The sequence below is a fragment of the Dipodomys merriami genome, unplaced genomic scaffold (genome assembly GCF_024711535.1).
Source record: "Dipodomys merriami isolate MVZ:Mamm:240054 unplaced genomic scaffold, mDipMer1.0.p SCAF_1046, whole genome shotgun sequence".
Lineage (NCBI taxonomy): Eukaryota > Metazoa > Chordata > Mammalia > Rodentia > Heteromyidae > Dipodomys > Dipodomys merriami.
Window position 1 is genome coordinate 219,748 of NW_027202323.1, and position 64,155 is coordinate 283,902.

The window sequence follows — 64,155 nt, forward strand, 5'->3', positions numbered from 1 at the left end:
AACTCATCAGTTATGGGACCCTTAAATGATCATTCTCTTCCGTCTGTGTAGGTATTTAGTATCAGGAAATGTTCATAGAGAAACATAGAAAGACTAAGATTTTTAGAAAGCGAAGAAGATAAAGTAAGAAAAAATAGCACAGAAGGAGATACATTTATTAAGAGGTAGCGTAAGAGATTTAGAATGTTAAAGGTAATGAGGAATAAGGCTAGTTGATAACTATTTGTTCAATATCCAAAAATGGTTCTCTAAAACAGTTTCTGGTATACCTTACTTATTACCACTTATTACTTAACTCTGGAATTATTCCTTCTCTTCTTTCACAACTGATAATTTGCCTCTGCTGTTTTGGTGAAATAAATGACCAAAAATATTTCCAAATCTCACTTAGACTACACTTCTCATTGTGATTAGCAGTGACAATTCAAAAACCTGGAATCTTTGAATTTCCAGAATTAATCTTCACCTGACATCTAAGTACATCCAAGACATTAATTGCTGTGACCTAATGAACAAAACTTTTTTTTCAACACAATATCCTAATATAACTAAAGTTCATGAATTAGGGACTATTGTCAGGTGTCAGTAGGCATGAGCAATAATATATTCCAAGTATGGGTTCTTTATTTTGCATTTACTAATTAAATGTTTTTTGGTTTGGTTTTGCTTTGGGATTTTTTTGTTTTTTTTGCTCAAGGCTATCACTGTACCACTTGAGGCACAGCACCACTTCCAATGTTTTTCTGTTTATGTGGTACTGAGGAATTGAACTCATGGTTTCATGCATGCTAGGCAATCACCGTATCATGAAGCCACATTCCCAGAGCCCTGAATGACTTTCTTAAGTTGACATTACATTTTCATTCAGTAACTATGTACCATAGTATTGTCCAGGTGATAGAAAATAATGTAGAAAAGAATACAATAAAATAAATCCAGTAAGGCAAGATGGACAATGAATAACCCTCACAGTCTCTCAATGGCACAGAGGGTTTACCTCATGGAGATCAACACGCTGAATGAGACAGCTCCTGACCCACAGCCTACCTCCAGAATGAGTGGGCCATCTTGGGTTCCAGCCACCTGGGGACGTTGTGCCACCTCCTACAGCACCCATTCAACCAGTTCCTGAGAGAAAGAGAGAGAGAGAAATCAGAATTACACTTAAATTGGGTGCCAGTGGCATAAAACTCTAATCCTAACTACACAGGAGGCTGAGATATGAGGATCATGGTTCATAGACAGCCCAGACAGGAACGTCTGTGAGAATCTTATCTCCAAAGAACCACCAGAAAACTGGAAGTGGCACTGTGATCTCAAGTGATAGAGCGCTAGCGTTGAGCTGAGGAGCTCGGGAACAGTGCCCAAACCTAGATGTCAAACGACTGAAAAGAAGTGGACTTCTCACCACAAGAAGTGGACTGAATAGCACCCATTGTCCTAGGGAGCATGGTAGAGAAGTCAGGCCGAGCTTCCTGTGAATTTGAGGTTATAAGTAGGTCACCTGGCTTCTCTGTGCCTCGGTTTCCCCAGCTGCAAAATTGAACAAAGTGAAAGATCCCCTTCCTCATTGGGATAGGGTAATAATGAAAGAGCCATGTTTCGGTTCATAATCCCACACCTGTTGCACTATTAATAACAGGCCCCACCTGAGCCCTTTCTGGTATCTTCCTGTCATATGCTCACAGAATTGCCAAAACCTTATCTAAAGGTCGCTCCCTCTCTGCCTAGCCATTCCACAGAGATCTCTCTGTATAAATCCCTTGTTTCCTCACAACTGTCCTGTGAGGAGACAGGTCCAATGATTGAGGCCCTACAAAGAGCTTCACGTGTGGTCAAGAATCTGTTGCTGTGGACTGAGTTTGGGATAATCCATCTACACCTATGACTGAGCATGACACCACATGTCTATCATCCCAATTACAGAGGACCAGGCCTGGTGGAGCATATCTTTCACAGGAGGACCGTGATCAAGCCCAGCCTGATCATATTTAGTTTCTATCTCAGAAATGCTCAAGACAGAAAGGTGGCTCATCAGAGCCAGGGAGAGGAAACACCCAAAGGGGACATGGTGCCTCCAGAGGGGTGTTTGACCCAAGGTAGGTTGGTGTTGGGGCAGCCACTCACCTGTGCTCTGGGAGAAGCTGTTGGCAGCTGCTCCAATTGGGGCAGCAGCGATGGTGGCAGCATCGCGGACACATGGGCCCAGAGCAGAAGACTAGGGGCAGGGACCAGGTCAGGGATTTATGCCTGCTGGCAGCACGGCCTTTCCTGAGGTTTGAAACCTGGCACCATGTGAAGGGAGTGAAAGGGCCAGGTGGGGGTGGGAGCATCAATTTTCTACTATACTCCAAAGTCACCTCAAGTCTCTTCCTCTCCACTCAGCCACCGCTACTTTCCTCAACTGCTGGTAATGGTGTAAACTAACAGAGGGAATCCCAGTGCTACCTGGCAACATGGAATGTTGCGTGGCCACCATTCTTGTATTCCATTGGTCAGAAAGAAGCATAAAAGAATGGTGGTGTGGCCAGAATCCTGTGAAGCATGCAGCATGGGTGGAGTCAAGAACAGAGTGGTTCTCCCAAGCCCTTTTCCCAGGAAATTCTGTCCAATTCAGTTGGAGAGAAGAGGGTGACCTGCTTTAACTGGATGGCTACACAGATTGTTGTGTATTTCTGTTTGTTGCTAGTCCCAGACCTTGAATTCAGGGTCTGGGCACAGTCCATGAGCTGCTTTTCCTCAAGGCTAGTCCTCTACATTAGAGCCACAAAGCTTCTGGCTTTGTTGGCACTGAAGTTGGACAGGGGTCTCAAGAATTTTCCTGCTTAGGGTGACTTTGACCATGATCCTACTATCACAGCCTTGTAAGTATCAAGGAGGTCTGCTGAGAGCCACTGGTGCCTGCCTAATCACTGGTCTTGTTTATGTTCTTGGACAGACTGGTGAGTTCCCTATCCTCAGGTTGAAGTGGTGGGAGCTGGAGCCCACTATTCGAGTCCTGGTCCTGCCACCTCTAAATGGTAGGAGATCCTAAGAAACTTGTTCCTATCCATGCGATTACCAATGGAATGTGATATAAGTCATGATTGAACAATTCTTGAATAATTCTAGGATAAAATTATACACAATTATATTACACGACTCTGATTGATTTTAGTTAATATTTTATTAAGTATTTAAATAATCACATTCATTAAGTGGAGGCATAACGACATACCTAAGAATGGGGCCTCACATACTATAAAGGTGACATTTTTTCTACCAGGACTGGGATTGGAACTCATAGTCTGGGTAACTCTGTTGCACTGTGTGGGAAGAGGAAACTTGCTTCCTTGAAGTCAAGAAATTCAAGTCTGTTCCTTAGGCCTGAAATCGATCCCCAGCAATAGAAAAAACCCTATTCATGTACAATTTACATCCATGTTTTATAGTTATACACATATGTTGACTCCATATTGTGTTCAGTGTAGTTATTTTATTTTTTGTTTTATTCATGTATTGACCATTTATTATAATGACTATTATAGCAAATAGAACATTGACTACATAGGATATAGGTCTACATATGTATTCCACCTCATACCTGACACGCAGAAGATTCACAGTAAAGGAAAACATGTGTCACCATCAGCTTCTTAATCCATGATTCATTGTTTGGAAGTGCTGGCATCTGAACTCATGGCCTACAAGGCCAAATTCATGAATGGGTGAGTGTAAACACACCATCCTGGGGCAAATTGAGCTGACAGGTTGTTCCCAGGACCTGAGAATGGGCCCCAGGGGTTAACTCAATAAGAACAGATTGACATGCAAATGGCAGTATGCTAAGAAATATATATATTTATAGAGTGCCAGAGATGTCTATACATTATTCGGTTACATAGACTATATTCCTACCAATTCCTGGGTATTTATTATGTGTCCATGTTATTAATGTTATTGTTTTCATTCTTAAAATATTAATGAAAGCACTCAGTGTCCTGAAATTATTGTGTTCCTGTAAATAATAATATTCTTTTAATGCTTCATAAATATTAAATAAAATCAACCAGCCTTCTGAAATGATGCTGTTTAATTTTATAGGATCATGATTCACGATCAACTCATTCAACAGTGACATTGACAAAATTCTAGTGTTATTCCTTTGGATGGGAACCAGTTTCTTAGTACCTCCTGTCATTGGTTGTTGTCAGGACGGGGATTCGCAATGAGGGCCTATGTTGCCACGTGGGCTTATGGCTTCCCTGATAGTCTGCCAGCCTTCAGAAATGCAACATGAAGTAACCATTGCAACAGTGTCATTCAGACCCATAAGGGTCACTGTGCAAAACAAGAAAACATATAAGGCCACATTTTTCTGTGCATTGTTTTCCCTACAACACCTGGGGGTGTAGGACCCCAGCAGCACCTGGGTGTCCAGTGGCTGCACCCCATCCTAGGGTTATCGAAGCTAAGGCGGACTTGCTACGACCTGAGTTCAGGCCCCATGCTGAGAAAAAAATTAGCTCCCTGGCTTGCAATTCACACAGTTTATACTTACAGGCTTTGGATTTGAACTCAGGATCTGGTTAAATCTGCAGCAATGTGGATAAAGGGGAAGATCACCTTACATGAAGATTAAAAAGTCAGGCATGTTCACTAGTCCTGAATTCAAGACACAGCCCTGGAAAACATACTATTTATATGTATTGTAAAGATAGGATTTATACTTACCTATAGATGTTCAGTCCATACATGTTTGCTGTAGTTGTTCCTTGTATCTTTTGTTTTATTCATTTATTTACCATTGATTTTACTATGATGAAACACATTCTGTTTAATACATTGATGAAAAACTATCACAGAACATCCATATTTGGAGAAATGTTCTCCATTACGCCTGACCCCCAGAATTCTCAGAGAAAAGAAAAACAAGTTTCACATTCTCCTTCTTACTCCACAATCCACTTCTTGGTAGTGCTGGGATCTGAATTCAGGGCAGAGCAAAACAAATTGGCCAATCAGTCAAGGTGATCATCTGAACCTGTGAGCAACTAAGGAGTATGGCCATTCCCAGAATCTGACATTGATCCCCAGGGTGGTCCACTATAGTCATAAATTCATAATTTAAACATAGGATCTATGTTGACATACATGTTTGGACAGCATCTTGTGTTCAGTGCAATTATTCTCCTTTTTTTGTCTCTAATTCATGGAGGTATTGTGTATTTTAATAAATATGGTGACAAGTATAACTGTGCTGACATAGATGACAACCTGTTCTGATAGTTACAGGGTTGTCTATCATATTCTCCATCATATTTGAGACGCAGGACTTTCAAAGGAGAGGATAAAAGGCATCATGACTGGCTTCTGACATCAGGATGAATCTTTTGTCACGGCTGGGATTTTAGCTCAGGTCTGGGTAACTCTGTTGCACTGTGGGAGAAGGGGAAGCTCACCATCTTTGAAGAGTAGAATGTCAGGTCTGGTGCAGGGCCTGATTTGAAGCCCCAGCACTGGACAAAATAACAAGCCCACCTTTTTAAAACATAGGATTTCTCTTTAACTGAAGGTGTGGTATGCATCTTGCATTCAGTGTAGTTATTCTTTTTATTTTGTGTCTTTTTCAAGGATGTATTTTGTATTTTATTGCATATGGGGTGACAGATATAACTGTGCTGACATGGATGACAACCTATTCCCATGGCTAAGAGTTGCCTCTATAGCATTCTCCATCCTCAATGAGACCCAGGACATTCACAGGACAGGAAAAACTGTGCCACCTTAGGCTTCTCACATCAGAATGAATCTTTTGGTAGTGCAGGAATTTGAACTCAAAGCCTAGCAGGCCCAATTGGTGAATGTGTCATGGTGAGCTCACCAGGCTTTGAGCCACTAAGGAACTAAGCCATTCCTGGGACCTGAGATGGAGCCCTGGTGGGGGCCAATATAGTCATAAATTCATAATTAAATAGAGGATCTATATTTCCAAACATGGATGGGTGGCATCTTGCGTTTGGTGTAGTCATTCTCTTTGTTTTGTGTCTTATTCATTGATGTATTGTGTATTTCCTTGAGTATAGGATGACAAATATAACTGCGGTGAACTGGATGACAACCTATTCCCATGAGTATAGAGTTGCATATACATTCTCCTTCCTGGCTGAGCCCCAGAACTTGCACAGTACAGGAAAACAGGTGCAACGACTGGCTTCTCACATCAGGTGAATTTTTGGCAGTGCTGGGATTCGAACTTTGGGCCTAGGAGGCCCAACTGCCCAATGGGTCCATGTGATCACACCAGACTGTGAGCCACTAAGGAGCTGGGCCGTTCCCAGGAACTGAGATCGAGCCCCATGGAGGCCAAAATAGTCCTCAATGATCATTGAAATATGGGATGTATATTCACATCCGTGTGTGGACTGCATCGTGCATTGAGTGTAGTTATTCTCTTTATTTTGTATGTTATTCATGGGTGTATTGTGTATTTTCCTGAGTATATGATGACAGGAATAACTGGGCTGACATGGATAACAACTTATTCCCATGGCCACAGGGTGGCCCATGCATTCTCCGACCTAGCTGAGATCCAGGACTTGCACAGGACAGAAAACAGGTGCAACGATTGACTTCTGACATCAAGATGAATTTTTTGGCAGGGTGGGGAATATGAATTCTGGACCTAGCAGGACCAAGCGGTGAATGGAGTCATATGAGCACACTAGCCTTTGAGCCACGAAGGAGCTAGGCCGTTCCAAGGACCTGCGATTGAGCCTCCGCCCCCGAGGGGACAGCGGGGAACACAACAGTCATCCATTCATAAGGTGAAGGTAATATGGAAATAAGTACACATTAAAATAGAGTAGGAGAGATGGTAACCTGTGTTGGAATCCAATCTGCGTGACTCCCGATTCTTGGATATTTCCTGATGCCTCCATTTCATACTGTGATGATTATTATCATGCTTCATCAACTGTTCTTTACAAATAATCGATACCCCATGAGTGGTGCCTATCATTTCCTACTTGCATCATGCACAAACTACTTATTCAAGGATGAGATCAATCACATTCCATGACTCATCCCAGGTCCAGAAATGAGTATCTCAGGATCTGCTGCCATTTCTTCTGCATACAGGGGCTGAATTCAAGCCTCAGGCCTGGAAAAGATACTCCTTATGTATATATATACATATTTTAGTCCACTCATGGGCCTGAACTCTCGGCCTGGGCACTGACCTTCAGCTCTACACCTCAAGGCTAGCGCTGTATCACTTGAGCCACGGCACCACTGCTGGCTTTTTTTTTCTGCTTATGTGGTGCTGAAGAATCGAGCCCAGGGCCTCATCCATGCAAGGCAAGCGCCTTACCATTGAGCCACCATCCGAGCCCTCTTTATATATATTTTAAAGATAGGATTTATACTTCCATACAGATGTTCAGTCTATATTGTGTTTGGTGTGGTTATTTATTTTATTTCTTGTTTCATTCATTTATTTAGAATTTATTTTATTGACTCTGATGACACCTATACCATTTATTACATTGTTTACATCCTGTCACATAACATCCAGATGTAAGATGTGTTCTCCATCATGCCTGGCAGTGCCAGGATCTGAACTTAGTGCCTAGCAGGCCCAATCCATGATTGGGTGAGTTTGAGCATGGCAGACTCTAGCCAATGAAGATGTCAGGTGATCCCCAGACACTGAGATCGACCCCCAGGTTTGGCCAAAACAGTGATACATGGATAGGCAGACAGAGGTATACAGAGGTATACAAATATACATATATATATATATATATATATATATATATATATATATATATGTAAAGAGTTCCATAGTCGTCTATGATAGAATAACACCTACTATGTTCCTACCAACTCTTAGGTATTTATTATACCCCAATTGAAGAAATATTATTCTTTTCATGCTTAATAAACTATTATTATGTTCAATCAGCATTCTAGGATTATTGCATCCAATTTTAGCGTAGATCGATGTATAAAATACTCTTTCAATCAGTATTCCTATGAATAGGAATAGGAATGAGTCCCTTGTATTCTCCTGTGATTGATGTCAGGAATGCGATTTGAACCCAGGGCCTATGTTGAAAAATTAGACTATGGCTTCACTGATAGCCCACCAGCCACAAGCAATGGCAGCTCAAGTCCATATTGCAGCTTTGTCATTCAGACACAGGATGGTCACTGTCCAAAGAAAAAAATCGTAAAACCCCAGCTCTCTGCAGGTCACCAATTTTTGTGCTTTCCAATGATTTTTTCTTCCTGAAAGCCCTCTGGGCCCAGGATCCCAAGATGGGCTATGGAAACAGAGACTGCACACCAGCAAAGGGAGATCCAACCTGAAGTAGAATTTCCACTACCTGTGTTCAAACCCCATGCTTGGTCAAAAAAAAACAATTTATATATAAATTAATTATTTCACTAAATTAAAAAAATAAAGCTCTCTGGTTTGGAATTTCTGCCAGTTTTCTTTTCTAGCCTGCGATTTGAACTCAGGGTCTTGGTAAATCTGTAGCAATGTGAGCGAAGAGTTGCCATTACTTGAGTTCAAACCCCGTGCCAACCAAAAATGAAAAACTAAGTCACTAACCTCGGTAGGGGGAGGTAATTGTGGAGATGGGAGGGAAGGGATGGTAGGGGAAAAACACAGTAGGAATAAACAATGCTCAATAAGAAATGTACTCATTACCTTGCTCCTGGAACTGTAACCCCTCTGTAGAACATTTTTACAATAAAAAATATACACAAAAAAGAGAAACAATGTGGTTCTCAGAGAAGCACTTTGGAGGTAAGGGAAGGACGTTTGAATAGCTGTACAAAACTCTACAATGCTTTTTTTAATGTCCAGTATGGAATTGAATAAACATAACTGCTTCCATCAAAAAAAATAAGTTACTCTCTTGGAACTGGGGTCAGTATTTCTGCCTTTGCTAGTTTTTGAGCTCACCATCCAGGTAACTCTTTTGCAACATGGGTGAATGCGAAGCTCATTGTCCTTGAGGAAAAGAAATTCAGGATAGTGTTCCCAGGGCCTGAAGGAAGGCCCTGCAATGGAAGAAATATTTCTATACATGTGTAATACATGATATATATATATATATATATGCATGTTAATTTCATATTATGAATTTTATTATTGATTTTATATTGTATTTTCTTTGATTCATTTATTCATTATGGTATTTAGTATTATTATACACAAAATATTATATTTTGCACATCTATTATGAAATTATACATAATAATTTAGGACATTGACCCATTTTAATTAACATTTTATTAAGTGTTGAAACATGATACATAATTGAATGGAAGCATTTGTCCCAGTCTTCACATATTTAATGTCCCTCCCAAGTATGAGCTTTGAGTTCAAGCCCAAGTCTGGCAAAAAAAAATTGAGCCTGGTGAGATATATTATTCTGGAACTCAGAGGAGGGACGAGGTTATAGTAAGAGGTAGGATAGAGAGCAGGTTCTGGAGGCTCACTCCTGTAATCTACTCAGGAGGATGAGATCTGAAGATTCCAACTGCAAGCAGGAAAGTCAATATGAGACACTTTTCTCCAATTAAACTCCCCAAAAGCCAGAAGTAGAGCTGTGGTTCAAGTAGAAGAGTGCTAGCATGGAGCACAAAACCTCAAGGATAGGATAGCATCCAGGCCCTGAATTCAAACCCCAGGACTGGCACACAGACACACACACACACACACACACACACACACACACACACACACCACACACACACACACACGCGCGCGCGCAAACACAAACACACACACACACAAACACAAACACACACACACCAATATAGAGCATTTGCCAGTCAGCCTGCACAAGTTCCATCTCTAGCAACTCAATATTAAAAAAAAAAACGATGGAGAAGGGAAGGAAAGATTTGCTCCAGGAAGTGATATAGCTAGTGCCAAAATTCCACAGTAGTTCTAATATGTGGGTACAAGACAGAGAGCCTCAGGCAGAAGGTATAGCATGGGCAAAGGTCCTGAGATGTGCTGTAGATCAGGTGGTGTGAGTGGTATGAAGTTTTTATGGCTTCAGAAAAGTCTGGCAGGAAATTCAAGGCTGGGTCAACGTTGACTTGAGTCATAGGGCAGAAGATGGGGTCCTAGAATGGTGCCCAGGGGGAAGCTTAGCTTGGCTTTTCGCCAGGGACCCAAAGCCATTTCCTGTGGTTGGAAACCTGTTTTCCCAGCTCCTGACCCTCAGGCCTCCTTTGCATGGAGGAGTCAGGGCAAATGCAGGGAAGAACTCTTGCTTTAGAAAAGCTTCTAGCCCAATGCCACCAGTGGCTCAACCCCTGTAAATCCTAACTACTCAGGAGACTGAGATAGAGATCGAGGGTCATGCCAGCTCTGGAGAGGAAAGTTAATGAGACTCTTCTTGCCGATTAACTACCAAAATCCAGAAATAGAGATGTGGCACAAATGGTAAAGTGGTTACCTTGAAGGAAAAAAGAGACCAGAGCCAAGACCCTGAGTTCAAACCCCAATACTAGCACAGGAAAATTAAAGAAAAGCTTTCAGGAGCTCCTAGTCCACTGTGGTGTAAGGCCAGATCACCAGGCACAGGTGGCTCAGCCTGTCCTCCTAGCTCCTCAGGAGGCTGAGATGTGAGGATCACGTTTCAAAGCCAGCCCAGGCAGGAAAGTCTGGGAGACTCAGATCTCCAAGGAACCTACAGAAAACTGGAAGTTGCTCTGTGGCTCAAGTGGTAAGGTGAAGAGCTGGGGGACAGCACCCAGGCCCAAAGTTCAAGCCCCATGAACAACACCTGGCTTGCTTAGACCTTACTCTGTAGCTCTAGGCAGAGTTCTTTCCAGTGGGTTCCTGAGGGTCTCCTAATGTCTAAGTGTCCTACAAGTCTTGATAGCAGCCTGTTTGGAGGACATTGCCTACAGAGCATGACACAGTAGCAGAGAAGTATCCAGCCGTGGGGCATGAAGATCATCAGAATGGCATCTGTCATGGGTGCAATGTGGATGAGAGCAGTAAATCACTATCTCAGACCACAGTTCTGGGCCAGGAGGGGCAGGAGCTGTAAGATGTCACACCAGATAATGCCAATCACATGAGTATCACAAGAGTGCTAATTTGTCAGTCAGACCTTGGGCAGGTGTTGAGATGTGCTCATGAAAGTTTTGTAGGCTCAGGAATCCACAGCCAACTTGCTGCTGCTTGTAGCAGTCACTATCCTAGGAGTCTGAGGGCTCATTGCCCTGCTTTCCTTATCAGTGCTTGGGGAAGAGGGGCAGATGAAGGTCTGGAATCATGGGCTGACTACCAAAGAGCAACCCTAGTGTCCTTCACTTGATCCTGTAGCCCCATGTTGAGATCGAGGGGCAGGTTCCATAGAACTTACTGCCATGGCCCAAACCCCTCAGCCCAAGAAGGACTTAGGGAGAAACCACTTGATCTGGCTTGAGAGTTTACTGTGACTATGACTCAGGACTGCCCTCCAATTGTAGCTCAGCTCATCCAGTGCAAAACTAATGCCCCAGAACATTGAGGTACTGGCTATACCAGTCTCTCATCCCCCAATTCCCTGGTCCTGGAATCTAAAGTATATGCCTCTGTATTCTGGGAATCCTGAATTGTCTAGAAGTACCTGCGAGGCCCAGCTGTTGCCAGAAGATAGATTTGCCTACAATAAGGTATGTTGACATTTCCTAGACATCGAACAATACATCCAAGCCACCTTGGCCTCACCTCTCATGTAGCCCCATATTATCCTTGTTTGGGGAGCCTTCAGTCAGCTATCAAGGTCGAGTTGGCCAGAGCCACTGGCAACCACCCTTCCCCCACACTACTGCCAGCCTGCTGGGAGTGGGAAATGCAGCCAGGGTCCCAGCTGAGAAAAAGACAGGACACAGCATGAGTCACCCTGGCCCCCAGAGGCAGGAGAGAACATATGCCAGCCGGCCGTGAAGACCCAGAATCCCCTGGATGAGGACAAAGATATGGACAGCCAGACTTGTGTCCCAAGGAAAAGATGGAATATGCAGGTCTCTGGCAATTTGGGACTCATTGTAGACCATGATAAGGGACTAAACACAAGGTTGCAATTGAGGAAGGGCTCCATCCAAGGTTAGGAAGAGGCAGACAAGCACCCAGGAAGTGGGTAGATAATGATCAGGGAAAAATACACACACATAGAAACACACACACACACACACACACACACACACACACACACACGGGTAGCCCCAGAACTCAGCAGTCCCTGAGAAACTGAACATCCCAAACTCCAAGAAGATGGCACTACCATCATCAGGCCAAATGTTGACAAAATTCAGAGCCTCTCACACATCTGGAATGGCTCATAAAACAGCATGGCATTTTCTACTGTACACCCCACTATGAAGAAAACTCAGCCACAGCATTTTGGTTGTCAGTCATGAGGTTTGAACTGCGTGCCTGCGTGCTATCCCTCAGCTCTTCAGTTGAAGGTGTGCGCTCTACCACTATAGCCATAGCACCAATTCCAGTTTTTTGGTGTGGTGCTTCCCTTGAGTTAACATCTCACAGACTTTCCTACCCAAGCTGGCTTTGAACTGTGATCCTCAGATCTCAGCCTCCTGAGTAGATAGGATGACAGTTGTGAGACACTGGCAGTGCCCGGTTTCAGCCACCTTCTTACAACCAGGGGAAATCCAAAATGTCAGGCCATAAAGCACATGCAGCCCTTCACTTTCAGACTTTGAAACTAGTATCCAAAGCCATTCTTCTTTTGTTGGAGAGAATATAATCGACACTGCCCTCCAACCCTACTCCCATTCTCCCACTCCCTGCCTAAGATAGGCCACAACCTCTGGAGTTCTTGGTAAGACAACGCCCAGCCTGCTGTAACTTTACACTTGGGCAAACGTGGGGAGTTCTTAGAAATGGCTGTACACTGAGGCCAGAACCTGGTGTCCCAACAACAGCAACCCCACTCCTTCACCATCTCTGGCAAACAAAGGGTGTCTTTCTTTCGTGTTTTTTTGGATAAGGGGCTTGAACTCAGGGCTTGGGTACTGTCCTAGATGATGAATTTGCTCAAAGCCAGTGCTCTACCACTTGAGTCATGGTACCACTTCAAGTTGGAGATTGGAGATGAGAATCTCATCGGAATTTCCTCCTTGTGCGGGGAAACAAGACCCTCTGGATCTCAGCCAGGATGAAAGGCGTGAGCCATCAGTGCTTGGCCTATTATGTCTCATTCTTTACAATTTCCATCTAGTCTTCCTCTAGACACTACCACCTAGACTCTCCTCTACCTCCCTCAGGGACAGCAAAGGGAAGCTCAGAATCTGGGAAGGACCATGGGCATAAAAGGGGCCCCATCACATCACTAACCCTTTCTAAGCTCCCATCCACTTCCTCTGGATGGCCTGGATGTCTGGCGAGATCAGACCTACTAGGACTTCTTAGGCCTGCCCTGTATCACACCCCCCCCGTCACACCCAACCTGTATCTGAGAATTTCTGGGGCCAGCTGCTCCATGTCCCAGTGGAAGACGTTGGAAGGTTGCTGATAACTGGGTCCAGGGGTGCCCAGGGCAGAAAGAGTGTCCAGATCCCCTCTGTCAAAGAAGGAGACACAAAGCATGAATGGATCTACTAAGTGCTACAGTGCACACCATCCACCTGTCACCCAGGTCCCTTGGAGTGAAGTTTTACCTTGACAGATCTGGGGCTTGAACTCAGGGTCCAGGCGCTGTCCCTGAGCTTCTTTTGCTTGATGTGAGCACTCTTCCACCACAGCCACAGTACCACTTCTGGCTTTTTCTGTGTATGTGGGACCTAGGAATCGAACCCAGGGTTTCCTGTGTGCTAGGTGAGCCCACTACTGCTAAGACAAAATCCCAATATTGGATGGCTGTTCTTCTGTGACCCCTTAGGCCTGATTCGGGACAGTCTGGCACATCTTTACCGAGTATCTAACCAGCAGCCTTGTCTGGAAAAGAACACGCTCTGCTATGTTGTCCTTTATCTATGGCATCTTTTCTCTCTGTGCTTCCTGTCCCATCCTCCTTCTTAAGCAAGACCTCCTTTCAAGTGCTGCCTCTAAGAAGCCCTCTCTAATCACCTTGGCAGAGGGGGATCTTCTCCACTCTGCAGGCTTTTGGCTTTGTCATGCTCTGCCTCAAGCTGGTGAGGTTGAGAGCGGACAAAGGCGAAGGCCTTGCTTTCACCACCCAATTTCTGAAGGCTCTGATACACTACCCAGGGACCAGTGCGGAATCACACTCTGTGAGAGAGCACTTGAGGCCCAGGCAGTCTAGGGGCAACAAATGGGGCCATTTCTTGTGTGGGTTTTTTTTTAATTTAATTTAATTTAATTTGTGAACATACTGTACAGAGGGGTTACAATTGCATGGGCAGGATAATGCGTACATTTCTTACCAAGCATTGCAGCCTCCTCCTTTGTTTACCCTTCACATCACTTCCCAGCCTCCCCCCTCCCCCCCAATCCCAATCCTTCTCCTGCCCCCCTTCCCCCCCCCTGCACCGACATTGTAAAGCTCGTTTTGGACATGACAACTTGTACTTCTCATTGTTGCAACAGATCCACCTGTATCCTTAAACAACTGGTTTTTCCCCATCTCCTCCACAAGTTATACTGACATTAAATATAGTGAAAGCAGGGGTTATACTGTGGGGGAGGGACATACAAAGCAACAAAGAGATAATCTTATAAATGCGTTAGAAACACATGCATGAAAGAAATAAAACATTAAATTACATATCTAAGGGTTCATTTTCCTGACATCACATTATCTGACCTTTTCTGCTTGACTCATACATATACTAGATATTGCAAATAAGGGAAATCATGGGACCTATGTTTCTTTGGGCCTGGCTTACTTCACTTAATATAATTTTTTCCAAGTTTTTCCATTTCCTAACAAATGGGGCAATGTCATTCTTTCTGATGGAGGCATAGAATTCCATTGTGTATATATACCACATTTTCTTGATCCATTCATCTACTGAGGGGCATCTGGGTTGGTTCCAGATCTTAGTCTTGTGTGGGTTTGAACTGAGGATCTGGGAGCTGTCTCTCTGAGTTTTCATGTTCAAGGCTGCTACTCTACCACTTGAACCACAGCTCCACGTCTGGATTTTTGGTGGTACCATGCATAGAAGTGTCTTATCACCTTGCCAGCTTATGGCTGGCTTTGATCTTTGATTCTCAGATCTCTGCCTACTGAGGAGCCAGGATGTCAAGTGTGACCCTGAGCCAGACAGGCTCCAGAACCTTTCCTTTGAGCTTATGTTTATCTCGTGTCAACTAACAAGCCCTAGTTAAAATAGTCATTTATAGAGGATCATGTTCCTCTCCTAGGTCAGTTAACCCAAGGAGATAAAATATCTTTGGAAAAGGCTAGTCAGAGTTGGCCTAGGTGAGTTTGTATGTGTGTGTGTGTGTGTGTGTGTGTGTGTGTGTGTGTGTGTGTGTGTGTGTGTGTGTGTGTATGAGTTTCAGGGATACCTACCCCCATCTTTCTGGTGCTTCTTTCACCCAGAGGTGAGTACATCCAGGATCCCCACCCCAAGAAAGGTGGGTAGGGGAGGGTACTTAAGGTCACATTAAGTGGGATGATCTGAATTCTATCCTGCAACTGAAGCCAGGAGAGATAATAGAGAGAAGGAGAGATTTAGAGGAACATCAAGGGAAGCCCCTTACCTTTGGCTACAAGTACCAGAGAAAAGAATGTATCCTTCCTTTTTGGTAGTAAGAAAACAAATGTCCATTATTCATTTTTTTTTTTTTGTGAGTCCCAGGTCTTGGATTCAGGGACTCGGTTTCATCCCTGAGCTTCTTTTACTCAAGGCTGAGGCTCTAGAACTTGATCCACAGCACCAAAACTGGCTTTTTTCAGGGTGGGGTGAAGGAGGTCGTTTATGAGAGATAAGAATCTCTCAGACCTTCCTGCCTGGGCTGGCTCTGAGTCACGACCATCAGAACTCAGCCTCCCGAATAGGCCAGATGACAGGCAACAGACACTGGCACCTTGTTGGGTCTTCGTCCGAACAAAAGACGGACGGACGGGGTCCGAGGAAAGGAAAGGTAAGTGCGGCACTCACCCGTTCCCCAGCCTCCCTCAGCCCAGGAGACAATCAGACACAGCGGGGAGCCAAATCCAGCAGGTAAAAAACTCGTTTATTAACAGAGAGCAGCTCCTTTTAAAGACAAAAAGGGCTGGTGGCATGGTAAGGGAGGAAGAGGAACCAATCACTGTCAAGGTCACACCCTATCATTCACCTGAGCCTTCACGGGCTGGTTAGGCACTGATTGGCAGGTCAATTGGGCTCTGCCCACTCTACTCTCTCCCAGCGCCATCTTGGCTGCCCATGTGCTCTACAGTAAATTAGGCTCTGCCCACTCAACCGCCTCTCAGCGCCATCCTTGCTGCCAATGTGCTCCACAGTACCTGACTGCCACCATCCATTCGTAGTCCCCTAGATCCAGTGCTGGGCTACCTGCACTGCATCCTCCTTTTTGTGAGTTGGAAGCAGAACTGTGTGGGTTTGATTCTTCAACCGCCTACCTACCTTTGAGCATTGTTCTGGCTCAGTCTGATGCCGGCTTCCTCCTTATCCACAGCAATGACTTCGCGCTGTCATAGAACAAATGTCCCCCAGGAGGTGTCAGACCTGGGGTCTTTCCTCTGCACACTGACTCTACTCCCTGAAATGACACACTGCAGCAACATGAAGTAGACAGAGTGAATTCAGTTTCTTATAATCAGGGTCTGGCCAGATAGGTGGCAGTGAGGATCAGAGGCTCAGGATAGTGCTGTGCATTTGGACAATGCGATGCCTCCTCATCCACTTTCCTTTAACTGTCTTAGCAGAGGGTAGTGGGGAAAGACTCACCAGACAGACTGACAATGAGTAACCATCACAGTCTACCCCAGGCACAGAGGGGCTTACCTAAGGGAGCTAGTTCCACAGTCCAAGTGGGAATGATCCTGACACACAGCCTACCTCCAGAATGAGAGGGTCACCTTGGGTCCCAGCCACATGGGAACGCTGAGCCAACTCCTCCAGGACAAATTCAACAAGTTACTGAGAGAGAGACAGAGACAGAGAGAAAGAGAGAGAGAGAGAGAGAGAGAGAGAGAGAGAGAGAGAGAGAGAGAGAGAGAGAGAGAGAGAGAGAGAGAGAGAGAGAGGGAGAGAATTACACTTAATCAGGCTGCCGGTGGCACAGGCCTACAATGGAAACTACACATTGAGGTATGAGGATCATGGTTCATAGCCAGCCGAGGCAGGAATGTCTGTAAGATGCTTATCTCCAAAGAACCACCAGAAAACCAGAAGTGGTGTTATAGCTCAAGTGGTAGAGCCCTAAGCTTGATCTGAGCAGCTTGTGGACAGTGCCCAGGCCCAGATTTCAAGCCCCACGACTGACAATAAGTGGACTTCCCACCACATGAAATGGACTGAATAGCACCCATTGTCCTAGGGAGCATGGCTGAGAAGTCAGGCCAAGCTTCCTGTCTCCTGGGGGTCATGAGTAGGTCACCCAGCTTTTCCGTGCCTCATTTGCCCCAGCTGCAAAGCTGAACAGTGAAGGATCCCCTTCCTCATGAGGATAGGGTAAGCATGAAAGAGAGCCATGTTTTGTTTCATAATCCCATACCTGTAGCCTAATAAATAGTAGGCCCCTTCTGAGTCCTTTCCAGGTTTCTTCTTGTTATATGCTCACAGAATTGCCAAGAAACTTATCTGATGACCGTTGTCTCTATGCCTGGCCCTGCCCTAGATTTCCCCTTGTATTGATCCCTTGTTTCCTCACAACTGTCCTGTGAGGAGACTGAGGACCAATGGTTCCAGGCTGAACGCAGAGCGTCAACTGTGGTCAAAAATCGGCTGCTGTGGACTAAGAGTTTGGGACAGTAATCTAAACCGATGAATGAGCATGGCGCTACATATCTACCATCCCAACTACAGAGGACCAGGCATGGTGACACCTGCCTGTCACAGGAGTACCATGATCCAGCCAAGCCTGAACATATATGGAGTCTCTATCTCAGAAATGTCCAAGACAGAAAGGCTTGGCTCCCATGGAACAAGACCTGATTGGAAAGCTTAAGCTCTTGAGTTCAAACCTTAATATACCAAAAAGAATCTGAGACCTGGTGCTAGACGCTCATGTCTATACTGCTACCTACTCAGGATGCTGAGATCTGAAGATCACAGGTCAAGATTTAAAGTAGGGTTGGCCTTGCCCATCAGACGTCATGATGAGATGACCCAGAGTCTGACCCATGTCAATAAGGTCCATACTAACAGGGCTCACAGCCTTAATAAGTGCTAACCACACTCTCTGTCCCCCTGGGGAGCCAACCCCTAAGGGCCCCACCCCCAGGTCCTCCCGTGCTCCCTCTGCCACCAACCAGGCACATGAGAGTAGACAGTTCCAGATCACAAAGATCCCTTGTTTTTATAATTTAAAGGTGCTGAGTCCCCTTCAAACGTCTCACCCTTCCAAGCCCCCAGACCTCAGCCACAAAGTCCATGCACCCCCCTAAAGACAGCGGTTAGAAGTTACCAAAGGGTCCAGCACTCCTTGTAACAACCAACTTCTACACACACACACACACACACACACACACACACACACACACACACACACACACACACACACAGAGCCATCATGGGTGGCTCCTGTCTGTCATCCTAGTTATTCAGGAGGCTGAGTTCTGAGGACCACTGTTCAAAGCCAGCCACTCAGGAAAGTTTGTGAAGCTCCTATCTACACTGAACCACCAAATAACCACAAGTGGATCTGTGGCTCAAGTGTCAGAGCTCTAGCTTTGAGCAAGATATCTCAGGGACAGCACCTAAGCCTTGAGTTCAAGGCCCAGTTCTTCTACCTCCAAACACACACAATCACAGACACAGACAGTCAGACAGACAGACACACACACACACACACACACACACACACACACACACACACACACACACACACACACAAGATAGCCCAAGGATTCTACAGTCCCTGAGAACAGAAACATGAACTCCCTCAATTAGGATCAGATCCCACCCACTAGAAGGTGGCAGTACCAACATCAGGCCCACTGTAGACAAAACATTGAGCCGCACATGTATCTGGAATGTCTCATAGACCAGTATGACATTTCCTATCATGCACACTGCTATGTGGAAAACTTAGTCACCTCTTTTTTGTTGTTGGTCAAGGTGTTTGAACTCTGGGCCAAGGTGTTGTCCCTCAGCAATTCAGCTGAAGGTGAGCACTCTCCCACTTGAGCCAAAGCAACACTTCCTATTCTCTAGTGGTCTATCATCAAGTCTCACAGACTATTCTGCCCAAGCTGACTTGTAACCACGGTCCTCACATCTCAGCCTTCTGAGTAGCTAGGATGGGAGTTGTGAGCCATGGGTGGCTTCTGGTTTCAGCCACCTTCATATACACAGAGGAAACCCATCTCATCAGTCCACAAACTTTTTGCAACCCTTCACTTCAGATTTTGATACCCAGCATCCAAATCTATCCTTCAATGGAGAAAATAAAGACAAAACAATCACATCTGCACCCCTTCGCCCACTCCCTGCCTGCCACAGGACACGTCCTCTTGAAGCTGTGGCTTCAAACTGGGGCAAACTTGGGGAGTTCTTACAAATATCTTTACAGTGAGTCCAGCACTTGGTCTCCCAAACACAGCACCCTCCCCACACCCCCACACTTCCACCATCATTTGCAGGCAAAGATGCCTTACTTTCTTTCTTTTTTTATGTTGTGGGGCTTGAACTCTGGGCCTGGGTGCTGTCCCTGAGCATTTCAGCTTAAGGCAAGCACTCAATTGCTTGAGCCACAGCACAACTACTGGTTTTCTGCCAATTCCTTTTAGATAAGAGTCTCAGGGTCTTTCCTGATCTGGCTAGCTTTGACCTGTGATCCTCAGATCTCACTTCCTGAGTACCTAGGATAACAGCCATGAGCTACTGGCACCCAGCCAAACAAACTTCCATTCCTGTCATCCTCTCCCCCCAGGAGAATGAAATCTGAGGACTGCAGTTGGATGCCATTTAGCAGCAAGGCCCGTGAGAACTCTTTATCTCCAATTAAACACCCCAAAAAGCTGGAAGTGGAGCTGTGATTCAAATGGTAGAGTGCTATCTTGGAGCCAAGAAGGTAAGATCCATGCCCTAGTTTCAAGCTTTTTCTAGCATAGACCCACCCAAGAAAGGGAAGCAAGTGGGCACATGGGAGCTCAAAGCTAACACATAATACTCAGGACTCGCAGAACAGACCCCATCCAGCTCTGATTCTCTAGATTCTATGTCCTAGACCATGGCAGTCTTAGATGGGACTGACCATGCACCAAGTTGGGACATTCAAGTACAACCTCATACTGAAGATCCCCTGACCTTATCACTCAGGATCTCTCGCTGTCCTGCATGAAAACTAGGCAGTGAGGTAAGATCTAGTTATCCACCACATGATATGGGAACCAAAGGGATTCCTGGTCAAGGGACGGAGACTGGGGGGATCTAGTTCCCTCTTTGGGAGGTGAAAAGGGCTGCTCTATCCCAGAAACTTTCCTATGTTGTGAGTATTATCAAAGAAACAACCCTGCTCAGACCACAGTGCCTCTGATTTTTCCACCAGCCTCTACCCAGCTCTGCCCCAACTTCAGCCTGCCCTCTCTGAATCCTAGATCTGCCATCTATACTAAAGAGTGAGCCAGCCAAGGGACACACTTCCTGCCCTCATTCCCAGGCTGTCCTGTGTCAGTGGCATGCTTACCTCAGTCTTTGGTGAAGGAATGAACACCGGGAGTGGTATCGTCAGATTGAGCCCTGGAAAGTCCTAGTCCCTAAGGGTGTACTGCACAGGCATCCTGCAGTGAACGGCAGTCAGGTTGTCAATGATGAACCCAAGGTGCCAGGACTTTTAATAGCAGTGTGGCTGGATCAAAGGCTGGTAGTCTATGTTGTCAGGCGAGGTCATGGCTCCAAAGGCCTGACACACGTGACCCAGCATCATTCTCCCTCTTCAAATTCCTACTTATACTTTGATCCCCCCCCCTTGAAACTCTCTCACTCCAACACCTCCCTAGCCCTTTGAAACTTTCTTTTTATCTGACCAGAAAATAAACTCAATGAGGCTGGGCATAATTGAAACCTGGTGACCCACTCTGAGCCCTAGGTTCTACCTGAGGCTGGTTCCCTATATTGTCAGTGACCACACAGCTCCTGGATGGCATGAAGTTTCTGAGGGGTCAGTGGCTTGGTCCTCCATACTGGCTTTAGGCTCTGAAACTGTCCCCACATAGATTGTGAATAATTGGCTCCCTTGATCCAGAGACTCCAAACCATGGCTTGCATGTTCTCCCTTCTTCCTTCCTTTCCTTTTTTTCTCCCTCTGCCCTTCCCTCCTTTCTCTCTTTACTTTCTTTATGTCAGTTCTGGGCTTTGTACTCGGAGCCTAGGTGCTTTCCCTAAGCCTTTTTACTCAAGGCTAGCAGTTTATGGCTTGAGCCACACATCCATTTCTGGTGTTTTATTTTTGGTAGTTAATTGAAGACAAAAGTCTTACAGGCTTTCCTGCCCGGGCCAAAAGCCTCAATCCTCTGATCTCAGCCTCCTAAGTAACTAGGATGACAGGCTTGAAGCACTGGCATCCAGATCAATCCAAGGTTTCTTCATGGGCTGTGGAACCAGTCCTGGAACTTTTCGTTGTCTATGACCCCCCAGAGCCTCGTGCACACTGTAATGGTTTGTTGGTTAAATGAATGAGCATCTGTCTATGACAATACTACAGAAAATCCCATCTGATTCAGGTAAGAATCCTCTGTGGGGGAGTGGGGAGAAAGCCTGATGTAGCTCTCCCACAGTTCTCCCTCCTCCCTCTTACCCACTCCTGGTGCCACAACACTTAACTGTTTTGGCTCTGAGGGTGGGAGCCACTAGGTACTCGCTACATTCCAGGGCCTCTGGGATGCCTGTCTTCTTAACGATCTCTGTCCAGCAGCTGACCAGCTCTGTGGCACTCAATTCACCATAGAGGTGTGAATGAGTTTGCTGTGAGCTGAATGGCTGGCTCAAGGGGACTCCTGTCCTCCCCCTGGGGCCGGCCAGGATTGTCCACCACATGTGGCCCTTAAATTTCATGTTGCAGATGAAGGATGCTTGAGGTAGTCTGGGTTCTCTGAATCTCCCAGAGTCCAGTACAGATGCTGGGAATCATCTCTGCTCATTGTTGGCAGGCTGGGGATGGTGAGGTCACAATGTCTGCTCCCCACAATGTCCTCGATTGGGGTCATCACCCTGGTGAGATGCAACAGCTGCCAGAGAAAGGCAGTCAAGGCACAACGTTCAAAGCAGGAGACAATCTGGCTTGGGAACTCTGCCTGTGCTGCTTTGAACATCATTGTTTGTTGGCTGAAATCATCCATCTAATTTGATCCATAATCCCAGGTATTAGTGGAAATTGCCAGCTTAAATTAAAAAAAAAAAACCCTGGAGAATGTGGTATTTAATTTGTCCCAATCAAACTTAAAGGGTTCCAAAATCAGTGGTCCCCTTTTCCTTCCAGACTGCCTATAACACGTTACAGAAACTGGCATTCAGCCAGCCCTAACTAACTGCCACCTCCTGATACCGAGCGGGCTCCAGCAGGGTAAATGGACTTGCCTACCACTGCCCAGCTGGAAACAGCCCAGGTGGGACACAGACTGGATTCTGCAGGACTCCAGGGAGGATTGACACTGAGCACTGCCCCAGGAGGGTATCCTCACCAACAGTGGGGGCCCACAACGCTGTGCCAGAAATGCCCACAGAGACCGTTAATGCCCTAGATATGGTTCCCCTCTCATCCATTGTCATGGTGAACCATCTGCCATGTCACACCATACGCCAGTCCCTAAAACCTCATAGCTTCACACCCCCTGCCTTATCATTTCCCTCATCTCGTTCCCTAATTATGTTGGGCAAACACATTCCAAACCCTTGAATTACCTCCAACTAAACACACAAGAGCAGAGTGTCTGGCTTGAAGAATGTGGCTGTGATCTCATTCGCCTCATGAAACTTCTGGCTGGGGATAGAAGGACAGGTGACCACTCCAGTCCAGGGTTCACACAGTTCTAGAGGAGGCCCACTCTGGCCCAGCAGCTACTGTGGGCTACAGGAAAGGGGGAAGAGAGAGGTGGAAAGGGGAGGAAAGTAATGCCTACTGAAATCTTCCATAAAGGAGCCATGAAACTGTGAAGGAGAAAACAAAAAGTGTGGCTGGGCTTGTACTTGGTATTGATGAAGAACAACAACAACAAATACACACACACACAGAGAAATAAAATGTTTTTGCTGTTTTTAGACTTGGTGACTTAAATATATTTTCATTGTTCTCATCTCCCTGCTCTCCCAACACACACACACACACACACACACACACACACACACACACACACACCTCCAGAATGGTGACATATGACACTTCCATGCAGCACCTGCAATTTGCCAACTGATCACTCACCTGAGGACAGTCAGGCTGTACAAGGAGAAAGATTCTCTCTCTCTCTCACACACACACACACACACACACAGACTCAGAGTAGTACTTCTCCTAAGTTTGTTGATTACTCATCAGAGCACGCGGGTTCCCATTCTCCGTTCCCTTGTCAGAACCAAGAGCTCCCATACAAGGGGAGCACCACTCTAATGACACAGCACGACCCCACCTCTCCCCTTCTCCAGGGCCAGACCCTTCCCCTTGGGAACAACCAGCCTTAACTCCCCATTCACCAAAACCCTACACCAGGATGCTGGGTGAAGGAATCCCCAGACAGGTGGGTCCTCAGAGCAGGACTGTGAAACAAGCAGTGGGTCATGGAGTCCCAAGGGGGGTGTCTGACCCAGGGTGGGGGCGGTGTTGAGGAAATGGATGGGGTCCTAAAGGCTACATACATGCACAGACTCCTACTTCCAGCCTAGATACTTCTGGGCAACTGGGCAGATTCTTGGGGAGGACAAGGAGACCAGATGGACAGGGAACACCAGCAGACTCTGGCAGAGCTGGGAAATGTGATCACCCTGTGAGTACTGTTGACAGCTGGGGTGGGGGGATAGGCCGGTTATATGTGTCTGAGGGTGTGTGTTCCTCCCATATATTCACCTCGTATCTGACCCCTGTGCCCCGTGCTTTTCTGGGACCCTCCTCAGATGAAAGGGTGACTGAGCACAGAGGACAAGGGCTCACATAGCAAGGGAGGCCTATCTTCTGCATCCAACATCCCCCACTCCCAGAAAAAAAGGAAAAGACCCAATAAGGCAGGTGCAGAGGTGATGTTCCTCACCTCTGACTAAAGCCACCAGGTTCCCACCAGGGAGAGGAAGGGTGCAGATGTGGGACTGTGTGGCTCCCACTGCTCCAGCCAGGGGCTCAGTGGTGACCCCTTCTCACCCATTCCTGCATCTCCCCATTTCCAGGGATACTGGCCACTAGGGATGGGGGTGAGTCCCCAGAGTCAACACTCACTCCCCAACCCCCAACTCCTGGGGCGCATTTGTGGCAGAGTCAGGGCTGGCCTGCCTGGTGCTGGGGAGGCATGGTTGGGACACAAGAGGAAGGCGGGATTTGCGGGGGGGGGGAGTGGGAGTGGTAGGGGGAGGTCTCAAGGTGCTGACCTGCGATTGGCCACTCACTTGTGCAGCTGGGAGAATCTGTAGGCTGTAGTTCTGTGTGCAGTGTGCAGCAATGGTGTGAGGGATATGCCTGATGTGCTGGCTTTCTGTGCTATGTACTCCTGGCCCAGCCCAATGCTCCCACAGCAGCAGGTTTTGAGGCCGCCACCCCTGGTGCATGTGCCTGCTCTTCTCTCTGCTCTCTCTCTGCCCCCACTTCTCTCCAGGGCTGACCTGCCCCTGTTGCACAAGTGCTGCAGTCCATGTGTGCCCCTGGCTGCAGCAGATATGTGTCCCCTCAGCCACGCCCTGTCCTCCCCTGGGTCACGCCTCCTCCCTCCCTCAGCCATGCCTCCATCCCTGGCTTTGTGCTGTCCTGACTCTGCCCTAAGTCTACCAGGCCATGGCAGAAGCAGCCTCACCTCAGGTCAGGGCTTCCCCCCAACCTCAGCAGCTGCCAGGGGGGAGGGATCGAATCTCCACTCAGCCCAACAGAGGACTCTTCCCCATCCACCCCACACACCAAGCTGGTGCACGGTGTCTCTTTATGTTTGTGTGTGTGTGTGTGTGTGTGTGTGTGTGTGTGTGTGTGTGTGATTTTTGGGGATATCAACCTTGCAAGGACTCAGAACGATTTTAAAAAATAGCAAAAAGAATCCTGTGTAATGGACTCAGCACAATAGCAACCTTTGGGATCCTCATGGTAATCTAATGACTAGTAAGATAAGACATGCCATTTTAACATCACTAAACTTACATATCATAGTATTATGACATCATATGTCATAGTGACATTATAGACATATTGTGAATGCCTATAATGTGATTTCATTCTATTTCAAGTGAGCAATATTGGTGGATTTCAGAAATCCATTGTGACCTCAAAGCCATTGTGCTGTGAAAATCCCTTTGTGACATCACAGTGCCATTGAGATAGTAACCTGTTGTGACATCACAAACTGGTCCTGTCCATTGTGACCTCATCACCAAGGTGACATCACAAAGCCATTATGATATCACATTGCTGTTGTGACAGTACAATCACCTTGAGACCTCCCAAATCCATTATGATGTCTTTAGCACCTTTAAAAAACACATGGCCTTTGTGACATGACAGTCCCTTTGTGTACCCATATCCTCATTGTGAAGTGTCAATTGAGATCAGATATGCCAAAGAAATATCACAAAGTATTTACAATATAATCATAGGTGTGACATCACATTGTCATTGTGACGAAATCAGCTCATTGTGACATCACAAATCTGTAATGACATCATACCTCTATGACATCACATTGTCATTGTGACATCATATATACATTATGAATGCCTATTAGGTGATTTCATTACATTTCCAATGTGGCATGTGGATTCATATCAAAAACACATTTTGACTTCATAACCATTGTCACATCACAAACCCTTTGTGATATAACATTGAAATTGTGATATCTCTAAACAACTGTGACAACTCAAACATGTCCTGTCCTCAAAAGTTTTGTGACATATTGCCACTGTGTTATGTTAGGCCCATTGATAGCTCAATCTATTTTCGACCTCAAATTATTTCAGGAATGACATGAAATATTAGAAATATACTTTGACATCATGAGCATAGTGACATCACACTGCTAGATGTAATGACCATTGTGTCATATTGTCACATCACAAATCTGTTTTGACTTCATTACATTTGTGTCAACAAATGCTTTGGAAGCCTCACAAGCCCATTCTAAATTTATATACTCATTGTGAGTTAATTACAATTGAGGTCTGGAATGCCATTGTCACATCATCAATCTACTGCAACATCACAAAACAATTTTGAACTCATCATTATTATAGAATCACCAATTAATTAGAATTTGACATCATATTGCAATTGTGATATTACTGTACCATCATGCTTTCACAAACCTATTATGACTTAATCACATCTTAGAAAATGCATGGCCTTTGGGACATCAAGATCCTTCTGTGAACTTGTATCATGGGGAACTTGTAGCAATTGAAATTTGACATAACATGTGATATTACAAACTAGTTTTGACATCATTAACCCATTTTTATATCATTAACATTTTGACAACCAAAACCTGTTAGGAACTTTAGCACTTTTGACAAAAAACATGGCGTTTGTGTCATCACAGTTCATTTGTATATGTCATGGTGACTTCATTCTCATGTCCTCACTGTAAACTAATGGCAATTAAGATCTGACATACCATTGTGACATCACAAACCATTTGTGCCATCATCACCAGTGTGATATCAGTCATTATGACACAATCAGCACATTGTGACATTAACAAGCTACAGTGACCTCATAGCATTATGACACCACATTGCCATTTTGCTGTCTTAGACACATTGTGAATGTATATCCTGTGATTTCATTCTATTTAAAATGTGGCATGTCAGTTGATATCAGTAACACATTGTGACCTCATAACCATTGTAACATTATAAACCCTGTGTGACGTCATAACTTGTGTAACATCATATTGTTGTTATGACATCTTTAGCTTATGGTGACATCACAAAATGGCAATGACATTATAACATTTGCCATTATGTCATTGTGATATCATAGTCACATTATGAATGCCTAATCTGTGATTTCATTTTATTTGAAATGTGGCATGTGAGTTGATATCAGAAACTCATTCTGATTTCACAACCATTGTCACATCAAAATTCCTTTGTGACATTAATTTGGCAACGTAACATCACAATGGCAATGTGATGGAATTAAGACATCATGATATCAAAATGGTCATCAACACACAATGGGTTTCTGATAACCGACATGCCACATTAAAAATAGAATCAATAACATAATAGGCAAACACAACGTGTCTATGACATCAGAATAACGATGTGATGTGGAAATGCTATGATGTCATTGTAGTTCAAAATGAGCTGATGGTGTCATAATGGCAACATGGTGTCACAATTATGATGTCAGAAAGGATTTGTTATGTTTCCTTGGTATGTGTGATGTCAGTTGTCATTAGTTCCCCATGAAGTTATGGATACAAAAAATGTTCTGTTTTGTCACAGAGGCCATGTGTGTTTTCAAAGGTGATTATAAGTCATAATAGTTTTGGAATGGCACAATGTGATCCATAATGTCACAATGGAATGAGATATCCCTTTCGGTTTTGATGTCACCATGGTGATGAGGTCACAATGGCTTTGTGATGTCACAGTTTGTTTGTAATATCAGAATGATCCAATTTCAATTACTCATAATTCAATATGAGGATACCATTTGATAGAAGAAGCTTCATAGTGTGAGGTCATACTATGTGAAAACCCAACGGGACAGTGATTTCACAATGAGAATGTGATGTCTCAACATCATGTTATAATAATGTTCTGATGTCACAATTCGCGATGCCATACTGATGAGGAGGTCATAAATTAGTCATAAATTGTGTGAAATGCTGCCATTAGGATATTTTGGCTTTTAGTAAGCTTGTAATCTGTTTTGGAACATAATAATTCAGGTATGACATATGATATCAGAAATTGACTCTGACATCATGAACATTGTGACATCATGAACATTGTGACATCACACTGATAGACATCAAGATCATAGTGGCACATTATGAACTCACAAATCTGTTAGGACTTCATCATATTTGTGAAACACATGACTTTAGAGACAACACAGTCCCTTTGTAAACTCATATCTTCATTGTGAATTAATGACATTTGAGATCTGGCATGCCATTGTGACATTTCCAACCAATTGTGACAGCACAAGCCTATTATACTAGAAACACATTGTGATCTAATAGTCATTGTGACATCACAATCCCTTTGTGACCCCACATTTCCATAGTGATAATACTAGCCCAGTGTGAAATTCCAATCCTCTCAAGCCCAATCCAGGTATGAAATGTGATACTCGAATCCAGTGTGACATCTAGATCATGGTGACATCACACTGATAGATGTTATGAGCATTTTGTCACATTCTGACAACACACACCTGTTAAGACTTCATCACTTTTGTGAAAATACATGCCTTAGGAGACATCAGAGTCCCTTTTTGAGCTCATGTACTTATTGTGAGTTAATGAAAATTGAAATCACATGTGTCATTTTGATTTCACCAACTCATTGGGACATCAGACACTTCTTGTGAACTCATCAGTGTGGCATCACAAATTATGATACCAAAACATTTTTAAGTCATCATATTGCAACATCACATTGCCATCATGATATCACTATCCCATTGTGTTTTCAAAAACCTAGTATGTCTTCATAGCATTTTAGAAAATTCATGGCCATTTATACGTGTCTTCTTCTGTGAACTCATATCCTCATTGGACATGTGAAATTGGACATGTGATTATGACATGTGACTTCACAAAACTATTTGATATCATCACCAATGTGTAATCACAAAACCATTGTGAGCTTTCATTGCCATTTGACATCACTATAACATTTTGACATCACAAACCTATTAAGACCTCTTATCACCTTTGAAAAAACACATGTCAGGCTGGGAAGGTGGCTCAGTGGTAGAGCACTTGCCTTGCATGCACCACATAAGCAAAAAGAAAAAAGCCGGAAGTGGCGCTGTGGCTCAAGTGGTAGAGTGCTAGCCTTGAACTGAAGAGCTGAGGGATAGCACCCAGGCCCAGAGTTCAGGCCCCACAACCGGACCCCCCCCCAAAAAAAAACAGAAAAGAAAAAACACATGCCCTTTGTGACAACACAGTCCCTTTGTGGAACTATACCCTCATTATGAACTGACAATTGATTTCAAACACGCCAATTTAACATCATGAACCCTTTGTGACATCACCAGAGTGACATAACATTTTCATTATGACAGCATCAACTGCTTTTGACATGACAAAACAACAATGACAAGATAGCATTATGAGATCACATTGTCATTGTGATGTTATAAAAAGATTGTGAATGCCTGTTTTAATATTTTTTTGTCGGTCATGGGGCTTGAACTCTGGGCTTGGGTGCTGTCCCTGCTCTTCAGCTCAAGGCGAGTGCTCTATCACTTAAGTCTCAGAGCCACTTTCAGTTTTCTAATGATTTTTATTGGGAATAAGATTCTCATAGACTTTCCAGCCTAAGCTGGCTTTGAACCGGTAACCTCAGATCTCAGCCTCTGGAGTAGCAAGGATTACAGGCGTGAGGCAATGGCGCCCAGCTTTTTCATTTTATTTCAAACTTGACATGCGTGTTAATATCAGAAACATAATGTGAACTCATAACCATTGTAACATCATAAATCAGCAATGACATCAAATTGTCATTATGACACCTTCAGCTCACTGTGACATAACCAAACGACAATGGCATCACAGCAATATAAATCACAGTGACATTGTTACATCATAGACTTAACAGTGTGAAGGCCTATTATGTGAATTCATTCTATATCAGAAACCCATTTTGACCATAAAACCATTGTGATATCACAATCCTTTGTAACATCACATTGCCATTGTGATATCATTAACCTGCTGTGCCATCACAAACCAGTCCTGTCCTTATAAGTTTTGTGACATACTGCCATTGCCATATATTTGGCCCTTTCTGAGCTCATAATCTGTTTTCAATCTGATATTTCTGGTATGACAGGTGATATCAGAAATCCCCGGTGAGGGCTGGGAAGGTGGCTCAGTGGTAGAGTGCTTGCCTTGCATGCCTGAGGCCCTGGGTTCGATTCCTCAGCACCACATAAGCAAAAAGAAAAAGCCGGAAGTGGCGCTGTGGCTCAAGTGGTAGAGTGCTAGCCTTGAGCTGAAGAGCTGAGGGACAGCACCCAGGCCCAGACTTTAGGCCCCACGACCGGACCCAAAAAAAAAAAAAAGAAATCCCCGGTGACATCAAACTGCCAGATGACATGACCATTTTGTCATATTGTGACCTCATATTTCTAACAAAACATGCCTTTGGAGACATTACAGTCCCTTTTTGAACTCACATATTCATTGCCAATTAATTACAGTTGAGATCCCCCATGCCACTCTGACATCATGAACCCATTGTGACATCACAAACTTATTGTGACCTCATCACGAGAATAGCATCAACAACTAATTGTTGTATCAAATCATTATTTTGACATGATATTGTGGTATTACTGTTGTGATATCACTATCCCATTGTGTTTTTACAAACCTGTTATGGCCTCATCAGATCTTAGAAAATTCATGGACTTTGAGACTTCAAGCTCTTTCTGTGTACTCATGTACATATGACCTCTAAGGCAAGGAGAAAATCCATCGAGTCACATTTAATATAATAAACCATTTTTCACTAGAAAGGGGACTGTGATGAACTTATCCAGGACTAGATACCCAGGTTCAAGAGCAGCCTTTGACCACCAAACCTCAGACCTCCAATGGGCAGCTCCACCCTTTCTTAATTGTTCTGCAAACCACCAACCACAAAATTATGATCTCCAAAGCTCCAAAGCTCATTGGACAAGGCTTTTTTCTTTTCCATTCTTCCCTCCTTCTCTACAGACGTGTCATTCCTTCCTCATCTTTCCCTTTTTCCCTTCCACCACTTCCTTCTTCTCTTTAGGCCTCTCCACTCTCCTCAGGCCTGCCCTACTCTGCCCCAGTGACCAATTGCCAACCTTCTGCTCTCCCTCAGCTTCCCCCCTTCTCAGGTTTTTCCTTTCCTGCTGTCTGACAACTTTCTTCCATCCAGGTAACTCCCATTTTTATCTCCCCTTACAATGCCCTGAAAATGCAACATATATATAGGTTGTACCCCTCCTCCCTCCAACGGATCTCAATACTAACAGATTTCAGCCATCACTTCCAAAACTGCCCAATGCTCAATCACTTCTTGACAGCTCACCGTGTGAGGCTTGACACCTCCCCCTTTGGCAGCATTCCCCACACTCTCCGGTGGGCCAAGCCAAGAATTTACAATGAATATCAGCTCCCACAGATAATTCTGGCCCCACTGGTTATTTTAGTATCCTCATAGTGAATTAGAAGAAATTGAAATTGTCTATGTCACTGTTATATTACAAACTTGATGAGACATCTTTAACTCTTTGTGACCTCATCACCTCGGAGACATCACAAACTCTTTGTGTTATCACGTTGCCATTGTACCAACATGATCACATTGTGAAATCCCAAAACTATTATGACTTCAGAAGCTTTGAAAGAAAGCATGTCCTTTGTGACATGACAGGCCTTTTGTATACTCCTATCCTCATGTTGAGCTAATGACAATTGAGATCAGGCATGCCAATTAACATCGCAAAACCTTTGTGACATAATCACCAGTGTAACATCACATTGTCATTATGATAACATCAGCCCATCATGACATCATAAAACAACAATGACATCAAATCACATGTAATTGTGATGTCACAGATACATTGGAATGCCTATTGTGTGATCTCATTCTATTTCAAATATTGCTGGTGGGTTGATATCAGAAATACATTGTGACCACATAAGCATTATAATATCACCATACCTTGATGACACCACGTTGCCATTATTGTATCACTAATGCACTGTGACATCACAAAACAGTCTTATCCACATAATTTTTTTGACATGCTGCCAGTGTGATCTCTTTGGCCTCCCTGAGTTCATAAGTTGTTTAACTCATAATACTTCAGGCATGATATGTGATATCAAAAATCCACTGTGATATCATGACCACTGTGACATCACACTGCCAGATTTCTTGACACTGAGTCACATGAGACAACACAAACATGTTAAGACTCATTACACTTGTGCCAACATATGCCTTTGGATACATGATTATCCATTGTGAACTTATATAGTCATTGACAATTAGAGATCTGGCATGAGATTGTGACATCACCAACCCATTGTCAAATCACAAACCTATGTGACCTCATCACGTGTATGGCATCACCATTTGTAACTTCAAAACCATACTATCTCATGTAATGGTAGCATCACATTGCCAATGGGATATCTCTATCTCATTGCATTTTCACCAGCCTATTATGTCCTCATAATATTTTACAAAATTCATGGCCTTTCTGACTTCTAGATCCTTACCTGAACTCGTATCTTCATTGTGACCTAGTAGAATGAAATTGGACATGTAATGGTGATATTACACATTCATTGTGACATCACTATCCAAGTGTGACCTTATTATCACTTGACATCACAAACCCGTTGTGACATCATATTGCCACAGTGATATCATGATCACCGTGTGACATCCCAAAACTGTTGTGACCGCTTAGCACCTTTGAAAAAGCACATGGTGTTTGTGATATCATGGTCCCTTTGGGTAACCATGTCATTATGAACAAAGACAACTGACATCAGACATGCCAAATTACCATTACAAATGCATTGTGACATCACCTCCAGAGTGAGCTCACATTGTTGTTATAATACCATCAGCCCATTGTTATATTCCAAGATGACAATGACATCATGGCATTATGACATCACATTTTCATTGTGAGGTCCTAGAGACAATGCAATTGCCTATTCTGTGATTTCATTCTATCACAAATGTGGGATATAGGTTTATTTCAGAAACCCATTGTGACCACACCATCATTGTGACATTACAATCCTTTTTTGACCTCATATTTATATTGTGATATCATTAATGCAATGTAACATCACAAACCTGTCTTGTCCTCATAAGTTTTGTAAGAAGCGACTACCTTGGCCGGGCTAGATGCGGAGAGCTAAATTCAGTCTCAACCATGAACCTTCAGACCTCCAAAGAGCAGTTCAGCCATTTGTTAACTGGTCTGCAAACAACCAACTGCCAAAATAATGATCTCCAAAGCTCCACACTTCAAAGGACAAGGCTTTTTTCCTATCTCTTCATTCTCCTTCTCTACAGATCTGTCCTAACTTTCAGCTCTTTTCATTTTTTCCTTCCAGCATTCCATTCTTCGCTTCAGGCTACTCTGCTCTTGACAGGCCTGCCCTGCCTTGTTCAGGTGGCCAGTTGCCATCCTTCACCTCCTTCTCTCTCTCAATTTCCTCTCCTCCCAGGTCTTTGCCCTCCAGCAGTCTCAGCACTTCTTTCCATCCAGGCCTTTAACCTTTTTCTCTCCCCTTCTCTTGCTCTGAAAATGCAGCTTATATATAGGCAGTACCCTTCGCCAACTGCAATAATTTCTTGCCTTCCAGTTTTCAATTATCACTTACCAAATGTCCATGCCCAATCACTTCTTGGCAGCTCACCATGTGGGACTTGACATCCTATCTCCTTCAGCAGCATGTCCTGCCCCCTCCAGTGTCATGCACCCCCGCTTTCAATTGGTCCAGATTAGGAGGCCATGATGACTATCTGTTCCCATGGATTATAGGGGCACTGCTGGTTATTACAGTGTCCTCATGGTCAACTAGTAGCAATTGAAATTGGACAAATAATTGTGATATTACAAACTCGTGACATAACTGACCCATTGTGACCTCATCACCACTGTGACATCACAAACCCATTGTGACTTCACATTGTTGTTTTTGATACCAAGATCACATTGTGACATTTCAAATCTATTATAAGGTCTTATAACATTTGAAAAATACATAGCTTTGTGATATCAGAGTCCCTTTGTGTACCCAAAGCCCCACTGTGAAATATTGACAATTGAGAATCAGACATGACATTTTGACATCCAAAACAGTTTGTGAGATCATCATAATTGTGACATCACATTATCATTTTTATACCATCTACTCATTGAGAAATCACAAAACTATAATGATAGAATTATAACTTCACATTGTCATGGTGATATCATAGACACATTATGAATGCCTTTTCCGTGATTTCATTCTATTTCAATTGTGGCATGTAGGTAGATATCATAAAAAATCAGGAACTCATAATCATTGTGAGATCACAATCCCTTTGTATATCATGTTGCCATTGTGATATTACTAAACCACCGTGATATCACAAACCTATCCTCTCATGATAACTTTTGTGACATGCTGCAAGTCTGATACCTTAGGCCTTATTGTCCTCATAATCTGTTGTTGACCTCATTAGTTTTCATATATGACATTTGATATCACAAATTCCCAGTGACATCATGACCATGTTGGCATCATACTGCCAGATGTCATATCCATTTTGTCAAATTCTGACATCACAAAACTTTTAGGATTTCAATATATGTGTGACAACACATACTTTTAGAGAAACCACAGTCCCTTTGGGAACTCATATACTCATTGTAAGTTAGGACAATTGAGAAACATAATGTCATTGTGACATGCCCAACACATCACCAATATTTTGTGACCTCACAACCAATGTGGAATCATCAACTAATAGTGACACCAAAACAATATTTTGACATGATGTAATGAGTTGACATTGTCATGGTGATATCACTCTCCCATTGTTCATTCACAAACCTAAAATGACCTCCTAACATTTTTAAAAATTCATGTCCATTAGTACTTCCAACTCATTCTGTAAACTTGTATGCACATTGTGAAATAGTAACAATTGAAAATGAACTTGTGTTTAGATATTACAAATCATTATGACATCAAAAGCCCATTGTTACCTCATCAAAACTGTGTATAATAAAGCTATCATGACCCCTATGTACCTTTGAAAACACACATGGCATATGTGACATCATAGTCCCTTTGTGTACCCATATCTTCATTGTGAATACTTGACAATTGAATTCATATATGCCATTGTAACATCACAAACCTTTGTGACCCCATCACCAGTGGGACAACACATATTCATTATTACACAATTACCTCCTTGCAACATCACCAATTTACAATGACCTCATAGCATTATGACATTTATTGTCATTTTGATGTCATAGTCACATTGTAAATGCCTATTCTCTTATTTCATTCTATTTCAAATGTGGCATGTGGGTTGATGTCAGAAATATATTGTGATCTTATAAATATATGGCATCACAATCACTTTGTGACATCACAGTGCCATGGTGATATCACTAACACACTGTGATATCACAAACCTGCCCTGTCCTCATAAGTCTTGTGATGTAGAGCAATTGTGATGTCTTAGGCCCTTTATGAGCTCGTAATCTGTTTTCAACCTTATAATATTGCAGTTATGATATATGCTATAAGAAATCCACTGTGGCATCATGACCATTGTGACATCACACTGACAGACATCATAAACATTGTGTCACACAGTGACATCACAATCCTCCTCTGACTTCATAAAGTTTGTGAAAACACATGACTTTGGAGATACCACAGTCTGTTTTGAACTCATATTCTCTGTGATTTCATGACAAATGAGATCCGTTATGCCATTTGGATATCACTAATCAATTGTGACATCATAGACCCCTTACCGTATGGCATCACCAATTAATTGTGACATCAAAACCTTTTGTAATGTCACAATGTGACAAGATGATCATGACATCTGTCAGTGTGATGTCACAATGGTCATGATGTCACAGTTGATTTCTGTTATCTCAAGTCATACATGAAATATGAGGTTGATAACAAATTATGAGGGCAAAAAGGTCTAAGATATCACAATGTCAGCATATCACAAAAGTTATGAGGACAGGAGAGCTTTGTGATGTCACATTGTGTTAGTGATATCACAATGGTACTGTGATGTCACAAAGTGATTATGATGTCAAAATGGTTTGTAGGCACAAAATTGCGTTTCTGATATCAACTCTCATGCCACATTTGAAATACAATGAAATCACAGAATAGGCATTCACAATGTATCTATGATGTCACAATGAGAATTGTTGTCATAATGCGATTCTGTCATTGAGTTTGGTGATGTCACAATGAGCTGATGCTCTCATAATGAAAATGTGATGTCACACTGTTGAGGATGTCACAAACACTTTTTGATGTTATAATGGCATGTCTGATCTCAATTGTCATTACTTAACAACAAGGATATGGATACACAAAGGGACTGTGATGTTGAAAAGGGTATGTGATTTTCAAAGGAGCTAAGAGGTCATAATAGATTTGAGATGTAACAATAGAATCATCATGTAACAATGACAATGTTGTCACAATGGCTTTGTGATGTCGTGGCGGTGATGATGTCAAAATGGGTTTGTGATGTCACAACGAGTTTGTAATACCACAATCAAATTTCCAATTCCAATTGCTACTAGTTCACATGGAGGATACTGTAATAATTAGCAGTGCCCGATAATCTATAGGGTCTGATAATCAGCATGGGCCCATCTCCTGGCCAGCTGGGGAGGACAAAGAATGCCACCAAAGAAGGTGAGACATCCTGTGGGAGGGACTGGTGCATTAATCACCATGTGTTGAGCTGTTAAGAAGTGATTGGGTTGTGGGCAGTTTGGGTTGTGATAGTCGAAAACAGGCAGTTGGAGTGGAGAAGGGGTACAGACTTTACAAAGGCTGCTTGTTCAGGGCAATAGGTGAGAGAAAAAGGAAAAAGTCCTGGAAGGAAAGAACTGGTGTGATAGCATAAGGGGAAAGACCTGGGTGGAGAGGAAGTTGAGAGAGGGTAGAAGGTGAAAAGGATGGCAACTGACGAGCCCTGCAAAGCAGTTCAGGTCTGTGGAGAGTGGAGAGCCCTAAAGAGAAGAAGGAACTGGTAGAAGGGAAAAAGGAAAAGACCTCGAACGAAGTATAGGTCTGTAGCAAAGGAGAGATAAAGAGAAGAAGAAAAGAGGCTGTCCCTTTAATGTTTGGAACTTTGGATATCATAATTTTGGGGGTTGCTGGTTTGGAGAACATTTATTATATAAAACGTGTCTCAATGGATTTTCTTGAACTACAGAGGTCTTAATTTTTGAAGACTCCATGGAAAAATCCCCATAGGTGTGAGTGTCAGCCTTCAGGGTTGAGAGTCTACCTCGAGTGTTTGTCTCCGGAGGTCCAACATGGACAAAAGACATTTATGTACCTCTAGAGGTGCATGTTGGCAAGCTTGCCAGCTTGTTTAGGACCCCTCTGGAAGCAATTAGTGGCTTCCTTGGGACGCCATCTGGAACTTACTTGAGAGATAATGTAGGGCTTCCATGGGAAGCCATCTGGAACCTCATCAATAGTATATCTGCAACTTCCTTGAGAAGCCATCTGAGACCTATGCTGGAGGTCATCTGGGGCCTTCTCCAGGGGCCATCTTGGACTTTCTCCAGAAGTCATCTGGAGCTTCCTCAGGAGGCCACCTGAGACCTCTTCAAAAGTAGTCATTGGGGCTTTCTTAAGAGGCAATCTAGGACCACCTCCTGAGGTCATCTGGAGCTTCTTTGGGAGGTCATCTCAGGCTACCATGATGAGAAATCTATAACCGTCTTTGGACATCATCTGGGACTTCCTTGAGAAGCTATATAGGACCTTCCCTGGAGGTCATCTGTTGCTTTCTCAAGAGGGTTATTTGGAACTTCCTCTGGAGTTCATATGTGGCCTCATTTGAGTGGCCATCTGGGAGCTACTTGAGAGGTAATGTCAGCCTCATTGAAAAGACATCTGGAAACTCCTTTGGAGATTATCTGACACTTCCTTGGGAATCAATTTGGAACCTCCATGAGAGGTCATCTAGGGCCTACTAGGGAGGACATATGTGAAATCATCCAGAGGTCATCTGTGGCCTCCTCAAGACACAATCTGGGACATTCTCTCTGTCATCTGGGACCTCTTGTAGAGGTCAACATTGAGAGGTATGACACATATTGGTTAAGTGTCTGTGGCTCTTGGTCTTTCTTTGTATGTATGCGGATAGTTCTATCTGTGTCCTGCATACACCTGTTTACTTCTTTTCTCAGAATGGGAGAACAAGGCCTTAGGTTGTCATATCCAAAAAAATATTCTCCCCCAGGCTTACAGAATTCCTCAGAGGAAGATGCACTGATGTACTCTCTCTCCTATTCTTTGCCATCAGCACCTCTAATGTTAAGTCTTCCCATACCAAAAGTGGTTACTTGTACTAGTCTGAGGTGGTACAATGTGGTATGTTACCCTTATTACCTTTGAGAAAGGAACATGGAGGAGATGGTGGGCAAGCCCTATTTCTAGTATATGTTCCCTTTACAACTAGTGACCTATATAACTAGAAACAGCAAAATCCATCCTTTTCAGAAAAAAAGGGGTTCATTACTTCATTAGAGGCAGTAATTTTCACACACAAGCACATCTGGGATGAGTGTCAGCAAATTTTACATGCACTTTTCACCTGGTAGAAAAGGGAGTGAATCCTTCTTGGTGACTTGAAGGTGGTCCTTCGACCAGAGAGTAGCCCCACTATTGATACAGAAAGTCTTTCCATAGACTTACCCAAGCTTAGACTAACAGCAATTGAGGTATGGAGGTGCTTACCTATAATTACCAGGTTCTGTTAGCAGGGATACCGCAGTGGCTAAAAAGCCAAATCATCAATCTAAGGTGGGTGAGATGGTACAGTTCCCCAGTGAGTACCCTAATGCTTTTCTGAAACTTCTCCCAGAAGCCTATAGGACATATAGGCCTATAGATCTTGAAGCCCTGGAGAATGAAAGAGCCCTAAATATGGCATTTGTTACCCAGACAGCCCCAAATATTAGAATAAAACTTCAAAAGTCAGAAGGTTTTGAGGGAAAAAGTTTATTCTAATTTGGAAGTAGTCGCCCAGAGGGTGTTTGTTAACAGAGATACCCGGGAAAAAGAGTCTAAGAAGAGGGTTTGAGTTTTGGTAGGAGCACCAGAATAGGGATCAAGAAACTCTTGGCAAAGACAGTACAATTCATTTCCAAATGGCAATAGGGAACCTCTAAGAATACATCAGTGTGCTTATTGCAAACAAAATGGACATTGGGAAAAGGAATGTCCAAGGAGGAGAAAGATAGAAAATGACAGGTTAATTAATCACATTAACCACCTGGAAAATGTCTTCATATCTCTGGAGAAACATGCAAAGGAGCTTGGGGCTCTGAATTCCAACTATGTTCAATTTAAAAACAGCCCTCGCCGGGCACTGGTGGCTCACGCCTGTAATCCTAGCTACTCAGGAGGCTGAGATCTGAGGATCACGGTTCAAAGCCAGCCTGGGAAGGAGAGACCGTGAGACTCCTATCTCCAATAAACCACCAGAAAACCAGAAGTGGTGCTGTAGCTCAAGTGGTAGAGCGCTCGCCTTGAGCTGAAGAGCTGAGGGACAGCGCCCAGGCCCAGAGTTCAAGCCCCACGACCGACAAAATAAATAAATAAATAAAAAGCAGCCCTCTGAACTTCAGAAATATGGCAAAGAAAAAATTCCACCCTTCTATCTCAAAACATAGTCTTATAAAAGACTGTGTCTCCAATATGTGCCAGTCAAAACCCACCAAGAGATTAAAAGCACATTGGAGAAAACAGAGAGAATTATTTGACATGAAGAAAAGATTTGAAGATATAAATTAGGAACTTGTGAGAGTCAAAAATGAGAAGAAAATCCTCAAAAGGAACCTAGAAAACACTCAAAATCAAATGAAATTCAAGTACATTAGCCTGGGTGAGCATGAGGCAAATTAGGGGACCACAGGTCAGAGGCAAACAGAAGCACAGGACAGCAATTTTGCCATCCTTGCTAACCACAAGTGAGGCCAAGAAGAGATCCTTATGCTGCATTAAGAAATCATTGCCATGCAAAAGGAGCTGAACCTCATATAAGAATGTATTTGGCTGAAGTACATGTCAATTATTAGCTTTGAAGTGTGTCACCAGAAATTCAAAGCAAAAGAGAAAGAAGGAAAGGGTAGTTAGCAGAGAAGATGGGGAAGTGCTGTGTCATAGAAGATGAGGCCAAGAAAAGTGAAAAGGAAAATATCAGGCCCAAGTTCTCAATTATTAACTAATGCCCTAGGAATAAATTGGCAGTTACATTCCATTTATAAGCCTCAGAGTTTAAGCACTAAAAAGAATGAATATGACCTTAAAGAAAACTTTAACTAAATTAAAGTACAGAAACGCAATGTCTAGGTAAGCCTCCTCCACTTCACTCTCCTTTGAGGAAGATGTAGCCCTTATGTTAATGGATTCAATCCCTTGAAATACTTTAGTGTAGAACACCCCCTTGGGTTCCTAAAATTAGGAAGGCTATATTAACAGAAATGTCTAAATACAAACTGCAGGTTTTACAACGTATTCTTTTATGTACCTCTCCTTTAGTAACTAAGGCCCAACGGCTGGATAAGAAAAAGTCCAACTGAAGGGGAGGGACCAAGAAAGTGATGGAACAGCAGGGAAACACCACAGCTCTCTCCAACCAAATACTGAGTTTGGATTTCAATGCTCTGTTTCTCCAAGTGACCCACAAAAAAGGCAATTACTCAGAGAGATAAAGGAAGTGCAAAAAGAAAAGGGAAAAACCTACAGAGACAGTAAAGTGGGAAGACCCTTCCCCCACCCTTTGTTGGTGATGGCGCTCCATGTTGCGCAGCTTAAGTGATGGGGTTTTGTGCCAAGTTGCTTAAGTGCCCCGGGACTGGACCCTATGAGGACCACACACCCACAAGCATCCCAAGTCTCCCAGGAGACTCCCAAGAGCTGGGCCAACCCAGAATATACAAACAGAAATCTCAGAAGGCAGAGCTGGAACAAAGACTCCCCTCACCCTCCCTGGTACAGCGCCTCTGCCTGGCTGGTACAAGTAGCCCATCCCAGTCAGGAGCAGTAGCAGCTGTCAACAGTGGCAAATGACCCTAGTCTTTCAGGGTGGCACCTCTGTCCTGCTGGTGTAAATAGCCTAGCCTAACCTGGAACAGCAGCAGCAGCTGGCAGTGCTGGCAAAACACCCAGAATTGGGGCACAATGCCTCTTGGAACTTGCCCAGACCAGCCTGGGGCGGCAGCGGAGGCTGAGGTGGGGACAGCTACAGTGAACAAGTCCAGACCTGTGGTAGTTTGTGACTCTCCATACTGGCCTGCATAAGTGGCCCAGCCTAACCTGAGACAACAGCAGTGGTTAACACCTGACTTGTAGTGGGGTGCCTGGCTTGCATAAGTGGCCCAACTGATCCTGGGGCAGTGGCAGCAGCTGGGGTAGTGGCAACAGCTGTGGCAACAGCAGTGGGATCAAGAGTGGCAGCAAACAACTCTGGAAAGGTAGTGGGTGTGGCACCTCTCCATACTGGTTTGCATAAGCAGCCCATGGTGGCAAAGGTGGTGAACAACCCTAGACCTGAAGCAGGGTGTGGTGCTGAGCAACCCCAGAAGAGAATCCCTGGGCTGGCTTTGAACTTGAATACACAGATCTGAGCCTCCTGAGTAGCTAGAATTAAAGGTATTCACACCAGTAGGGTCTTCCTCTTGCAACCCCCCTAACTTTTTCTAAAATAGATAATTTCTTAGTTCAAACATGGAATTTAAGCAAATACAAGAGGATCAACATAATACTCTGTATTCTATCTGAGCATAGTGGAATCTCCCAGACTTTCCTGCCTGGGCTGGATTTGAAACGTGATCCTCACATCTCAGCCTCCTGAGGAGCTAGGAGGACAGGTGTGAGCCACCTGTGCCTGGATGATCTGGCCTTACACCACAGTGGACTAGGAGCCCCTGAAATCTTTTCTTTAATTTTCCTGTGCTAGTTTTGGGGCTTGAACTCAGGGTCTGGGCTTTGGTCTCTAAAATTTTTCCTTCAAGGTTACCACTTTACCATTTGTGCCACAGCTCCATTTCTAGATTTTGGTAGTTAATTGCCAAGAAGTGTCTCATTAACGTCCTCTCCTGAGCTCGCTTGACCCTCGATCTATATCTCAGTCTCCTGAGTAGCTAGGATTTACAGGGGTTGAGCGACTGGTGGAATTGGGCTAGAAGCTTTTCTAAAGCAGGAGTTTTTCCCTGTGTTTGCCCTGACTCCTCCATTCAAAGGAGGCCTGAGGGTCAGGAGTTGTGAAAACAGGTTTCCAGCCACAGGAAATGGCTTTGGGTCCTTGGTGAAAAGAAAAGCTAATCGTCCCCCAGTGCGCTATTCTGGGACCCCACCCTCTGCCCTGTGACTCAAGTCAACTTTGACCCAGACTTGAATATCCTGCCAGACTTTTCTGAAGCCATAACACCTTCATACCATTCACACCACCTGTGCTACAGCACACCTCAGGACCTTTGCCCATGCTATACTTTCTGCCTGAGGCTCTCTGTCCTGTACCCACATATTAGAAATACTGTGAAATTTTGGCACTGGGTATATCACATCCTGGAGAAAGTCTTTCCTTCCCTTCTCCATCTTTTTTTTTTTAATATTGAGTTGCTAGACATGGAATTTGTGCAGGCTGACTGGCAAATGCTCTATATTGGTGTATGTGTGTGTGTGTGTGTGTGTGTGTGTGTGTGTGTGTGTGTGTGTGTGTGTGTGTGTGTGTGTGCCAATCCTGGGGTTTTAATTCAGGGCCTGGATGCTATCCTATCCCTGAGGTTTTGTGCTCCAGGCTAGCACTGTACTACTTGAACAACAGCTCTTCTTCTGGCTTTTTGGGTGTTTAATTGGAGAAAAGTTTCTTAAATTGACTTTTCCGCTTGCAATTAGGATCCTTCCTCCTGAGTAGCTTACAGGGGTGAGCCACCAGCACTGCCCTCTACCCTACCTCTTACCTATAACCTCGGCCCTCCTCTGAGTCCGAGAAGAATATGTCTCACCAGGATCAAATTTTTTTGCCCAGTCTTGGTGAGTGAACTCAAATCTCATACTTGGGAGAGACTCTAAACATGTGAAGACTGTGACAAATGTTTCCATTTAATTATATATCATGTTTCAACACTTAATATAATGTTAATGAAAAATGAGTCAATGTCCTAAATTTTTGTGTATAATTTTATAATAGATGTGCAAAATATAATGTGTATAATAATACTAAATACAACAATCAATAAATGAATCAAAGAAAAATACAATACAAAATCAATAATAAAATTATAATCTGAAATTAACATACATATATAAGTATATATCATGTATTACACATGTATAGAAATATTTATTCCATTGCAGGGCCATCATTCAGGCCCTGGGAACTCTATCCTGAATTTGTTTTCCTCAAGGACAATGAGCTTCACATTCACCCATGGTACAAAAGAGTTACCTGGATGGTGAGCTCAAAAACTAGCAATGACAGAAATACTGGCCCCAGTTCCAAGACAGTGACTTAATTTTTTTAATGGAAGCAGTTATGATTATTCAGTTCCATACTGAGCATTAAAAAATAGTGTAGAGTTTTGTACAGCTATTCAAACATCCTGCCCTTACTTCCAAAGTGCTTCTCTGAGAACTACATTGTTTCTCCTTTTTTGTATGTTTTTTATTGTAAAAATGTTCTACAGAGGGGTTACAGTTCCAGGAGCAAGGTAATGAATACATTTCCTAATGAGCATTGTTTACTCCTCCTGTGTTTTTCCCCTATCATCCCTTCCCTCCCATCTCCACAACTACATCCCCCTGCTGAGGTCAGTGACTTAGGTTTTCATTTTTGGTTGGCACAAGGCTTGAACTCAAGTAATGGCAACTCTTTGCTCACATTTCTACAGATTTACCAAGACCCTGAGTTCAAATCCCAGGCTTTAAATTAAAACTTGCAGAAATTCCAAACTAGGGAGCTTTATTTTTTTTTTAATTGTATTTTATTTTATTTGAGAACATACTGTACAGAGGGGCTACAATTACATGGGCAGGATAATGCATACATTTCTTACCAAGCATTGCAGTCTCCTCCTTTGTTTACCCTTCACTTCCCTTCCCAGCCTCCCCCCTCCCTCACCCAATTTTACCCCCCTCCCCCCACCCAATTATACCCCCTCCCCCCCCACACCGACATTGTAAAGCTGGTTTTGACATGACATTTTGTACTTCTCATTGTTGCAACAGGTCCACCTGAATCCTTAAACGACTTGTTTGTCCCCATCTCCTCCACATGTTATACTGACATCAAATATAGTGAAAGCGGGGGTTACACTATGGGGGAGGGACATACAAAGCAACAAAGAAATAATCTTATAAATGCGTTAGAAACACATGCATGAAAGAAACGAAAACATTAAAATACATATTTAAGGGTTCATTTTCCTAACATCACATTATCTGACCTTTTCCGCTTGACTCATACCTATACTAGATATTGCAAATAAGGGAAACCCTGGGACCTATGCTTCTTTGGGCCTGTCTTACTTCACTTAATATTAGTTAAATAATTATACATATATATACATATGTATATATATACATGTGTATATATATATATATATATATATATATATATATATGTATGTATGTTGATTTTGGCCAAGCATGGGGCTTGAACCCAGGTCGTGGAAATTCTACTTCAGCTTGGATATGCCTTAGCTGGGGTACAGTATCTGGACCCATAGCCGATCCTGGGCCAAGAGGGCTTTCAGGAAGAAAAAATCGTTGGAAAGCACAAAAAGTGGTGAGCTGCAGAGAGCTGGGGTTTTACGATTTTTTTTCTTTGAACAGTGACCATCCTGGGTCTGAATGACAAAGCTGCAAAGTGGACCTGACCTGCCATTGCTGGTGGCTGGCAGGCTATCAATGAAGCCATAGGCCAACCTGTCAACATAGTCCCTGGGTGAAATCGTAGTTCTGACATCAATCACAGGAGATCACAAGAGACTCATTCTTATGCATAGGAATACTGATTGAAAGAGAAGTTTATTCATCGGTCTACTGTAAAGTTGGATGCAATAATCCTAGAATGCTGATTGAGCTTAATTAATAGTTTATTAAGCATGAAAAGAGCAATATTCCTTCAATTGCGGTTTAATAAATACCTAAGAGTTGGTAGGAACATAGTGGGTGTCATTCTATCATACATAGACGGCTATGGAACTCTTTACAAATATGTATATTTATTTGTATACCTCCGTCTGCCTATCCATGTATCCCTGTTTTGGCTAAACCTGGGGGTCGATCTCAGATCCTAGGAACCACTTGACATCTTCATTGGCTAGAGGCTGCCATGCTCAAACTCACCCAATCATGAATTGGGCCTGCTAGGCACTAAGTTCAGATCCTGGCACTGCCAGGCATAATTGAGAACACATCTAACATCTAGATCTTATGTGACATCTAGATCTTATGTAAACAATGTAATAAATGCTATAGGTGTCATCAGAGTCAATAAAATAAATTCTAAATAAATGAATGACACAAGAAATAAAATAAATAAGCACACCAAACACAATATGGACTGATCATCTGTAAGGAAGTATAAATACTATCTGAAATATACATAAGGAGGGCTGGGAAGGTGGCTCAGTGCTAGAGCTCCTGCCTTGCATGCATGAGACCCTGGGCTCAATTCCTCAGCACCACATAAGCAGAAAAAAAAAAACCCGGCAGTGGCGCTGTGGCTCAAGTGATAGAGCACTAACCTTGAGATGATGAACTGAGGGACAGCGCCCAAGCCCAGAGTTTAGGCCCAAAAGTGGCCCCCCAAAAAATTATATACAGAGAATCTTTTCTATGACTGAGGCTTGAATTCAGTCCCCCTATGCGGAGGGAATGGCGGGAGATCTTGAGGTACTAGTTTCTGGCCTGGGAAGAGTCATGGAATGTGATTGATCTCATCCTTGAATGAGTAGTTTGTGCATGATGCAAGTAGGAAATGATAGGCAAGACTCATGGAGTATCGATTATTTGTAAAGAAGTTGATGAAGCATGACAATAATCATCACAGTAATGAAATGGAGGCATCAGTAAAGATCCAAGAATCTGTATTCACACAGATTGGATTCCACCACAGGTTACCATCTCTCCTACTCTATACATGCATACTACCTTCAGCTTATGAATGGATGACTGCTGTGCTCACCACTCTCCCCTGGGAGGGGGGCTCAATCGCAGGTTCCAAAGGCTGGTGTGCTCATGTGGACAAATTCACCACTTGGTCCTGCTAGGCACCGAGTTCAGATTCCCTGCCCTGCCAAAATATTGATCTTGATGTCAGAAGTCAATCATTGCACCTGTTTTCTTTCTGTGCATGTCCTGGATCTCAGCTAGGATGGACAATGCTTGAGCCACCCTGTGGCCATGGGAATAAGTTGTTATCCATGTCAGCCCAGTTATTCCTGTCATCATATACTCAAGAAAATACACAATACACCCATGAATAGCATACAAAATAAAGAGAATAACTACACTCAATGAACGATGCAGTCCACACATGGATGTGAATATACATCCCATGTTTCAATGATCATTGAGGACTATTTTGGCCTCCCTGGGGCTCGATCTCAGTTCCTGGGAACGGCCCAGCTCCTTAGTGGCTCACAGTCTGGTGTGATCACGTGGACCCATTGGGCAGTTTGGCCTCCTAGGCCAAAAGTTTGAGTCCCAGCACTGCCAAAAATTCACCCTGATGTAAGAAACCAGTCGTTGCACTTGTTTTCCTGTACTGGGCAAGTTCTGGGGCTCAGCTAGGAAGGAGAATGTATATGCAACTCTATACTCATGGGAATAGGTTGTCATCCAGTTCACCACAGTTATATTTGTCATCCTATACTCAAGGAAATACACAATACATCAATGAATAAGACACAAAACAAAGAGAATGACTACACCAAACGCAAGATGCCACCCACCCATGTTTGGAAATATAGATCCTCTATTTAATTATGAATTTATGACTATATTGGCCCCCACCAGAGCTCCATCTCAGGTCCCAGGAATGGCCTAGTTCCTTAGTGGCTCAAAGCCTGGTGTGCTCACCATGACCCATTCACCAATTGGGCCTGCTAGGTTTGAGTTCAAATTCCTGCACTACCAAACTATTTATTCTGATGTGAGAAGCCTAAGGTGGCACAGGTTTTCCTGTCCTGTGAATGTCCTGGGTCTCATTGAGGATGGAGAATGCTATATTGGTAACTCTTAGCCATGGGAATAGGTTGTCATCCATGTCAGCACAGTTATATCTGTCACCCCATACGCAATAAAATACACAATACATCCATGAAAAAGACACAAAATAGAAAGAATAACTACACTGAATGCAAGATGCATACCACACCTGTAAGTAAAGAAAAATCTTATGTTTTAAAAAGGTGGGCTTGTTATTTTGTCCAGTGCTGGGGCTTCAAATCAGGCCCTGCACCAGGCCTGATATTCTATTCTTCAAAGATGGTGAGCTTCCCCTTCTTCCACAGTGCAACAGAATTATCCAGACCTGAGCTGAAAATCCCAGCACTGACAAAAGATTCATATTGATGTCAGAAACTAAAAATCCCAGCACTGACAAAAGATTCATACTGATGTCAGAAGCCAGTCGTTGTGACTTTTATCCTCCCCTGTGAAAGTCCTGGGTCACAAATATGATGGAGAATGCATGGACAACACTGTCACCTTGGTAATGGGTTCTCATCCATGTCAGCACTGTCATAGAAGTCACCATACTTATTAAAATACACAATACCTCCATGAATTAGAGACAAAATAAGGAGAATAATTGCACTGAACCCAAGATGCTAACCAAACATATATGTCAATATAGATCCTTTGTTAAATTATGAATTTCTGACTATAGTGGACCACCCTTGGAATCAATGTCATATTCTGGGATTGGCCACACTCCTTAGTTGCTCACAGGTTCATATGATTACCTTGACTGATTGGCCAATTTGTTTTGCTCTGCCCTGAGTTCAGATACCAGCACTATCAACAAGTGGTTCGTGGAGTAAGAAGGAGAGTGTGAAACTTTTTTTCCTTTACTCTGAGAATCCTGGGGGTAAGGCATGAGAGAGAACATTTCTACAAATCTAGATGTTCTGTGATAGGTTGTCATCAATGTAATAAACACATTGAGTACATAAATGAATAAAACAGAAGATACTAGGAACAACCCCACCAAACATGTATGGACTGAACATCTATAGGTAAGTATAAATCCTAATTTAACAATATATAGAAATAGTATGATTTCCAGGTCTGGGTCGTGAATTCAGGACTAGTGAACAGACCTGACTTTTTTATTTTCATGTAAGGTGATCTTCCCCTTTATGCACATTGCTGCAGATTTACCCAGAGCCTGAGTTACAATCCAAAGCCTGTAAGAATAAACTGTGTGAATTGCAAGCCAGGGAGTTAATTTTTTTCTCAGCATGGGTCTTGAACTCAGGTCGTGGCAACACTGCCTCAGCTTTGATCACACTAGGATGGGGTGCAGCCACTGGACACACAGGTGCTTCTGGGATTCTACACCCCCACGTTTTGCAAGGAAAACAATGCACAGAAAAATGTGGCCTTTTATGTTTTCTTCCTTTGCACAGTGACCCTTCTGGGTCTGAATGACACTGTTGCAAAGGGTACTTCACCTTGCATTTCTGAAGGCTGGCAGACATTCAAAGAAGCCATAGGCCCACGTGGCAACATAGGCCCTCATTTCAAATCCCCATACTGACACCAACCAATGGCAGGAAGTACTAAGAAACTGGTTCCCATCCAAAGGCATAACACTGGAATTTTGTCAATGTCACAGTTGAATGAGTTGATCGTGAATGATGATCCTATAAAATTAACAGCATCATTTCAGAAGGCTGATTGATTTTATTTAATATTTATGAAGCATTAAAAGAATATTATTACTTACAGGAACACAATAATTTCAGGACACTGAGTGCTTTCATTAATATTTTAAGGATGAAAACAATAACATTAATTACATGGATGCATAATAAATACCCAGGAATTGGTAGGAATATAGTCTATATAACTGAATAATGTATAAACATCTCTGGCACTCTATAAACACACACACACACACACACACACACACACATATGGCATCTACATGTCAATCTGTTCTTCTTTGGTTAACCCCAGGGGTTCTCAGGTCCATGGAACAACCTGCACCTCAATTTCCCCCAGGATGGCATGTTTGCACTCACCCATTCATGAATTTGGCCTTGTAGGCCATGAGTTCAGATGTCAGTACTCCCAAACAATGAATTGTGGAGTAAGAGGATGATGGTGACACATGGGTTCCTTTACTGTGCATCTTCTGTGTGTCAGGTATGAAGTGGAATACATCTGTAGACCTATATCCTATGTAGTCAATGTTTTATGTGCTATAATAGTCAATACAATAAATGGTCAATACATGAATAAAACAAAAAATAAAATAACTACTCTGAATGCAATACGGAGTCAACATATGTATAAGAATATAAAACATATATGTAAATTGTACATGAATAGGGTGTTTTCTACTGCTGGTGATCGTTTTCAAGCCTAAGGAACAAACTTGAATTTTTTGACTTTAAGGAAGCAAGCTTCCTCTTCCCACACAGTGCAACAGAGGTACCCAGACTATGAGTTCCAATCCCAGTCCTGGTAGAAAAAACTCACCTTTATAGTATTTGAGGCCCAATTCTTAGGTATTTCATTATGCCTCCATTTGATGACTGTGATTGATTAAATGCTTAATAAACTATTAACTAAAATCAATCAGTGTCGTGTAATATAATTGTGTATAATTTTATCCTAGAATCATTCAAGAACTGTTCGTTCAATCATGACTTACATCACATTACAATGGTAATCATATGGATAGGAACAAGTTTCTTAGGATCTCCTACCATTTGGAGGTGGCACGACCAGGATTTGAATTGTGGGCTCCAGCTCCCACCACTTCAACCCGAGGATCGGGAACTCACCAGTCTGCCCAAGAACATCAACAAGGCCAATGATTAGGCAGGCACCAGTGGATCTCAGCAGTCCTTGTTGATACTTACAAGGCTGTGAATAGAGGATCATGGTCAAAGTCACCCTAAGCAGGAAAATCCTTGAGACCCCTGTCCAACTTCAGTGCCAACAAAGCCAGAAACCTTGTGGCTCTAGTGTAGAGGACCAGCCTTGAGCAAAAGCAGCTCATGAACTGTGCCCAGATCCTAAGTTCAAAGTCTGGGACTGGCAAAAAACAGAACTATACAGCAATCTGTGTAGCCATCCAGTTAAAGCAGGTCACCCTATTCTCTCCAACTGAATTGGACAGAATTTCCTGGGAAAAAGGCTGGGAGAACCACTGTCATCTTGACTCCGCCCATGCTGCTTGCTTCACAGGATTCTGGCCACACCCCCATTCTTTCATGCTTCTTTCTGACCAATGGGATACAAGAATGGTGGCCATGCCCACATTCCATGCTGCCAGGTAGCACTGGGATTCCCTCTGTTAGTTTACACCACTACCAGCAGTTCAGGAAGGTAGAAGGGGCTGAGTCCTGAGGAAGAAACTCGAGGTGACTTTGGAGTATAGTAGAAAATTGATGCTCCCACCCCACCTGACCCCTCCCCTCCCTTCACGCAGTGCCAGGTTTCAAACCTCAATCAATGTGTAGCTGCCAGCCGGCCTAAATCCCAGACCTGGTCCCTGCCCCTAGTCTTCTGCTCTGGGCCCATGTGTCCACAATGCTGGCGCCATCGCTGCTGCCCCAATTGGAGCAGCTGCCAACAGCTTCTCCCTGCAGCACAGGTGAGTTTCTGTCCCAACAACAACCTACCCTGGGTCAAACACCCCTCTGGGGGCACCATGATCCCCCTGCTTGTTTCCTCTCCATGGCGCTGATGAGCCACCTTTCTGTCTTGAGGATTTCTGAGATAGAAACTACAAATATGCTCAGGCTGGGCTGGATCCCGGTCCTCCTGTGAAAGGTATGCTCCACCAGGCCTCGTCCTCTGTAATTGGGATTATAGACATGTGTCATGCTCAGTCATCGTTTAACATGGATTATCCTAAACTCAGTCCATAGCAGCGGATTCTTGACCACACGTGAAGCTCTTGGTGGGGCCTCAACCATTGGACCTCAGTCTCCTCACAGGACAGTTGTGAGGAAACAAGGGATTTATACAGAGCGATCTCTGGAAAAGAGAGGGAATGGCCTTCAGATAAGGTTTTGGCAATTCTGTGAGCATATGACAGGAAGATACCAGAAAGGGCTCAGGTGGGGCCTGTTATTAATAGTGCAACAGGTGTGGGATTATGAACCGAAACATGGCTCTCTTTCATTACTACCCTATCCCAATAAGGAAGGGGATCCTTCACTTTATTCAGTTTTGCAGCTGGGGAATCCGAGGCAAAGAGAAGCCAGATGACCTACTTATGACCTCAACTTCACAGGAAGCTCGGCCTGACTTCTCTACCATGCTCCCTAGGACAATGGGTGCTATTCAGTCCACTTCTTGTGGTGGGAAGTCCACTTCTTTCAATCGTGGTTCTTGAACTCTAGGATTGGGCATTGTTCCCGAGCTCCTCAGCTCAAGGCTAGCGCTTTATCACTTGATCCCACAGTGCCACTTCCAGTTTTCTGGTGGTTCTTTGGAGATAAGATTCTCAAACACGTTCCTCCAGGGCTGTCTATGAACCATGATCCTCATATCTTAGCCTCCAGTGTAGTTAGGATTAGAGTTTTATGCCACTGGCACCTGATTCAAGTGTAATTCTGATTTTCTCTCTCTCTCTCCCTCTCTCCTTTTCTCCCTCTCTCCCTATCTCCCACTCTTCCTCCCTCCCTCCCTCCCTCCCTCCCTCTCTCTCTCTCTCTCTCTCTCTCTCTCTCTCTCTCTCTCTCTCTCTCTCTCTCTCTCTCTCTCTCTCTCTCTTTCTCTCTCTCTCTCTCTCTCTCTCTCTCTTCTCTCTCTCACTGTAGCTCTCAGGAACGGGTAGAATGGGTGCTGTAGGAGGTGGGCCAACGTCCCCAGGTAGCTGGAACCCAAGATGGCCCACTCATTCTGGAGTTGGGCTGTGGGTAGGGAGCTGTCTCGTTCAGCATGTTGATACATCTCCATGAGATCAGCCCTCTGAGCCCTTGCAAGACTGTCAGGGTTATTCATTTTCCATCTAGCCTTACTGGATTTATTATATTGTATTCTTTTCTACATTATTTTCTAGCACCTGGCCAATATTATGGTACATAGTTACTGAATGAAAATGTAAACTTAAGAAAATCATTTAGGGATCTGGGAATGTGGCTTCATGATATGATGATTGCCTTGCATGCATGAAACCCTGAATTCAATTCCTCAGTACCACATAAACAGAAAAACACTGGAAATGGTGCTGTGCCTCAAGTGGTACAGTGATTGCCTTGAGCAAAAAAGCAAAAAAAAAAAAAAAACCAAAGCAAAAAACATTTAATTAGTAAATGAAAAATAAAGAACCCATACTTGGAATATGTAATTGCTCCTGCCATACTGACACCTGACAATAGTCCATAATTCATGTACTTTTTCTTATATTAGGATATTGTGTTGAAAAAAAGTTTTGTTCATTAGGTCAGAGCAATTAATGTCTTGAATGTGCTTAGATGTCAGGTGAAGATTAATTCTGGAAATTCAAAGATTCCAGGTTTTTGAATGGCCTCTGCTAATCACAATGAGAAGGGTAGTGTAAGTGAGATTTGGAAATCTTTTTGGTTATTCATGGCACCACAACGGCAGAGGCAAATTAACAGTTGTGACAGAAGAGAAGGAATAACTCCAGAATTAATGACTAAATGATAGTTACTAACGTATACCAGAAACGTTATAGAGAACCATTTTTGGTTATTGAACAAATAGTTATCAACTAGTCTTATTCCGCATTACCTTTAGCATTCTAAATCTCTTAGGCTACTTCTTAATCTCTGTGTAATACATGTATCTCCTTCTGTGCTGTTTTTTCTTACCTTAAATTCTTTGCTTTCTAAAAATCTCAGTCTTTCTATATTTCTCTATGAACATTTCCTGATACTAAATACACCTACACAGACTGCAGAGAATGCTAACTAAGGGTCCCATAGCTCATGAGTCATTAATGAAACAACATGGAAAAGGAGGACATATTTATTGTTACCTCAAATTTTCTGAAAAGCTGCAATGCCATCATTTGATTCAAATTTCTGTTATTTGTCTACATAGTGTCATTCAGTGCACATAAATGCAAATATGAGCTGGGTGCTGGTGGATCACGCCTGGAATCCTAGCTATTCAGGAAACCAGAGAATTGTGGTTCAAAGACAGCCTGGTCAGGAATGTCCATGAGACACTTATCCTCAATTAACCACCTGAAACCCGGAAGTGGTGCTGTAGCTTAAGCGGTAGAGCACTCAATTTGAGCTGAAGAGCTGTGCGAGTGTGCCCAGGATCAGAGTTCAAGCCCCACAACCAACAAAAAGTGCAAATATTACCTTAAGTTTCCCCAAAAGGAAGGACAAGATCAATAATCTTCCCAAGCAGAAAAAATAATTTCAAAAGGATTCAGTGCACCTACTTTTGCTGAGTTATTTAAGTTATGGCTTCTTTGCTAGACATATTCTCTTCCTTTAAAAATTGTCAAATACTAGCTTTACAATAAACTTCATCTAATATTTTTTGTTTCAAAAGAGAAGTCTATACAGTTGATGTCACTTAGCTTTCTTACTATCTTAATTCAAAGCCAAACCAGGCAGGAGAGTATGTCAAACTCTTATCGCAAATTGAACACCAAAAAACCAGAAGTGGAGTTTTGGCTCAAACAGTAGATTTCTAGCTTTGGGGGCAGGTGGGCAGGAAAGACAACTGTTCAGGGACAGGATTCAGCCTCTGGGTTCAAGGCTCAGGACTAGCACAAACTAAACAAACAAGCAAATAAAAATCCCAGATTTATCTTTGGGGCCCTACTTAAAGGTGAACTGGTCAGAGTAGAGGCTTCCTTTGCTGATCATATTGACTGGATCCTGCTTTTTTGGAATCCTTGTTGCTCTGGAGAACTCAGAACCAGACCAAAGGAATTGATAACTGACTTCTGCATCGAGAATCATCTCAGGGGAGAAATATCCATCTATAAGACACTTTAAAACCTCTATGTCTTTGTTACTTTGCAGGAGAACACTTTTAAAACAATGTTATTTCCTTTTGTTTTATACTGGCCTTCAAATGGTACATTATTTCTTTTTGTAACACTATGAACTAGAAGTTTACAGAAAAAAATTATATGAGTAAAGAACACACTCAAAAAGCCAGGGACAGAGTTTCCTTCAAGACTTGGGATACTTTTTTGTACAGTAAAAAGGAAAGCACAAGGTAACTTGAACTTTGTTTTTCCTCTATGTTCCATTCCTCTCCTGGGGTCAGTTTCCACATCCAGTAACAGTTACTTCCAGTAACAATCGATGGTGCTGCTTGAGGTATACTGAATGTTTTCTGGCTTCACTGCAAGAAGACTAGAACACCTATGGACCTGAGGTAAAACGTATTTCAGAGAAAATTTAGTAAAGAGAAAATATGAAATTTATATTGCTTATAAATATATTATACATGAGTACATTGAGTTCAAACTTTGTAAGTTCTCTGTAAGTTAAGGCGAATTTTAAATAGGAAGAAGGTTTTCAGAACATTCTTTTTGTGACTGTACGTGCTGTTCATTATTTCCCAAGTATGCATGAGCTAACAGTAGGGAAACAATAGCAATAATAGGAGAAAGAGAAGTTCTGTGTTTAAGTATAAGGGTTCCATACAGTATAGAAGACTACAAATAAGCAACATTGAAACAATAAAGCCAAATCCAGTATGTAGATTTATGAGAGTGATATACAGAAAGCAAGACTCCTATGTGGAACATGAAGTATGAGGCCACTCCCATTCTAAATCATGCTTGCTAATCATGCAACTTTGTAGAAAGTACAATGGAAGAATAATTCTGTTTTCAATGCAAGTCAGATATAAAAGCATGGATTTAACTGGAAAAATGTCCATCTTGTGAGAGCAGGGATTATGCTAGCAATAAACTGGTGCCTAAGATCTCATTTCTTTTTTTTCTTTACACACACACACAGACACACAGACACACAGACACAAACACACACACACACACACACACACACACACACACATATATATATATATATATATATATATATATATATATATATTTGTTGGCGGTGATCTTGGGACTTGAACTCTGGGCCTGCGAGCTGTGTCTCTGCTATTGAGCTCAAGCTAATGCTCTACTACTTGATCCACAGTGCCAATTCCAGTTTTCTTTTAGTTAATTTGAGACAAGAGTCTCTGGGAGTTTCCTACCGGGGCTGGCTTTGAACCTCAATCCTCATATCTCACCATGACCCAGCTTACGATCACATTCCTAACAGTGTACACTCAAGATGTGTAATGTGTCTGTTCATCTATCTTTATAAGAATTCTTTAGTTAGGGATGAAAGGTATCTCAGAGGTACAGAGCTTGCCTCGCATGCATGAGGCCCTTGGTTCGATTCCTCAGTACCACTTAAGCAAAAAAGAAAAAAGACAAAATTGGTGCTGTGACTCAAGTGGTAGAGGGCTAGCCGTGAGCTGAATTGCTGAGGGACAGAGCCCAGGACAAGAGTTCAGGCACCATGACCAGACACCCCACCAAAACAACAAAAAAAAAAGAATTCTTGAGTTAAAAATATGGGCTACAGCTTAGACATTACTCTCACAAAAATGTTTGTCGTTTAAAAGTTGATACTCCTGGAGAAATAAAACCTAAGAATGTAAAGGAGTCTGGGAAGTTCTATTGGCATCCAGCCTGGGCAGAACACTCTTTGCAACAGTATATAAAATTAAGCAGTCAAAATCTGGATTGGAAGAATGGCTCAATTGATGGAATATCAGTCATGAGCAAGATTGCTGAATAAAAGCTTGAGGCTTTTGCATATATACATACAGACATACACATACACCCAGAGGCACTTATATATGTACACACAAATACACAAATGAAACAACTCTCAGAATGTGTAGAAAAGTTACAAAACAATAAATATATGTCCTGAACAAGACTAGAATCAAGTGATAATTTTTAATATTTGAAAGTCCTCAAATGAACTTCCTTCAAATAAGTTTGAGAATATTACATTGGTAGGGATCAGAGATAGTAAAAATCAATAATCATTATTAAAGGGATCAGATCCATGGAGGAATGAATCAGAGATCTGGCCGGTGCATTTGAAAATGTTCATATCCTGTATCAAATGTTAGAACATCTTTGAAAATAGTAGATAAAGTCTAAGCAGTCACTCTGGTGTATAATATCACTGGAGAAGTTCAGAATTCGTAGTCTATATCTAGATAAAATAAAAAAAGAAACTATGGCAGGGCAATGTGATACAAGCTTAGAATTCTAGCACTGAGATTAAGACAGGAGATTAGATAATGGAATTTCATAGTGATACCTTCCCTGGACCAAGGTGTATAATTTTGTCTTAATAAAACAAAACAAACAAGAAAGGAATACATAGTTGGACATTTGGGCTAATTTTGTCATTATGTTTTGAGAAGTCAAATTTCCTGTTGAAATGCAACTCATACTTAATCCTCACTTGTGTTTTAAATTCTCTCTTCATTACAGAACATTCCTAGATGCAAAATGACTCATGATTCCCATCCAAAATTTGAAAAAATAAGTTATCATCATTCTGTTGTAACCCAAAGAAATGATGAAGAATTACACAAGCTTAAGCTTGGAAAAATAGCAAAGTTCATCTAATGAAGGATTTTGAAGATCTTGCTAAATTAGAATTTAGATTTAAAATATTTTGGTTTTGTTTGTAATTTTATATTCTATAGGATTCTACAAAATTGTTTTTAAGTAGAGGGTTTAATTGACATTCACAAATGATTTTGCATTCTATGTGCCTAGAATATTCTTTCAAAAACTTAGTAAATAGATAATTCCAACAGTTCATGTATGAAATGATAATGTGAATGTTGTAGACAGAGTTGCCAACAAATTGATGACATTAATTTATAAATTTAGAATAAGAGAAATTTTTGGAATCTTTGGTATAACATGGTATGAAGAGCATAATCGTGTGACATCTTCTTTCTTCTACCTGTATGTAACACAGGAAGCAATTTCCTTAATTATTTGCTACTGTATACACTGAGAAAAATGTTACGTTTGGGGTTTGATTTTATTTTTGTTTTTGTTTTATTGGTTTGTCCTAGGGCTTTTACTCTGGGCCTGGACACTGTCTCTGAGCCTGTTTATGCTCAAGGCTCGTGCCCTACCACTTCAACCTCAGTGCCACTTGCATCTGGGTTTTGCTGAGAAGTTTATTGGAGATAAGAATCTAGGGAATATTCTTGCCTGGGTGGGCTTTCAACTATAATCTTCCAATCTTAGCATCCAGAATTTATATGATAGCTAAAAATTATAAATATAAGTAATATTTGCAAATGTTCTGATCTTAAAAATACCAGTGGGGGGAAAATGATGCAACCCAGTTTATTGTGGTGTTCTTACCAGAACATGAATCGCATCACATTAGCAGAGCTGTATTTTTTCACAATAGAGATAAGCTATTCATCATATGAATTAAGGGAAGTTTGAGATGCACCCTAAAAGTTGGAGAATTTTGGGCTAGGATGACTCTATATCATAAATATTGGTATTGGTGGTCATAAAAATAATAGCTTATTGTGATAAACAATTGCTTACTCTTGAAGAATTCATTATTACCGATGCTACATAGTTTTATCCTCTACCAGAACATGGTTATTTTTCTGTTGTCTCTCAATCTGTAACACCCAATTGGAAAATGCATCTATTGCAAAATTACATAACATGCAAGCCGGTATTGTTTTGAATCTCTCAGGTATGGAATCTTCAGAATTTGAAAATGAGTAATTACTAGTCATTGGAATGTTGACGAACACATATATTCTGTCTTCTTAACAACTTATTTACTTTTACAAGTTATTTGTTTCCATAGAATTAAACTGTTTTCGCTTTTAGTATGAGAAAGTACTATATTTATTCTTTTTTCAAAATATTGGTAAGTATATTGTGAAAATATTGTCTAGTCCGATAGCATTCAAGTTGATGGTCCTCTGATTAAAAAGGGGTAATTAATTCAAATTAGACACCAAAAGTATGGAATTTTAAAAAGTTACTACATAAAGAGTACTATGTACTTTACCAATACAGTGAAATTTTATTTCATGCAGCTTATTTTTTAAATTTAATTTTATTGTCAAAGTGATGTACAGTGTGGTTACAGTAATTTTAAGGTAGTGAATACATAACTTTTCAAACTTGTTACCCCTTCCCTCATTTTCTTCACAGTTTTCCTTCACCCCAGTACCCCTCACAAGTTGTAATGTACATTTCCAACATATTGTCTTGTGAGTATTGCTATTGCATTGGTTTGCCTTTGTCCTTTGTCTCACCATTTTGTAGTTCCTCTTCCCTTCCCTAATTAAGGTAAATATATACACAATACACAGGCTACCAAAATCAAATACAGCAGGGAAAAAAGCATAGGGGAAAACCCCAAAAGAAAATGGAAATCACATAGTACATTAAAAACAACAATCGCAAATAATACTCTCTGTTTCCATATCTTGGAGTTCATTTTGCTTATCATAAGATTATAAGGTTATATATATGCATAACAAAGCCACTGGAAAATAGTAGTTTCATGGACACTATATCATGAAAACAACATGTTAACTGTTTTTGATATTAAAGGTGGAGTTAGGATTGATGAACTGGTGGTTCTAATAAAGGAATTTCACAAGAGTTTTAAAATTATGACAGGTTTGGCTGGGAAGGTGGCTCAGTGGTAAGAGCGCTTGCCTTGCATGCCTGAGGCCCTGGGTTCGATTCCTCAGCACCACATAAGCAAAAAGAAAAAAAGCCGGAAGTGGTGCTGTGGCTCAGGTGGTAGAGCGCTAGCCTTGAGCTGAAGAGCTGAGCTACAGCGCCCAGGCCCAGAGTTCAGGCCCCACGACTGCACACCCCCCAAAACTGACAGGTAAATTTTAATTTGTTCAAACTTTTTAACAACTTAGCCTATTATGAAAATTTAAAATTTCTTGGGAAAATAAGCTTTCATGCAAAATAATCAATGGAGACTTAACTGAGAGGGAGCAAAGTGGGTGAAGATGGCTCATGTTCATACTAAACAAACAAACCTCAGAACCCTTGTTATAAGTCCTGTAGGTTCCCTTGAGAATTGTCCTTACCCAGGAAATCTACTCACTGTGTGAAACAAGGTTGTAGTGGAATTTAAATTCAACGTTCTTAAAAAAAATCAAAATTTGTGTATTGATTTAATTACAAAACAGTAATTCTCTGAAAAAGATAATTTGGGTCAAAATATTTAGGGAAAAAGTGTACTCAAAAATGTTTGTAATACGTTCTACAATGTCTTTGCATGTGAAGCACTGAACTACAGAAAAAAACCTGATTGGATACTTGAAACCAATGATTTCACATTTCTTAGTAGCTCAAAAATATAATATCCTTATTAACTTGAGATAGTGAAGACTTCTCTTATTACATAAGCCAAAAAGTTTTGGGATCAGAAAAGAATTGAGCAAATTGAAAAGTCAAGAAAACGCGTTCTTAGAAGCCCTAGCTAAGCATATTGGCTTCAGCAGTGGAGGGAGACCAAACTTTTTGATATATTGTCTTAATATTTTTGCTACCTAAAGTGATTTTAGAGCCTATTTAGCTCACTACAATTTAGAATGGATTGAATGAAGACATGAAAATAAATTCCACATCCAAATAAAAGAGTTTTAAAAGAGAAACAAACCATGAAGATGTAGCAGTGGGGAAGGACTTATAGTCCTTCAATTTCACTAGACTTGAAGCCAAGAATCTGTGATTAGTTGGAAATCAAGCAAGAGCTAAGAGAAGGACAGAGACATAGGACATAGGAGCATTGTCATTTTGTAACAAACACTGTCATAAAAGGTATGGATGATTTAACTCTATTCTTTTCCATACATCCTTCTGAGCAAATGCAAGACCAAGAGAAAGATAATCTATTGAAATAATTTTTGAAAGAATAACTTCACTGATCCTGATATGGTATCTAAAGAGAGTCTTAAGAGAGAAGATAAAAGTGAAGTATTCTTCGGTTTCCTCTAAGCATTTTGTTAGCAAAGTATATCTTTGAGGTTAGAAGTGATTGAACCAAAAAGTGGTGGAGTACCCATGTTTTTTTAAAATTTATTTTATTTGTGAACATACTGTACAGAGGGGTTACAATTACATGGGCAAGATAATGCATACATTTCTTACCAAGCATTGCAGCCTCCTCCTTTGTTTACCCTTTACCTCCCTTCACAGCCTCCCACTCACCCCCCACCCAATCCTTCCTCCCATCCCCCCCCACCAACATTGTAAAGCTCATTTTTGACATGAAAATTTATACTTCTCATTGTTGCAACAGGTCCACCTGAATCCTTAAACGACTTGTTTTTCCCCATCTCCTCCACAAGTTATACTGACATCAAATATATTGAAAGTAGGGGTTATACTGTGGGGGAGGGACATACAAAGCAACAAAGAAATAATCTTATAAATGCGTTAGAAACACATGCATGAAACAAAAAAAAAACATTAAAATACCTATCTAAGGATTCATTTTCCTAACATCACATTATCTGACTTTTTCCGCTTGACTCATACATATACTAGATATTGCAAATAAGGGAAACCATGAGACCTGTGTTACTTTGTGCCTGGCTTACTTCACTTACTATAATTTTTTCCAAGTTTTTCCATTTCCTAACAAATGGGGCAATGTCATTCTTTCTGATGGAGGCATAGCATTCCATTGTGTATATATACCATATTTTCTTGATCCATTCATCTACTGAAGGGCATCTGGGTTGGTTCCATATCTTAGCTATGGTAAATAATGCTGCAATATACATAGTTGTGCTGGTAGCTTTAGTGTGGTCTTTGTAAACATTTGGGTAAATGCCCAAAAGTGGGATTGCTGGGTCATAGGGGAGCTCTATGTGAAGTCTTTTGAGGAACCTCCATACTTCTTTCCAAAGTGGTTGAGCAAGTTTACATTCCCACCAACAGTGAAGTAAGGTTCCCTTCTGTCCATATCCCCTCCAGCATCTGTTGTTGTTAGAGTTCTTGATTTTTGCCATTCTAACTGGAGTGAGGTGGTATCTCAATGTTGTTTTGATTTGCATTTCTTTTATGGCTAGGGATGTTGAGCATTTCTTCATGTGTCTATTGGCCATCCCTCTTTCTTCTTCACAGAAGTTTCTCTTTAAGTCTTTAGCCCACTTATTTATTGGGCAGTTGTTTCTTTGAGGATTTGTTGTTGGGGGATTTAATATTTTGAGTGCCAATTATATTTTAGATATGAGACCCTTGTAAATTGTATGGCTAGTGAATATCTTCTCCCAATCCGTGGGCTTTCTAGTGATCTGGCTAGCTATGTCCTTGGCCAGGCAGAAGCTCTGCAATTGCATGCAATCCCATTTGTCCAACCTTTTTTTTATTTTATTTTTTGTGTTTTTGGGTCTCTATTAAGAAAATTTCAGCCTGTGCCAAGGACACCTAGGGTTTCTCCTATTCCATCCTGTAATATTTTCAGACTGTCTACTTTGACTCTGAGGTCTTTAATCCATTTGGAGTTGATTCTGTTGCAGGGTGATAAATAAGGATCTAGCTTTAGTTTTCTACAAGTAGTTGATGAATTTTGCCAGCACCATTTACTGAAGAGGCTGTCTTTCTTCCATTCTATTTTTTAGCTCCCTTATCGAAAATTAGATGGCTATGGGACTGTAGGTTCATTTCTGTGTTTTCAATTCTATTCCGTTGGTCACCTTTTATGTTTTACTTCATCTTTCACTATTTGGATTCCCTTTAAATTTGCATCTTGTCTTATTGTCCCAGCTAGCATTCTAATACTAAGTAGTTGAAGAGGAGTGGAGAGAGCAGACATCCTTATCTCTTTCCTTAATTAATAAGAAATGGCTTTAACTTTTCACCTTTAAGTATAATGCTGGCTGTAGGTTCATCAATTCTTAGAAGAAAGAAGAGCACTGGAGCAATATCAGTTCCAAATTTCAAACTATACTAAAAAGCCACAATAATAAGAAGAGCTTGGTACTGGCACAAGAACAGTTCTGAGGACCAATGAATAGGACTGAAGACTCAAAAATAAACACACTGACATATTGCCACCTAATCTTTGACAAGGGAGCTAAAAAAAATAGAACGGAAGAAAGACAGCCTTTTCAGTAAATGGTGCTGGTAAAATTGGTTATACACCTGTTGAAAACTAAAGCTAGATCCATATACATATTTATATATCATATATATCATGCAGGGTGATATATATATATATATATATATATATATATATATATCTTAATAGAGAACCACAAACAAAACAAATCAAAGAGAGGTTGGACAAATGGGATTGCATCAAACAGCAGAGCTTCTGCAAGGTAAAGTTCATAGACAGCAAGATCAATAAAAAGCCCACTTACTGGGAGAAGTTCTTCATGAGTCATAAAACAGACAAAGTCTTATATATAAAATATACTTAGGACTCAAAATCATAAATACCCCAACAACACATCCTCAAAGGAACAACTGTCCAATATCTAAATTGGCTGAAGACTTAAAGAGAGACTTCTTTGAAGATGAAATAAAAAAGAAGAAGTATATATATATCTGTAATTTGGAGAGAGGAAGGGATATAGCAGAATGCTTAAATGGGGATTCAGGTTGACCATTGTGACAGTGAGATGTACAGGACACTGTGCAGAAAATGAATTGACAATCTCAGGCAGGTGTCGAGGAGGGAGGAGTTGGAGATGTGGGGAAGGAAAGGATGGTAGGAGAAAAACAAAGGAGGAGGTAACAATGCTGTATACGAAATGTACTCATTACCTAGTCCTGTAACTCTGAGCCCTCTGTACAGTATTTTTACAATAAAAATATATTTAAAAAAATCTCTGCCTGCTGTAGATTTCCAGTGCTGCCCTCGGAATTGCATTTTCTGCCTATTTTGGCTGTGGTTAGGTCCACCTGCACAATGGATCAGTAGTCTTCAAGGCATCTTGGTCTTCCAGTGGGACTTGGATTATCCAGAGGTGGTTGGAACCAGGCCAAGGACAGGACAAAACCACTTCCAGGACATGCCTTCCTCATTACACAGGCAACTAGGATTGCAAGCAGAATTTCTCTGAATTTGACTCCAGAAATCTATCAGTGAACCAAAAGGCAAGTCCACCAAACACCTCACTCTTCCCCCCCATTTCCTCCTTTCTCCTTCCCTGGGAAAGTAGAAAATAATTTTGCAGGTTTTGACACACACACAAAATGCACACCATCTCCCCTGGTAAACTTGGTTTCAAGTCACTGAGTCATGTCAACGGATAATGCTGCATTCATTATTCTGGATAACATCTTCAGGTTGTTTGATGCCTTAATTTGTTGTTGTTGTTGTTGATGTTGTTGGTAGGGGTGCCTGAACTCTGGGTCTGGGTGCTGTCCCTGAGCTGTTCAGCTTAAGGCTAGCGCACTACCACTTTAGCCACAGTGCCACTTCCAGTTTTTTCTGCTTATATGGTGCTGAAGAATTGAACCTAAGACCTCATGCATGCAATATACTGACTCTACCACTGAGTCTTCTTCCAGCCCTAATGATTTAATTCTTTAAAATTTATTTTTGTCAATTATGGGCCTTGAACTCAGGGCTTGGGTATTAACATATCCCAGATTTCTTTAGCTCAAGGGGAGCCC

The 64,155-nt window shown here is 42.3% G+C and overlaps 1 long non-coding RNA gene across 1 annotated transcript; it reads left to right on the forward strand.

The window, feature by feature from the left end:
- The first annotated feature begins 50,830 nt into the window (after window positions 1-50,830).
- Window positions 50,831-57,114, forward strand: LOC138811209 (uncharacterized). The gene is made up of 3 exons (XR_011367334.1): window positions 50,831-51,114; window positions 54,732-54,842; window positions 56,986-57,114. It is a non-coding gene; the product is annotated as an uncharacterized lncRNA (long non-coding RNA).
- The last annotated feature ends 7,041 nt before the right edge of the window (window positions 57,115-64,155 follow it).